Source organism: Metopolophium dirhodum, chromosome 1 (assembly GCF_019925205.1).
Source record: "Metopolophium dirhodum isolate CAU chromosome 1, ASM1992520v1, whole genome shotgun sequence".
In the NCBI taxonomy this organism is placed as follows: Eukaryota; Metazoa; Arthropoda; class Insecta; order Hemiptera; family Aphididae; genus Metopolophium; species Metopolophium dirhodum.
Window position 1 is genome coordinate 33,380,436 of NC_083560.1, and position 72,089 is coordinate 33,452,524.

A 72,089-nucleotide genomic window follows, 5' to 3' on the forward strand; every position below is an offset into this window, starting at 1 on the left:
TTAACACTACAAGATGAATTATCACGGTACTCGCTAGCAATGGCGGTAGTCACCACTGATGCATCTACGGTAACGCAAGCATTCGTAGAACATTTTGTGGGCATTTTCGGAATTCCGACTTCGATACTCACCGACTGTGGTACTAATTTTAGGGATAGGTTGCTAACATACGCGATGTTTTACTATAACACAACAGTTCATACGTCAACCTCGTATACACCGTACGAATTAGTATCCGGGCGGAAACCGAATATTCCGTCGTCATTTCTTAGGGAACCCGAAGCACAATACAATTATGATAATTACGTACTCGATTTAAAACGAATTATGCAGGAAGCGCAAAAACTGGCACGCGCCAATTTAGTTAAAAAGAAAGAAAATAATAAGCATTACTACGATAAAAGTTCACACGCGATTAATATACAAGAAGGGGACAAAGTCTTAGTAAAAGAGCATAACAAACGTAACACGTTGAGTAGAAATTGGACGGGCCCATACGAAGTACTTTCGGTACACGATAACGAAAACATTACTATTAACAAAGGTCGTAAGGGTTACCGTATACATATAAACAATGTTAAATTGTTTTATGAAACCGAACTATGAGGAAAGCAATTCAATTTTTTGCATAAAGTAGTAATAGATATATACATATTAGTAGAGATAGGTATATATATATATATATAGACATGTTTATAAACATAAAATACACATAGACAATACTAATACGTGTATCTAGTTTTATTTTTATTATTATTTTTTTTTGTTTTATGTCCAATCCAGTCAGATTATTATGCAGTTAATAATTGGCTGTACACTGGTGATGTCACAGTTACGATTCTCAGACAATCAATTGCCGCCAAGATCCGGTATCTATTACGAAAATATAGGTCCAATTAAAATTGTTACTAACACATGGGATTTGGTATTTTTTCTTGACACATCATGTTATACTGAACAATGGGACGTAATTGAAGATCATATGCACAAATTACAAACCCTATGTACCGAACTCGATGCGTACGGCACTACGTTAGGAGCATCAATAGGTTGTGAACCTTTATTAAGCCATGCGTTATTATTAAATAAAAAAATACTACAGCGTAAGCAATTACTACTAGACTCCGTCGAACTTAGGCGTCGCCGGGGGGTAATGCAATACGTTGCACAAGCAGCACAGGTACTATATGGGTTGTGCAATTGGGCATGCATAAAGAAATTTGAGTCCTCTATAGGTAAACTACGAGAAATACAGGGGGGCCCAATAAACCTAGTAGACGAAAATCTTAGAATTTTAAAACTACAAACGTTCGAAGAACAATTAGGGTCACTAAAACTAACAACAGCGAATTTAGTTAGTTTAACCAATGTCACTTTCCCGGAAATTAAATCGAATAAGCGATTCATAATGGTTAATCAGGCATTGGTAATACAAATGATGCGGGTAAACACATTCGTCGAGATATTACAAAGTGCTAGGTCAGGACAAATACATCCGAGTTTAATAAATGCGAAAGATTTACTAGAACAGTTTAAAAACATTAAACTTATTCTACCTAGTGGGACCAATATGCCACTCGAGGTGCAATATAGCAATGTTTACGATTTAGTAAAGCTTGCAGATTTGACAGTATATTCTAATAATAATAACATTGTTTTTATTTTAAGGATTCCACTAGTGTATCAACATGTTTTAAGCTTATATAATTTAATACCACTTCCAGTGTGTATTACAGATAACAAAAAGAAATGTATGTATATTAAACCTAAGCACGATTTTTTAGCTGTAACAAAATCAAAGGAGCTCTACTCGACTTATGACAATTTTAATCCCACCATTTGTAAACCTGTCCACGAATTTTTGGTATGTCCCGAAACGCACCCTTTACATTCTAGGAGTATGAGACCAGTGTGTGAAATACTCCTAATGCAGGAGCCGCGAGAGGTACCAGACAATTGTGAGATACGACATATCGAAATGGCAACAACAGTGTTCCACAAATTAAAATAAAAAAACGAGTGGTTATATGTTACAAATAACGATTCATTATTCGTCGCCTGCGATGGAGACCAAGAATCAAAGAACCACATATTAGAAGGAGCCGGGATAATTTCATTAAACGAAACATGCCGTGGTTATGCGAACAGAGACGTTCTCATTCCAGGACGCATAGCAGGAAAATCTCAGTATACTGATTTCATTCCAACATCGGTCATCAGAGACAGAGAGGAAGACAACAACCAGAAGCAGTATGCCAAAACAATGGAGGCACATCATGTAAAAACAAACCAAATGCACGACATGAACGCAATAACTTATACTAAAGAACAAATCACGAACCAACGACAACATGAAGACCGGTACGATCAAATCGAAACAAATATATATATATATGTCGTCATTGGGGGAGCTTCTATAATGATTATTATAACAATAAACATTATAATCGTCTGGTTCGTCAGACAGGAAACATCAAAAACACCACCAATTTTTGTTTTAAATCATAAACGTAATCGTCATAATTATACCTAGGTTCTGGATTTGATTTCAATTTAACCAGAATATTAATCTCCCTACCATACAACAACGCGTACGGTTGGTATTTCGTGGATGTATGCTCCGTTGAATTATATACGAACATTGCGTATGGTAACAGTTCATCCCAATTGTCTAAACTTTTGCTTACATAGTGTCTTAAGTATTCTGCAAGTAGGCAAATATTCGAGGGACCGAGTCGAAGAACTAAGAGCAAAAATCGATCAATTGAGCAATTCTATAAAAAAAGTAAATTTTAAAGATAATTCATATAACAGAGAAAATAGTAATGACAGAAATACTTATAGGGGCTTTAGAGATAACTCACAAAATAGAGAGGAGAGAAGCCGAAATTACGAAAAGGAATCAAACCGTTATCGGAACAATAGCCCGTATCCGAATAAATCGAATTATGAAAACAGAGAATGAAGCACTGACCGAAACTACGAAAAACCTAATGAACATAATTACTCTAGAGATAATAGTTACGACCGAAATCATAATAGACAAAATGACAGATTCAGTAGAGTTCAGAACAGAGACAGATCTTACTCCAGGGATAGGAATTACAATGAAAGGGAAATAAAATATGACAGAAATTCTAATAGAAGTAGAGATAACAGCAGATCTAGATATTATAATGGTGATCATACGAGGTATGAACAGAAAGGAGCCAGCGATAGATCAAGGAGGGGTGACTACAATGACGAGGGTAGAAAAAATGAGTCCAAAAAACAATATAACAGAGAAAATAGTTGAGAAAGAACGCCAGAACGTTATAATGGATACCGTTACGAGAAAGAATTTGATAGAGTCACTTGTTACAAATGTAATGAAAGGGGACACTATGCAGATCAATGTACAAATCCAAAAAACGATTAAGTACTGAGTTAGAAAGAAACAATGCGGAATACCTAACTCGGGGACAAAATAATATTAACTACAAAACTGACATAACTGAGTTTAATAAAAACATGGAATGTGAAAAACATAATTATATAAGCTTTGTAAAAAATTGGTACGAATCAACTTATAAAAAAAAAAACACCTATTACAGAAATAAATTATAACAACGAGGAAATAATAGAAAATATGGTTACGCTTAATAATTCAAATAAATTAAATGAATTTCAAAAATTTTTATTTTGCAATAATGACAGAATAAAGTTCTCATGCGATTACACTGAAATTTCAGCAAATATTTTTTTATTACCGGATAATGTTGCAATTGGCCACTGCGTTAGTAAATGCCTAACAATGTCAAAAGGAATCGTGTTACAATTCAAAAATAAATTCAACAACGTAAACAAGTTAATTGACCAAGAAAAAAAAACCACCGAAGTAGCATATCTAAAAAACAAAAAACAATGGATTTTGTATCTAATTACAAAAAAGAAATTTTACGAGGAACCTACTTATTCCAACATTTTTAATACGTTATTAAGTACTAAGGAATTTTGCATAAACAATAAAATAAAAACATTAGCTCTACCCAAAATTTGCGCTGGTTTAGATAAAAAGAATTGGGACGTTATTTCGACCATGATAAAGTTCATTTTTCAAAATTCTCTAATTAATATTATAATATGCTTACCACCACAAAAAGGAAAAGATAAACAAAGCATAGACTTAAAAAATAATGACTCAGAAATTACAAACATTACGTTAGGTAAAAATTTTAATAGTGAAATTGATGACAAATTAAAAATAGAAATAACACACATCGCCGGTTCATTCATAAAATCTGAGAACGTTTTAAGTGATGGTGATTGTGGTGCACACGCTCTTCGCATCTGTTTAAAACAACACGGCATTTATAAAAAAACCATAGAGATATTAAATATGCTTAATATACCAAACTGCGAATCAGGATATTACCTCAAAAATGACGATTTGGCATATATTTGTGACCAATTTAATATGAACCTATATATTATATACGAAACACTTGATTATACAAACGCCATAGTCTATTTTAAACCAAATAGGAAAAATATCGGAATATTTCATAAAAATGTCCATTGGACACCAGGAATTGTAACAAAGAACGACCATCCACGTCGATTCAATAATTTAACAATTAATACAGTTTTCCCAGATTTTCACACAGTCGAAAAACACATAGATCATTTTCTAGATGAATGTGTTGACCGTCTAAAAATTTCACAACAAAACCAAATACTAAATAATAATACCAATTATAATATGAATAACAACAAACCAACTGACAAAACTACAGTTTGGTACTCCCAATATTATCAAGATTGCGAAATTTTACCTACGTCACAGAATGATTTAGACATACCTAAGAATAATGAAAATGAAGCGTTTTGGTGCGAGGGCAGAGATATTATGTTTTTCGAAAGATGTGGAAACTACGTTAGACAATACCGTAACTGACGTATACAAGACGATGAACTGACCTAGTCAATAATTCGGAGAAATCGTTTAGTCAGCATAAAAATATAACTGCAACTACAATTCATAATAATAATAATAATAATAATGGTAATATTTATAATCAACATTCAGATATGGAACGCAGACAAAGAGTTATATCGATAAAAATAAGATTGGACAATATCGAAAGAAACGCAATCATAGATACCGGATCAAATCTTTCTTGTATAGACTACTCACTAATAAACAATAAAAATAAAATAAAATCAAAAGAAAAAATTAAAATAACAGGGGCAGATAATTCTGAACTTGAACAATTAGGAAAAATCGATTTAAAAATTAAAATAAATAACGTAACATATTTGGTAGACGCATTCGTAATCAATGGGCTAAGCTGTAAGATACTTTTAGGAAATGATTTCCACATTAAAAATAATTTAATCATAAATTTCGAAGAAAAATATTTAAAGTTAAACGGCGACACTATACTTATGGATATAGTTTGGTATAATTATAATAAAACATATAATATAAACTCTAAAAACGATCTTGATCACGAACCTTGTTCAAACATAAAAAAAACACTTAAAACAATTATATCTAACGAAAATATTACCATAGCTCCTAAGACTAGGTCAAAATTAAAGGTGTCCACAAAGATGCAAGACAAGCAAATATAATATATAATAAAACCAACTGAGCGATTACGAAATAATAAAAAAATAACTCTAGAAACAACATTATTAAATAGTGATGACGAAGTCGTACTATACAATTTCTCTAATACCTATAGTAATATACCAAGAAACATGGTCATAGCAACTGCCATTGAATTAAATACGATTGAACACGATAAATACGAAATAAAAAATATTAATTCAGACACTAAAATTATTAACAATAAAAAGACAATAGTAACAAAAATGTCAGAAATAACGGATAAACAGGGTACAATAATAAAGATATCCAACGAGCTTAGCTGTGAGCAACGTATAAAAACACAAACACTAATAAACAAATTTAAGCATTTATTCACCTCAGATCCGTTAAATATTGGATGTGCGAATGTAGAACCATGTGAAATAAAATTAAAATCCAACAAACCTATATTTCAACCTCTGTACAGAACCCCCCCCCCCCCCCCCAAATCAAAGGGAAAAATTGAAAACACTAATAAATCAAATGATTGAAGCTAATATTATCGAACCTAGTAGAAGCAATTACGCAGCACCAGTATTTTTAATTCCCAAAAAGGAGAAAGGCGAATACAGATTTTTAGTAGATTATAGGAAACTAAATAATGAAACAATTAGTGACAAGCACCCTATACCTAGATCACAAGACCTTTTTAGAAGCTTAGAGGGTGCAAAATATTATACTTCTATCGACCTTTGCCAAGGTTACTTTCAAATTCCAGTTAAAAAAGAGGACCAAGATAAGACAGCCTTTATCACGGATTTTGGCCTATACAATTTCAAACGAATTACACAAGGTTTTAAAAACTCGGGACCTATTTTTCAAAGAGTCATTAACAACTTATTCAGTGATTTTTTATATAGAACTATGATAGCTTATCTGTATGACATATGCTGTTTCGGTAATAACTTCGAAGAAGCACTGAGCAGACTAGAGGAAATATTTATTAGACTGGACGAAGCAGGATTAAAATTAAAAACGAACAAATGCACAATATTAGGCACCAAAATAGAATTACTAGGACATAAAGTATCCAATAAAGGAATAAAACCACTAGATAAAAATATTAGGGCGATAACAAATTTCCCCATACCCAGAAAAGTAAAAGACGTACGAGCATTTGTAGGACTCACAAGCTACTATAGAAAGTATATCAAAAATTTTGCAAAGATCGCTAGCCCCTTAACTGACCTGACAAAAACAGCCCATAAATTTCATTGGGACCAATCTCAATATAACGCCTTTAATACATTAAAAAACGCTATTATCACTGCACCAGTACTCGCACATTTTGAGGACGGATATCCCGTTTTCGTAACTACAGATGCGTCGTTAGAAGGGCTATCAGGAATACTAGAACAAAGCGACAACAACGGGAAACGACACCCTAAGGATACGCGTCCAGGAAACTAAAAGGCGGCGAAAAAAATTTTACCACTACGGAATTAGAAATGTCAGCAGTGGTGTTCTCGGTAAACTATTTTAAGGAATACCTATTAGGGAGAAAAGTAATCGTATTTAGCGACCATTCAAGTCTACAATATTACCAAACAATGAAGAATCCTTCATCACGCATAACAAAATTTATCTTTAAGCTTTTAGAATTTGATATAGAAATAAAACACCGCCCTGGCCTCTGCAATCAAGCGGCTGATTGTTTGTCTCGTTACCCAGTAAACACATTGCTAGTTAAAGATATTTTAGAAGTAAATAATAAAGAGGACCCAAATATTGATTTATTAAATTTGGAAAAACTCAAAGAAAATCAATCAAAAGATGAATTTTGCATAGATATAATTTCTGCAATAAACGGAAATAATAACTCCAAACTTAAAAGAAAGTCGAGACAGTTTTTAATCAAAAATGATATTTTATTTTTTAAAGATTGGTCGCCTAACGGAATATAACATTTGTTGGTAGTACCAAAAACATTAATTAATGCGATATTAAAATCTTATCACGAATCAGTGCTATCAGCACATTTCGGTATCACTAAAACACTAGCAAAACTAAAACAAAAATATTATTGGCCCACCATAATAAAAGATACAACAAATTTTATAAAAACATGCATTTCTTGTCAAATGATTAAAAATCCAACAGGCAAAGACCACGGTTTGCTACAACCAATACCCTTACTATCTGGAAAGCCACTGCAGAGACTAACATTTGATTATTTAGGACCATTACCCACTTCTAGAGGGAAAAAATACCTCATTGTAGCTACCTGTAATGCCACAAAAATGGCTTTCGCAAAGGCGGTTACAAATGCAGACGGAGCAGCAACAATAAATTTCCTAATGGACTTAATAACATCTTACGGAGTACCTAAATATTTTTGTAGCGATAGGGGCACACATTTCAAAAATAAAGAGGTAGGTTATGCGTGTAAAAAATTAGGTATTACGCAAATTTTCTCTAGCTCGTATCACCCACAGACCCAAGGTATGACCGAACGTATGAACAAAATTATCTGTAATAGTTTATCACATTACGTTAACGAAAATCAAAAAGACTGGTCATTATATTACAAAATGATTGTTTTTGCTTATAATTCAAGCCCAAGTTCGAGATTAAAAGTAAGCCCATTTTATTTACTCCACGGTATGGAAGCAAGTCAGCCTATAGATAACAAATTAACTATAGACGACGAATTGTTTGACTTTTCTAAAGCATTAAATCAGCTTCAAAACATTAGAGATACTATTCCCAAAATTGTCGAAAAAGAACAAGCTGTTCAGAAAAAACATTATGACATGAGTCACAAAAATATTAATTTCGAACCAGGACAAAAAGTCTTGATACAATTTGATTTCAACGAAAAGAATAAAACAAAGAAACTAGCATATAAATATAGAGGCCCTTTTACTATTATTGAAAAAATATCTGACGTAAACTACAAAGTAGATTTAATTTTAAAAGGAAAAAAAACCATAGACACTTTTCATGTGAATAGAATAAAACCTTATCATGAAAGGCCAAATTAATCATATAGACAAATATAAAAAAGAAGGCCCTGGTAGCAACCTATTATTACATAAAATGTCAACTAGAATAAGATAAGTAAATACCTAAGTACTATACAAGTATACAGTTATACTATGATGACTATAAAACCTAATTAATATATTTTAATCTCGATTTTATTGTAACATTATTATAAGTATCATAATTTTGTCTAAACATCGTAATATATTACGTGTTTTTTAGTTATATTCACACATACATTAAAATATACAAAAAAATAAAGATAGCAATAAAAATAAAAAATAATATAATAATAATAATAAAACTAATATTGCTGATATTGCTCAAATAAGTTATAGTCCGAAGAAAAATTAATATAAAAAATATATACGCATCGAATAAAAATATCATAATAATAAGAATAATTAACAATGATTACACGACAACCTTATGCTGTTTTAGATGACCATGTTTAAGCTATTTCTCTTAACACTAATATTGGCGTATGTGATGACAGAGGAGGTTATGGATATAACAGTGTCATCAGGTGCATTTTTCGACGAAGTACAGGAAGCAGTTATGTACGACAAAAGCATACCTTTAATATACACCCAAGAAATTAAAAACGATGAAGAAACAAATAACGATGTCTGGCAAATAGGAAAATACTGTTTAAACAAAAATTCAAATTACTGTAAAATAACTCAACAAATATTAAGCTTATTAAAAAATGTAAATGAAAATATAGAGGAAAACTCATTCGACATGTCAGATAGATTAATAAAAGAATTCAATAATGATAATAAACGATCAAAAAGGGGAATACAATTATCAGGCAATTTATACCATTTTTGTTGTAACGTGGCCACTGAAAAGCAATTAAAACAATTTTATACTAACGAAGAACTATTAAATACACAAATAAAAAGATTCAAAGATGCCTTTGTTTCCGATCACCGGGACTTAATAAATATAACCTCAGAAATAAATAAATATACAAAAAACAATAACAACAATTTAGAAACCTTAAAAAATTCATTTATGGAATTTGTTAAAGAAGAAAAAGATAAAGATATGCAAGGAAAAAATAACCAACAAAATTCAATATAGGGCGTTCAGGAAATCATATTTAGCTTAATAACTATAATGTCAAAATTCACTAATTATGAAAAAGAGTCGAGCAATCATTTACACTGTAAACTACATAAAATCCCAACTAGAATAATAAAACCAAATATACTGCAAAATGACTTAATCAAATTATCTGAAGTATTATTAAAAGACGGTTATGAACTGGTAATTCCTATTAAAAACATACCCACTTACTACAACTTGCCAATTACAGAGTGCCAATTTTCAAAAAATCAAATTTTAATTAAAATAAAAATTCCAATCCAGGAAAATATGGCAAAATGGAAACTATTTCAATATATACCAATTCATTTCAAATTTGAGGAATCTATTTGCTTAATTTTTTCCGAAAAAACATATATCGCTATTAACTCCAATAACAATGATCACAGAGTGATAACAGGTGTAGGGCTACAACACTGTGACCCACCGGTTACAAACTTGTGTTATATACCTATACCTAGATTTTCTTCTGATATTACACTTTCCCCAAGATGTGTAGAATCTATATTCAAAAATGAACCACTAAATGTAATTAATGAATATTGCTATTTCCAATGTGTGAAACAACGCAAAGATGATACAATAATTATTAAGCAAATTGGGATAAATATATTCGCGATAACAAACCCGCAACCCACGTTATTATTAAAAATATACAATAATAAAAACAATAAGATACGAACGGAGAAATTAAAAATTAATTATAATCACCCCGGTCTTATAAAAATATACCTCCCGTGTAATTACGAACTTAAGCATAACACAAAAACTATTATCCCAAAAATGTACCCATGTGAAACAAACAATTTTAACATATTCAAAATGAAAAGGATCTTACCAATATCTTGGACTAACATAATATCGCTAAAAATCGACAATGAAGAAAAAAAAGAAGAAATGTATTTTACCAATATAACTGAGATATTAAATACAAATTGGAAATCTGAAATACCAAATTTTCACATTACCAAGCAAATTAAAAACCCTGAAAAATATTTTAATGCCATAATTTTAAAGAAAATACCACAGTCATTCATAGACGATTTTTGGGGAGACATCATTTATTTTTCATGGCTTACAATACTTACAATAATTGTCGGGTTTATTTGTTATAAGATATTCCCAATCTTAATTAAAATAGAATTATTGTTTAATCCCCCACCAATCCCAGCCAGGCTTTAAATAACTAATAGGCGAAAATAAAACACTACTTTCAAACTATTAAGTAGTAAGATTACTAACACACAATATGTAAAAAAAAAAAAAATGTAATACTAACACATAAAGATGGAAAAACGCATCGCTAACAAACACACACCAAAAAAAAAAAAAAAACAAAGAAAAACCAACAACACCTACAATCAACAGATACCCAACTTGTATTTATATTATTTTATATTTATATTTTTCCTTTTCCCAATCATTACTTCCATTTCCTTACAATTATACAACAAACCAGATAGAAATTATAAACATGCACTCTTAAGGTCAAAATATTCATATGCAAGGATGTGCTACAATTATTTCATCACAAAAATAGATACTCAATATAATCAAAGACCAATACCATGACACTCGTTTCAGATGGCAGACGACCAAATAAAAACAATAAAAAATCTAAAGAAATCAATTAAAAAGGTGGAATTCAACTTACACAAAATTAAAAATAATGAAAAACCATTTAACATAAATAAACATCGCAGAAAACAAAAAAAAGAAGCAGAAGCAGCAAAAAAGAATCAAATAATAAACGAAAAAATCAGGGATGGGTTTGAAAAAATTGTAACGTTTATCCAAACTCAATTCCAAACAGACTCCTAATAAAAATCAATTGTCCTTAGATAATCCTACTTCCTTTCCGTTCATATAACTACGTAAAATAACAAAAAAAAACATAATATTAAGTATAGATTATATTATATAAATACACAATGTTTAGGTTTAAGTCACCTCATATCATTTATATATTTTTTTTTTTTCACTTTAAACTTAATTATAATCACATCTATTGTAAAAAAAAAAAAAAAAGGGGGATAAAAGGGAATTTTAGAATTGTATAAAATATATAGCATGTAAGAATCTTTAAAATAATTTATACTTATATAGTCTTAAAAATGAGGGCATTTTTTTAAAAAAACAACGGGGACTGTCGTATATTGTAAACAGTCGTCACTATAATGCACACATAACATAGGTGGGAACATTTTATTATAAATTGTTGACATAGGTCAGGCCAATGAGGCAAGATGTGCTGAGGCAGCAATAATTATATTACTATATAACACCGCCGTACGCGAAGGCACAGAGAGTCCCGTTGTCGCTGGTATTACGGCGAGGACGTGGGTACTACTATTGTGTGAGTGATTCGGCAGCCGTGGTATAGACTAAGTATTTTAAATAATTATTGAATTATTTATGTTTGTTTTATATTTTAATAAAAGTGTTTCCGACCCGAAAATTATATGTTTTATTTGAGTAGCCACACGATTCTACGTACGCTTTAAATCTGATCTGAAACCGGTTAATTTATGGTCGTTGATGATTTAAAGTGCAAACGGTGAAGGTAGTCCTACGTTAATTGTATCCTTTCAATCCGATCTGAAACCGGTTAATTTATGGTCGTTGAGGATTGAAAGGCCAAACAGTAAGGTAGCGATATCGACGTCTAGAGAGCCAAACTGTAACCGGTTAATTTATGGTATTTTGGTTACTCAAGTGTCGGTAGAGGTGTATCACTGAAAAGTGCATACACGACAGAGGTGTATTACGATACATCAAGAGAAATTTATTTAATTGGGATTGTGCAGTGGAGCATTTTTTAAAGAAATTTTTTACTGTTTTGACTGCCGATTCAGCACAGCCGTTCGATTCTGGGTGAAATGGTGCACCTGTCATATGCCTAATACCTAGATTTTTGCAATATGCTTGAAATTCAAAATCTGTGAAACATTTTGCGCCGTCTGATGTAATTGTTTTTGGAATGCCAAATCGTGCTATAGTTTCTGAAAATTTTTGAATGACAATTTCTGCTGTCATGGAATTTACTTGAAATACTTCTAACCATTTTGTGGTTGCGTCAACTATGACAAAAAAAATGTTTATCTTGAAATGGTCCGAGAAAATCGCAATGCACTCTAGTCCACGATTTTTCTGGCCACTTCCAAGGAGATATAATAGATTTTGGTGGATTTTGCCTAACGTTAAGACAATTGTCGCAATTTTGCGTAATATTTTCGATTTCCTTATCCATTCCTGGCCACCAAAAATATGATCTCGCTAAACTTTTCATACTAGAAGAACCAATGTGGCATGAATGAAGTTCGCTTAGTATATTATTTCGAAATTTAGCTGGTATAATAAAACGGTAACCCCATAATAGGCATCCTTGTTCCATTGAGATTTGAGTTTTTCGTGAATTATAAGATTTAAGTTCTAATTTGTTGGAAAAATCACTGTTCCATTCTCCTGTTTTGACTGCGTTTAATACCTTGGCGAGAATTCTGTCTCTGCATGTTTCAATTTTTATTTTAGACCAGTCTAGAGTGAAAGATTCTAATTCTGTAGCTGAATAATTACATTCTGCTTTATTTAAGGTTCTTGAACTATAAGCTATTGGTAAAGCCGATCCTACTGTACCTTGAGATAAAATTGCTCCTAATGCTTTACCACTAGCATCTGTCGTAAGTATAAACTGTTTTCTAAAATCGGGATATTGCAAAATTGGTTCTGAACATAGTATTTCTTTTAATTTATCAAAAGCTTTCTGAAAATTTTCATCCCAATTAAATTTTACGTCTTTTCTCAATAGTTTCACCATTGGATTAGCTATAGCACTATAATTTTCTATGAATTTACGATAATATCCACTAAGACCTAAAAAACTTTTTATTTGCTTAACGTTCTTAGGCGCTGGAAAATGCATAACAGCTTCAACTTTCTTTTTATCTGGTTGTATACCCTCATCTGTAATTACATGGCCTAGAAATAAACATTCCCGCTGTAAAAAGCTACATTTATCTGGTTCTATTTTTAGATTATGAATACGTAATCGTTCAAATACGTTAATTAATTTATCATTATGATCTTTTAAGTTCTTTGCATATACTATTATGTCATCCAAATAAACTAGACATTTAATTCCTATCAACCCTGACAAAACATTCGTCATCATTTTTTGAAATGTTGCCGGAGCTGAGCTTAAACCCATAACTAAACGTTTAAATTGATAATGACCTTGTCCCGTGGAAAATGCTGTAAGCTCCTTTGAATCTTTTGATAATGGAACTTGAAAATAACCTGACTTTAAATCTAATAGACTAAACAGTTGGCATTGCCCCAATTGGTCTAAGATTTCCGTAATATTTGGTAATGGGTGAAATTCATTTAAAGTTACTTCATTAAGTGCTCTAAAATCTATAACTATTCCGAACTTTTGTTTTGCCGAGGCATCCTCCTTCTTCTTTACTAGTATTAGAGGTGCATTAAAAGGACTCATTGATCTCTCTATAATTTCGTCTTTCATCATTTGACCTATTTGTCGTTCTATTTCGTCATGTTGTGAAAACGGTAAACGGTACGGTTTTTTATAAATTGGTTTTAAATCCTTAGGTACTTTTATTACATGTTCTGCTTCCGTTGTATACGTAAGATTATCCCCCTCTATATGAAAAATATCTGCGTAATTTTCACAAATTCTTATTATTGATTTTCGTTCATCAATATTCAAATGCTCCGTCCTAATCAATGTTTTTATTTTGCTCGCGCGGTCAATGTCAATTTTGTTGTTATATGCTACGTTATCGATGTGTGCTACTATGTCATCCTCGTATGATATTTTACGAACTTGACCTACACTGATACTTTGCGTTACTTCCGATATATTCAACACACTTATCGTTATTTTTCCGTTCCTAACTGTATTATAAATATTCGCGCAATATACATCTGGTGATAATTCTTGTTTATTAATTAATATATTTTTATTATTCATTGCTTTGTTTGCGATATCTATTTCAACTACTGTCTCCGAACGTGGTTTTAAAATAAAGCATACACTGTTTTCGTTTTCTCTTTTCACGTGTAACAACCAGTGTTACTTCTATTCTGATTATTACCAAAAATATTTCGCTGATTATTATTTTTGTGATAATTTTGTCTATAATTGTTACTATATCCGCCGCGATTATTTGAATTACTGTATCCTGTATGATTACTGTATCCGTTACGATTATTATTATCAAAATTACTGTATCCGTTACGATTATTATTATTAAAATTATTGTATCCTCCACGATTAATATTTTTATTGAATTTATTGTATCCGTAATTATAACCATTTCGATTATTTAAATTATTACTTCTGCCTTTTTGATTCATATGCCCGTTATTATTGCGGTACAGTGTATTATTTTTATCATTATTATTCTGTTGCTTTGTATTATCCCCATTTACGCCCTGATTTTTGTTTTTACTAAAACTTTGACTTTCCGCATTATTCTGCAAATGTTCTATACTCATCCAAGAATAATATTCGATTTCTTCGTCAAGAGCCATTTGTATACACTGATACGGTGCGTCCGATTGGACGACCCGCGTCGTGAATAAAGAACAACGGTTGTATTTATGGTAATCAATTCTCTCTATTGCTATGTGAATTAATCATGATATTTACAATAATGGGACGAGTAAAGCGTCGATTTATGCCGACCAGACTTAATTAAGTGGGTAGGCACAATCAGTGGTGCTTGGGTGCTGGTCGGGCGACTGCCGGACCCTATCTATACAACGGGCTATGGTTTATACGATGTATTTACAATAAAATGGTTGGCCGGGGAGACGGCCGTCGTCGGTGCAAACTTAGTTAAGCGGCACTCCGGCGACGAACCAGACTCGGATCGGACAACTTAAATAAGTGCCGAGGTTGGGTATGTGTTGGCCCTGACAAGGGCCTTTTGATGCTGCAGCGCCGTGAGTTGTCGGTTTGTCCGGTAATCCTGTAGGCCCGGGATATGAACGGCGGTTATGGATTGGCCGGCGTTGTCACTGCACAAATCGATTGACACGGGTCCTATGCCGTGGAGCGGCAGTCACGTGGTTAACTGGCACTGATGGTGTCGGAGGCGTTGGCCGGCGGTTTATACCGGTCTCATGTCTAAGAGCGGTGCGGTCGTCGGTATTCGTCGGCTGAGTAATGCTTGCGGTCGAGGACCGACGTGTCGTCAGTCGTCGGCGGTTGGACGCACTGGTAGCCGGGAAACGGCGTGTTCGTCTTTGGTCGGCGGCTAAACGACACTTACCGTCGGGTAGCAGCGTTGTAGTCGGCCTTCTGTGGCGGGGCGTCGCTTGCTGCCGTTGCGTGGCGCGGTCGTCGGTGTTCGTCGGCTGGATGCTTCTTGCGACCGTGGAGCGGTAATATCGTCTGTCGTCGGTGGCTGGTGTTTCTGGTCCTGGTCCTTTTTCTATCTGAACGTTTTTGGTATATGTTGATAGTTTGAAGGAATGAAAATGGACTGACTAAGTTGCTTTGCTTTGCTTGGGAGGGGTGGCTATGCCGTTTACTATTCCAGGCTTGTGCCTCTACTAGTGGATGGATTTTGGGGTTGATTTGTAGGTTCAGGTATGTTAGTCAGTCCAATTTAATGGGTATGGTTTGAGTAAACGTTTGGTGGTTGGAGGGGAGTGGGTTTTACCTAAGAGGCGGATATGATCGTATTCGGAAAAAGAGTTTTTGTAGAACATTGTTTTTGATTGAGAGCAAATGGAATTTTGGATAGATTTGAAGTTGGCTGATTTTAAAAGGGCTGAGTTTCTAACGATAGTGGGCATACCAGTTATCGTGCGTATGCCGATGTTTTGGACGGATTCAATACGTCTCCAATGGGAGGGGCCGATAAAGGGTGCCCAGGAAGAGCCAGCATATGTAAGTTTAGGGGTCACGTACAAGTATGTTAAGTTTTGTTTTCAGCGGAACGGGACTAGTACGGTTAAGTAAGGGGTAAAGCATACCACGGACGCGGGTAGCTTTTTTGGTTACGTCTTGAATGTGTTGGTTGAATGTAAGTTTACGTCCAATCGTGACGCCTAAGTATTTGGCCTGTTTTGACCAGTTGACGAGTTGGTTATACTGACTAAGTTATCGAGATCGTCCGGTATATATACCCTTTCTGATAACTTAGTCAGTCGCTGATTGGCCCGCGCGTTTGGTTATGACAGATGAACACCACATCATTGTATTGCCGTTTGCGTTTCCTTGGTGCGGTTTTCATCTGTCACATGTTCAGTTTTAACCTGTCATTTCGTTGTATTTGTTGGTTTTGATAAAAACCCTTTTATTTCGTTTATTCCGTAACAACACTCCTCTAAGGATTTAGGAATTCTTGCTTTCAGTACTTTATATAAGTGATTATACGGGTAACCCCGTCATAAATATAATCATAGCCTGTTTCTTCGTTTGGTTTTTCACTACAGTTTCCTCAGCTTTGTTCAACCCTACGGTACTAGCTGCACATAATTTGTAATATAATTCTTCGATTCTATTCGCAAATTTCGCTACGCTTTCCCCTTCTGCCATACGTGCCGTGTTTAAACCTATTGATAAAGCCCTTTCCGAAATTTTATGCTCGAATACCCCTTGTAAAATTGATTTTATTGCTTCCCAAGAATCTAACGTGCGATACTTAGTTACTTACAAAGCATTTCCCGCTAATTTAGAAGTTATAATTTTTAACAATAGTTGTTTGTCTATCTCCGCAATATCGTTGAGTGCTATCTCACATGTATTTATAAATTCTGCTACGTCTTTTTTACCCGTGCAAATTGGAATCATAGAAACTGCTTTATCTAAATCCATCTTATATTTTATGTTTGCTACTTTTTTCCTAGTTATTTGTTTTAAATTAACGTGTTTTACACCTGGATCAGATCTAGAACCTGATCTACCCGATAATTTTTGTTTTACACTTTTCTGTGGGGTAAGTACCTTACCTAACTCTTCTGTTTGACTTAAAGTCCTAAAATAATTTTTTCAAGTAACGTCGTCTATATCTTCTATTATCTCTGTAGTATCTATTAAAAATTCCTCTTTTATTGTCCTATTTTTTCTTATTACTTCTTTTCCTAATTTTTTATTAGTAGTATACATTTGTATGTTAACAGTCTTTTTTTTTTTTCACCGCGGTAATTTCGCAACGTTCAAGCGAGGATGTCCCCCTTGAACACAATGATTTTACCGTGATAAAAATCACGGGGAGATTTCACACTCGTTGTCCACCTATTTGCCCCTCACACAAAAATATTTATTGTATAGCATTTTACAGGGAGATTTCATATTTTTTGTCCACGAATTCTCCCCTTACACAAAATATTTACCGTATTTTAAAATTACAGGGAGTTTGCACACTAAAAATCGGTTTTGCCCCTTACTCAAAAATATTTACCGTGCACACACCAAATTTTATTTTTTCCCAACAAACATTATTATAAAACTGAATTATAATTTTAAGTACAGAACACAAATTATGTAATTATAAATTTTTTTTATTGTTATAAATTAATTCTTAATATATTTACACAAGTTTTCTTACTTCTCTAGTAAAAGGTACATATTCTACAATACGATCATGAATTAACAAGCAATAAGCAGTTACACCTGCAAGCGAATCTGAAGCTTCAATTTTTTTGTATTATTAAATGTATTGCCAAAAAATACGTGTTTATTAAATATATTGATCTTACTCAGAGCGGACTGAGGTAATATTAGATATACGGCTTATGAGGCATCGTTACATCTGTGATATAATTGACTAACTCAAGTTTCCATAGCACGCAGATTTGAAATAATCGATTTATGCATGCTAGGTACCCGTTCATAAAACCGATATAATGATTATCGAGGTTTCGATATAATATTAATATCACCTATTTACGTCTAACCATTCAAAACCATAAAGGTCGAATTGATAATATTGTAATACAATTTACATTGGAAGTCGCCTTCCACGGAGCAATTTAATCCGATACGAATACTCATACATAAATACGATATACCTACCTATATATAATATATTATATAAATATACGCAATCGGTGTATTATTCAGCGTTGAGCAAAGTTTGATTGCCAGTAATCTAAGAAATGGGGTTACCAAATATTTAGTAACTCAAATTGATGGGTGGTGGTAAACTCTCCCAATTTATAAAACTAGTAAACTCCCTCGGGTCATAAATAATCCACACACAAACACAGATAATTACCATAACCCTGGCCGTTTTGCACCCTAGGCTGTAGCCTATTAAGCCTATTAGTTAAATTACCCCTGGCCTTTGATCAATTAGTTTAACTAATTTTATTTTGGAGACATATATAGAGTTATCAAACATATTTAACATAGGTATTTCAATATTTAAAGCTACCACAAAAAGAAGGCACTAAAAATCAATATCAATTTTCAACCTTGAAATAGCAATACATAATATGATTATAATGTTAATTTTAAATTAAAATAGTGAGGATGACTAAAATATTATAGGGATTTGTAGGTAATCAAATTAAAAAAGATACATTTTATTATGTATTAGGTAAAAACTCACAACAAAATCTTATATTATAGTATGTACTATTATAATATATTATAGATACCTATATTATTATTATTACATTAATCAGTATAAGAATATTATGCATCAACGATCAACGTATTTTAAACCCAATATATTCGTATATTCTTCAACGTAAAACGATTTAAGTTCGACCGACCAATAATATACGAATGATCGACGTTAATTATACGCAGTTTTACCACTGAAAATATACGAATATGCATCGACGTATTTTAAACCTAATATATTCGTTATCCTTACACGTAAATCGATTTAAGTTCGACCGACCAATAATACACGTATTATTAACGTATATTATACGAAGTTATACCACGGAAAATATACAAATATGCATCAACGTATTTTAAACCTAATATATTCGTATATCCTTACACGTAAATCGATTTAAGTTCGACTGACCAATAATACACGTATTATTAACGTATATTATACGAAGTTTTACCACGGAAAATATACGAATATGCTTCAACGTATTTTAAACCTAATATATTCGTATATCCTTACACGTAAAATCGACCGACCAATGATACACGTATTATTAACGTATATTATACGAATATTAATTACGTATATATATACACCAACATTATCCTTAATATACCCGTATATTATACGTGCTGTGTTTACTGGGAAAAGTATGGCAAAATTACAACTGAATTGAATTTGGGCATTGATGTGACGAATGCTCAGGAGCCAGGAGAAAATTTCAAACACAGGATATTAGAAAAAAAACTCAAACTCGATGAATGAAGTGTAATGTCTATAATAGGTATGTACATAGTAAACATTTCAATGAAGCAATAAACTTGAAAATAGCCATATAGGTAGGTATAATGCATATATAGGTAGTATGATAATATAGGTAATTTTTTCAAAAACTTAAAAAATCAAAAAAAAATCAATTGTTGCATTTAAATGTTTAACTGTACCTAATATTACAATACACATAGGTACCTGCGATGTATATTGTTTTCATTGTTCATTTTAATGTTTATATATTCTATGTTATAAATATTTTATGTATTTGTATAACGTATGATTATACGTTATCGTTTTTTGTATTATTAAATGTATTGCCAAAAAATACGTGTTTATTAAATATATTGATCTTACTCAGAGCGGACTGAGGTAATATTAGATATACGGCTTATGAGGCATCGTTACATCTGTGATATAATTGACTAACTCAAGTTTCCATAGCACGCAGATTTGAAATAATCGATTTATGCATGCTAGGTACCCGTTCATAAAACCGATATAATGATTATCGAGGTTTCGATATAATATTAATATCACCTATTTACGTCTAACCATTCAAAACCATAAAGGTCGAATTGATAATATTGTAATACAATTTACATTGGAAGTCGCCTTCCACGGAGCAATTTAATCCGATACGAATACTCATACATAAATACGATATACCTACCTATATATAATATATTATATAAATATACGCAAGCGGTGTATTATTCAGCGTTGAGCAAAGTTTGATTGCCAGTAATCTAAGAAATGGGGTTACCAAATATTTAGTAACTCAAATTGATGGGTGGTGGTAAACTCTCCCAATTTATAAAACTAGTAAACTCCCTCGGGTCATAAATAATCCACACACAAACACAGATAATGGTAAGACATTACATTTTCATAATAGGCCGATTCACTCTAATTTGTAAGCTAACGATGATTTGTAGCGATGATTTACTACAATTCTGTAAATAAAGTATTTTCTAAAACGTTAATATTTTTCGACAACATATTACTCATGACCCGAGAGTCATGTGGTCGAGTCAGGTCACCAACCACGAGCCGAGACCCCAAAAGGTCGGAGCGCCGTGGATTTTATATAACATATAAATGTTTTACACGAAGTAGTTTTCATGTTTTCTTAGCGTATTATTATTGTTAAGATTTCCTCATTTCTGGTAATACAAAATATATAAAATCCACGGCGCTCCAACCTTTGGGGTCTCGACTCGTGGTTGGCGACTTGACTCGATCACATGACTCTCGGGTCACGAGCAATATCATTCGAGTTGTCACAGATGGTGACCTTTCCAGGATTTTAATTATGACTATAAGTAATTTAAAAGAGGAAAAAAAGACATAATAGAAACATGACACATAGGTAGTAGGTGACACTTCACGTGTATATCATAGTGTTTGCACTACTACGGGTCCAAGTAAAAACGGTTCTAAAAGTTCAATATTGGATGGATACATAATATTATATATGCAGGTGATATTGTTCTTAGTACGTCTATGAAAGTACCGGCCATGTTTGTAAATAGTATACTGTCCAAGAACCACTGTTTCCTGCGTGTATTTTCAGGAATGTCCCTGGTAACAACCCATGTATTGTGTCCAACATAATATGCGCTGATTGATTTTGTGCTGTGCGCCCGTGTCTATGGAGAGACCTAAGTCTGTTTGCGTGTGTGTCGTATTCTGTCGTCACTGATGTTAACGGAGTTGTCGAACATCATGATCACCGGAGGGGTTGGTCGTTATCGCGTTGGATTTTGGTTGGCGGCTAGTAATAAGTTTTATTTTAAGGTATACTTCTGTACACGTCGGTGTGTGTGCCTGTGTATTTATCTCGTCCCCTTTATCAGGTTTGATGATGTAACCATGTGCAAATTTAACGTATCAGTTATCGGTCTATCGGTAATTATTGAATATTTATGAATAAAGAATCGGGTAATTCAGATATTGAAAGTAGTTCTTCGGATGAATCGATAGAACAAGTTAAAAATAAAAGTAGTATACATTTGTATATTCACAGTCTTTTTTTTTTTTCACCGCGGTAATTTCGCAACGTTCAAGCGAGGATGTCCCCCTTGAACACAATGATTTTACCGTGATAAAAATCACGGGGAGATTTCACACTCGTTGTCCACCTATTTGCCCCTCACACAAAAATATTTATTGTATAGCATTTTACAGGGAGATTTCATATTTTTTGTCCACGAATTCTCCCCTTACACAAAATATTTACCGTATTTTAAAATTACAGGGAGTTTGCACACTAAAAATCGGTTTTGCCCCTTACTCAAAAATATTTACCGTGCACACACACCAAATTTTATTTTTTCCCAACAAACATTATTATAAAACTGAATTATAATTTTAAGTACAGAACACAAATTATGTAATTATAAATTTTTTTTATTGTTATAAATTAATTCTTAATATATTTACACAAGTTTTCTTACTTCTCTAGTAAAAGGTACATATTCTACAATACGATCATGAATTAACAAGCAATAAGCAGTTACACCTGCAAGCGAATCTGAAGCTTCAATTTCCAATTGAACATCTACTGCTGAGGCTGTGGCTGAATCGTTCTGTTTGAAGTGTCGATAACTATAATTTGTGCGTTTGCTAGAAAAGTAGAAGGACTCAATATCGGGTTACGAATACTTTTTTCATAGTACGATTCTTGAAACGATGTATACATATTATATAATATAGTAAAATTATTTTTCAAAAAATCTAAATTCAAATTATCGTATGGGTAAGCTATTGAGTTCAGAAATACTTTGACGTTTGTAAGATTACAATGATCAAATATACTACAATCTTTTGATAACATATTTTTACGTCCTTTTTGTAAACCAATTATGATAAATCGTGGTTTTTCTAATTTTGAAGCAGTTTTCAAATTCCATACAACTTTTTTAGTGGTTCCGAGTTCAGGGTATTCAAAAGTTTCAAAAGATCTAAAAGGAATAAACAAACTTTTTTCTTTTTCTATAAGTTTTAATAATTTTAACCTTTCTTCATCGTCGACTGTTATATGTGGGACCTTCCAGACTATTTTGTTTATAACGACTTTACCTTCAGAAGCAATTACTCCAGTTTTTAAACTTAAAGCATTTAAATCGCTATGACTTCGAGTTAATATTAATTCCAATCTAGAATTAACCAATATTCTTTTATAGTCTTCAAACAAACCTAATCAATATTTCAATGGTATGCAAGCACTAAATTCGCCTTTCTCATTTTCCGATTGCGTTGCGTTTTTAAAATTCCAACCAAAATTTTCATAACAATTATAGTTTTCTGGTGTACCAGATAAGTATCCTTTCAACGAGCTAGTAATTCCTAGGACACGTGTGCTATCTACTTCTATCCCATTGATTTCCAATCGTATTTGCTCGAAGAGGTAAGAGATATTAGATAGTTTCACTTTCTAAGAGGTAAGAGTTATTAGATAGTTTCACTTTGGTAGCATCAGTAACTATCCCTTCCAAAAAATAAAGCTTTCATGTAGATATGGATAAACATCCGTTTGCTGGATTGATATACGTATTTCATCATTATTATTAAATGATGTTGTATACGGTGTATATGAATGATATTCAATTTTCGTAATTTTAGAATCCGTTTCGTACTGTGAAGTTATATCTAAAATATCACTTTCAGGCATTCTGCTTTAATTGATAACCAAGAGATTGCAAAATTTTTTTATTTTTCACCGTCAATTTTTTTTTTTTATTTGATGTTGCTGCTAGCACATTAGTCTTATGACTAGTTAAACTGATTCGAAGTAGCATGTTTATATTGAATTTTAATCCCATCTCAAGACCCGTAACGTTTAATATGTAACACAGTTGTCAATGTCTCACCAAAATTATCAATCCGATTATGATCTTTATCAACTAGCTGAACGGTTATCGTATCAATATTTGTTTTATTCAATTTGTAATATATTAAATTTGGTGGTGACTACTACTTTCGATCCTGACCTTTCACTCGGAAAAAACTCATAAATCGAATGACTTTGAAGATGGTTGCTGAATGATCCTTAAGCTATATTGCACATTACTTTTATAGAATTAATTGTGTTTAAATTCACAGATTTTTCTGATCTATGAAATTCATACTCTGGCTTATTTATCGTTTTTCAAAACCCAATACAGGTGCTATGCTATGTAAAATTTCAAAGTGAAGTATTCCATTACATTTTATATATGATCTAAAATCGTTTGGATCAACCGAAATGTCAAATGTTAACTTGGCTTTGAATTTCTCATTATAAATATTTATTTGATCCATAACCCGTTGCTTAATATCTTTAATTTCATAACATCCCTCTTCCAGTTTAATATAACACCACGCACGATCATTATTATTATGGTTAACTACTTGTATAGCAAATTTATTATTATCTTTGTTGATATTCGGGAATGAATTAAATGTCTGCAAACATAACAAAGCTATTTCTGAGTCTTCGTAAAGGTTTATAGACGGAAAATAATTCGCAGATAATATGGTTGTGTTCCCGGTTAAACTTAAAGTAACTGACTCGTACATTCCGAAATCTGAGATACAAATTTAATAATGAGACTCGTGACGTTTAATATGCAGAACAACTGTCAATGTCTCATTTAAGTTATCGATCGGATTATTATTTTGATCAACTAACTGTACAGTTATTAAATTAATATCTGTTTTGTTTAATTTGTAATATATAAGGTTTAACGGGGATTGAATAACCTTTGTTCCTGTTCTACCGCTTGGGAAAAACTCATATATCGAATGACTTCAAAGCTGGTTCCTGAATGATCCATGTGCTATATTACACATTACTTTTATAGAGTTAATTGTGTTTAAATTAGCAGCTTTTCCCGACCGATGAGCTTCATACATTGGCTCATAGGTTCTTTTTTCAAATCCAAAAACAGATGCTATACTGTTTGAAATATTTAACTTTAGTCTTCCATTACATTTAATGTATGTTCTAAAATCAACGGGGTCAATAGATACGTGGAATTTTAGCTGTGTTTTAAATTCATTATTAAAATGAAATAACTCTTTCATAATTGTGTTGTTAATATCTTCAATTTCATAACATCCTTCTTCCAAAATAAATATAAACGTTTTTATGATAAATCTATTACTTGTTGAAGGAATAACCTCTATCTCTAACCGATTATTAGCTGAATTTATATTTGGAAATAAATTGTATGTTTGCAAACATAACAAAGCTATTTCCGAATCCTCGTAAACGTTTAGAGATGGAAAATAATTTGTAGATAATATAGTTGAATTTCCAGTCAAACTTAATGTGATAGATTCATACATTGTAAAAATTCAAGACATAAATGACCACAGTTGAATGTATTGAAGTCTTGATATTGAGAATAGTTGTATATTATTTTAAACTGTCTGAAATAATGCTGTAATTCAATTGGTGGAGGTAAATCACCAAAGCTATCAAAATATATAACTTTGTTCTTATTTTTATAAAACGCTACCCAATGACTTCCGTCACCTGATGATATATCTAAGTTTAATATACCGCATTCAATCGTATGTGGTTTTTTAGGTAAAGTATCACGCGAAAAGACTCCACGGAAATGATTGATTTTCAACTTTTCAACATATTTTATAATATCTTGAGACGAAAGCGGTCTGTCAGGTAGCGTGAGCATCAGTTTTTTTTTTTCTTAACTTATTATTGTTTGAATTCAAACCACCACCTTTTTTTCTTTTTGAATTTTGAACAGCATTATACACACTAGCACCCCCAGACATCAAACTACCAAGTGCTGACAATCCTGCAAATATAGGTATTAAGGGAATTACACAAACCTTGTACATTTAATATTAAAATTACTGATAAAACTATTGAATATCGGTCCATTATAACCACTTCCCTAAACGCTTATGTTATGTTATGTTTTTTGCTATCGTGTATTATTTTTTCGTTTAAAAACTAGTAAAGATGTGGAGTTTTAGATTCGATAAGATGATTTTTTTTTTAAAAATATATAAATAATGAAATAAATAGGTACTTACATTAAAGTATTTTCTAATGTTTAGAGATGAATGACTGTTGATGATGCCGGTGTTGGACTGGTAAACTATGTAGGTTTGAAGTATTTTCCAATGTTGAGTGATGAATCCTTATTGATGATGTCGATGCTGGACTGGTAAACTTGGTAGGATTGAAGTATTTTCAATGTTCGATGGTGAATGACTGCCGCTTGTTGTTGCTGGTAGAGAACACAAGCTGGACTGATATCGTTTGACTATCAAATGCTGCGTTATATAGTCAAGAATCATCTCCTACTTTCCTAGTTATCGTTTAAAACTTACATTCTATTCGAAGAAATCGTATGACCTGTTCATGTAATATTAATTTTAAAAACAACTAAGTTATTTTGTAGTAATAGTAATTATAATATATAATGTATGTATTGGTGTTGACCGTAGTCCGGAATATTCATTTAAAAATAGCTAGGTCAAATTTTGGGGCGTTGTCCGAATAAAAACTAATATCGATAGGAGGTCGTATAAGACCGTTGGCGGAATAAAACTAATATTAATAAGAGGTCAAATTAAGGGCGTTGGCTGGTTTAATGAACATTGCTATGAATATTCCACATTTCAAAGTTGCTATGGTAGTGGAAACATTACAGTATATAAGGCTAGCGTATTAACAGCAATATTACAGTCAACATTCAGCAACTAGAACTTCTTCTTCATCTATAACAATTCAGCTTCAAGATGTCTTACAGAACTTCGATCATCGATTCCAGATCAGAGGTTAGTAATTGAATCACTTTAATAACTAAAGCAAATTGGAGGTCAGTCGTAAAACTACTCAACGCTATGGTTATAATAAATTCGTGGTTGATTATAACTTTATTTTAAACATAATATTAAAATTAAATAATAATTAGAGTGTGACTGTAACGTTGCTCAATATTGTTTTAGAGATCGGCTGTAAGCCACTCATACATTTATAGTTATTCACCTTAGTTTATGTTTTATAGAACGAATTTGAGTCCCTGGACACAAAAATGAAGCCTTCTACTTCAAAGCAGGTCAAAACATCGTTAAAAAGAGGGGCTGAAAAAACAGTAGACAAAAAAAACAAAAAAAAACAGATGAAAACAGTAAGATAAATAATAATTTATCATATTAATACTTTATCTAATATTCTAAGGTTATGGATTATGGCATGAATTTATTTATTTGTTTTTTTTTTAGAGTTCATCATACAGAGAAATTCTCGAAGAGAAATTGCGGGCGGAAGAATTTGATGAAGAGATTTTTAATTCTGTCACTTTTCATCAGGGAGATGGTTTGGCTACCATCAAAAGCCAATTTAATCCTGACGAAAAGCCAACGGATTATTGGACGATAACACATTACAAGTGTGCGAATATACACAACGTCCCAACAAAGGAAAGGTAAAGACTAGACTTTGGTTTATTTTTTAATTAAAAAACTATTGCTAAATGAAAAAAATCATTAGTTTTTATTCACTGCTTAACTGATAGAATAATTAATTTATGTTGCAGGTGGCGACACTCTGAGGCATCTGTCAAGGTGACGACATCGGACAAGTCGAAAGATCAAACTCTCAATATCTGTTTAAACGAGACCATGCAGGTTATATTTGATGTAATTTTGAAAGACCCTGAACGTCGTACAATAAGAAATAAATTAGCCGCATGAAAAAAAAAAATGTAGTATAAAAATATTTTTATTTATTTAATAAAAAAAACAATACATAAATATAAATGAATTTGTATTATATCATACTATTAAGTCCTGTAAAATCATGTCAGACATTACATTAAAATGAAATTGTAAAATCTCATACAAAAATGAAGTGTCATCGTTTTGTAGATGAGAATAATAACTAAAATCATAGTTCTGTATATACTGGTATGTGAATTCGTTTCTCTGGCAACTGATGGGCAAACCACGGACATCGTTTTTAATCAGTTCGTAAGCTGCATCGAATGTTGCTTGAAAACTCGGTAGACGTTTCTGTTTTTCTGCGATATAAAGGTCGACACAATGTTGAAGTTGTTTTAGTCTGCAGAAATCTATATGCGAGAGTGTAATATAATCATCATTTATATGCAAGGTTATTGAACTCTGCTTCACATTAATTGAATATGTGAAGTTCTCAGTAATTCTTACACGTCTACACCTGGTATGTAAGTTGTTAGTAATTGAAATGTAATTAGATTCAGACATGAGTGTACACCATTGCTCTAAATTTAATGTAATAATTTTTTTCGTTAACTTACATTCTAATAACACAATAATTGAAATTTGTTAATAAAATAATGTTTGATTTTGTAAATTTTATATTTAAATATATACATGTTAATACATGTATATATTTAAAAAGTTACACATATAATGCATGCTTACTACTCAGATTGATTTTTTGATGACACAACATTCAGTTTTTGAAAATGTATTAATTTTAATATTTTTCTGGTATAAAATTAAAAAATATTTAAAAATTAAAAGTTGTTACTCATTTGGGGTAAAATCAAGGTGAAAAATATCATACTACTGAAATAACCAAGATTTAGCTATTTGAAAATAATTATATTCCAAAAAAGTTAATACTTTTTAAAAAAAATGAGTGGTATTTAATTAAAAAATCACCTTGTATATTTTTTATTATGTTTGTTTAATAAAATATTATTGATTATTTACAGCATAACTTTTAGATAATAATTCATTTAATTGTAATCTAGGATTAAAAAAGAAAAATACACAAATCGATTCAGACGGAAGTGATTCAATACTTCATCGGAATTACTATGTATCGTCCGTGGATTTGAACAAAGCTCCAAAACCTTCTGGTATTTCTATAATTTAGTTTTGTATTGAATTTTTTTTTTTTTTAAGACTAAAAAGGGCCGTTTTTACTGTGTCTGGTAAAGTGCTGGTAAGCACTATAACTGGTAGAATTTAACTTGCAGATAACCACCATGGTACAATTAGTGGTAACCGCACTATACAACACATTTTAAAAACGGTTTTAAGCATTAAAATGTTAACTAATACTCTCATGAATCATGGCTAAGTCCAAAGGCTGTCATACGATATTAATACAAAATAATAATAAGAAGAACTTGTTTAATTTTCCTAAATGTAATGTTTATGTTTATTTATGTTTTATTTATTTCAAAGCTATTAATAGTAATGATAATAATAATAATAATAGTGATAATAGAATTATTACTACAAATTACTACAACTGAATTTATTTTTAGGCTTATTTGATATGTGCAGGAGTAAAGAAAACTCACCTGATATAATGGAGCAATCAAACATAAATTATGATGAAGAAAATTCTGAACAATATACTGGTAAACTTGATTATATATATATTAATAATTATCATAATAATATTCTTATGTTAAACAGTATTGTCCCAAAATTTACAACAAAATTTAACAAATACAAATCCAACATCTATATCAAGTGATAATAATATGATGGATAAAATGCAATGTGTCTGTCATACAGTTATGAAAGGTAATAAAAATGATTGAATTAGTTGAATCAATAAATCTTCTGGACCTTATTTTTGTATTAGAATATAATTTGTATACAATGAAAACTAATTCAGTTGTTTTGACTTTATTTGAATAATACAAATACACAATACACAATACCTTCAATTTTAATGTAAATTTAATATAATATACTAATAATCATATTGTATTATAATTTTATTGTAATAAATATAATATTTTTTTAAATATCATATGTATGTGATATTTACAATATTATATTTAATTTTGAATTACTTGATTTGAAGAAATTATAGCTCTATTGTATAGTTAAAAATTAAAATAATCATGTAGGAAGTAGATGACTCTGCTGTCTTTTAAGTATTTTGGGACGATTGTGAGGAATTGGTTGAGATGAATCAATTGCAAGGCTGATTGGGTGGTTACTTAAGGGTTTGTGGTTACAAGTGTAAAATGTTGTGGTAGATTCTGCAATTTTTTTATTTGTTTGTCTGTGTGTGAACACATAATAAATTATATTCATAATAATTCATAACTAAGAAAAAACAAAGAATTGCTAAATACATTTTCTGCTCTGTTTAGAATTTTAAAAAATTGTAGATTATTGCATTTTCAGTGTTTAATCAAATGGTTTCCCTTCAAAAGGATGTAAATGTTATAAAAATTTATGTGATGAAAAATCAAAATTTAATAGCAGAAGTAATTGACAGACAAAACCACCAAACAACTCAAAATCAAACAGTTGAAAACATAACTCGGTCAAATTTAAAAATACCGTAACAGACCATGGAACAACTTGACAGTCTTGAAGCCGATGATGAACTTAAACAAATCTTAGTATGTTTTAATTTTTTTTTAAATTTAAATTTTATAAAAGTATATCTTTTTTTTTCCTTTGAATAGGCTAATGTTATTCGCAGAAATGGAAAGTCATTTGACTCAAAAAGAACTACTTATCAAATAATGAAGATAGTTTTTGAAAATCGCATGGCTGAGGGATTGAACATGGTGGGAAGAGGAGAGAAGCGAGCACTTGGAAAAATGGAAATTTGTACAATTATAATAGGTATGATTCTAAACTAAAAAAAATAGGTTAAAACTATACAGTAGACAATTTATAATTTTAATAATTTTAATTTCATCAAAAACTGAACATGAGCACAACTTCTATCAGGTTAGGCTTAGTTTTCATAGTTAGAGTATAAAACTGCCTCACAATTACTACTTTATCTTAATCATTACTTTTTTTTCCTGTTTGAACCGACGACGTCGCGGGGACTGCTTTCAAATTACTTCCGCGAGCATCTTAATCTTTACTTAACCTTTTCAACTAAAACCTATATATATTTTCCAAGTTACTAAAAGTACTTTTGGAAAATAAGATTTTGGATTGACTTTTTAAGTCTTAAATTCATTCAGTTACTTATAGGGATACAGTTTTTGTATTTCGTTTTCACACAACTAAATAACTGCTTTTGATTTAATTTGTAATTAATAATAACAAATTATTTATTATTAAATCGAGACTACTTCGAGTTTTAACTTTGAAAAGCTAATTATATATTATTTTATATTTTTCACAGATGCTGTGAAGTTCATGTTTCCCGAAGAATCACTGAAACTGATTAAAATACATATGAGTGATTGGCTAAAGCAGGCTCCTAAGAGGAAATCCCAATAATAAGATAATTGATTTACATTAATATTAAAACATGATTTTTAAGATTATATATAAATACTAATATATTTATATATATATAACTAAATATTAATTATCTACTACAATACTTCTATATAAATAAAAAGTGCATATTCTACATTTTCTACTGACACCTATTTATGAATCTATTTAAATTTTGAATTTTGAATCTACGAATTTATACTAAAATACACGTATATGATATACGTATCATATCCCAAATTCATACTACTATTATATACGTGTTTTAAACGTAATTTATACGTTGCTGGCTGCACCAAATATACTCGTATATAAACTGATTATAAACATGATTTTTGCCACTAATATATACGTATTTAAAACGTTGAATATACGTTGGAATTTACGTTTATTACAAACATAATATACGTTGAATATCTATCTTTTGACCCAAAAATATCCATGATTTCTACCTATCATCAACTAAATATATTCGTTTATTATACGTAACTTAGGTTATTCATATCCGTATATTATACGTTTAATATATGTATATTTGTTTACTGGGTTTGTGTGTGCGTCTTAGATTAGTGTACACTATAAAGTACAAAATGATTTTCTTAAGGTTCATCTTTGTAATTTTAAGCAATTTAGAAAACCTATCAAACCCGTGGCAGCAATAATGGTAATAGATTATATGTCTTTGGTATAATTTTGTGCCAAAAATCTAACAAAGTAACACTATCACGTGTATAATATTGAAAATATTAGTAGTTTGATTTACACATGGATTTTTATAACTTACGATAGTATTTCGAAATTTTTTTTTAATGATCCTAAGGATATTTATGTGCTTAAGACGATGGTGTGATTTAAAATGTAATATATCTGATTATTGTATACATATTATAAGTTATAATTAAGTAAAATAATTAAGTTTGTGGTAAACTGACTGTTCGCGCCGGCGGTAGCGTCGTAATAGTCCGTCCACACCGACCGATCACACACACACACACACACCGCAAGTTTTGTATTTATTATTTTTATGTCAATTGTGTCGTCCGTGAATTATTATGTAATAGATAAATGTAGATAATGAGTTATGTAATGCAGCCGCCGACGGCTCGCTGTGTGGAAGCTTTAACACGGCCGCCGGAATCGTCAGTCTATCCCGTTACGCCAACGCCGAAATTACGCTAATCGCCGGCATTTTATTAGATACATTTTTGGCTCGAATAGCCAACAATATTATTATACTCTTTGTAGGCGCGAATCGCCGCCAGTGTCTTTTTATTATTATTGTAATAATTCATTGTGTATTATAGGCGCGAATCGCCACAAATATTATTATACTCTTTGTAGGCGCGAATCGCCGCCAGTGTCTTTTTATTATTATTGTAATAATTCATTGTGTATTATAGGCGCGAATCGCCACAAATATTATTATACTCTTTGTAGGCGCGAATCGCCGTCAGTGTCTGTTATTATTATTGTAATAATTCATTGTGTATATAGGCGCGAATCGCCACAAATATTATATTGTTAGCATCGGCTCTAATAGCCGTTTGCATATTTTATTATTTTGTTGGCATATACCGCAACGCTAATCGTCGGGTTATTTTAAACAGTATCATATTATAACTGTACTTAGTTATTGCTATTTAAATTATTGTCTGGCTTGAATAGCCAGTGAATTTATATTATTATTGTTGTGTGTCCATTATAAAACTATTATACAGGCAAGGGTAGCAGCTGGCCAGCCGTGCACCGTCCAAATTGTGAGTTTATTATTTATTATTTATTATTATATCCTGTTGGGCCAGAAGGGCCACAATATTATTAGTCATATTTTATACCTCTATGTTGCTGTGATTTTTTATATTCCTTGTGTCCACAAATAATTATTTATTTTGTGTACAATACAACAACCATTTTTACCAGCAACCGTGTTATCCATTATTAAATAGAGTTACCTTTCTGTCATTATTTTATAAGCTTACACACTATCACATCTACACACTCACACACCCACCACACACTAGCACTCTCTGGTCTTGCACGGCGAACCCGTCCACTTCCTTTGAGTCGCTATAACATATATACACACAAACACAAGTCGATCGGTCTGTGAACGTTGCGTACAAGTATTGCTGTACCGGGCGCACGAGCTATAATTGTATCGTTCCCGGCGCGATCATTTTGGTGACCTCGACGTGATTATCATATTATCTAAGAGTCACGCGTAACAAGTATTATCGTCGTTATATATGTCATAATTATAATTGCCGATTTATAACGTTTCGTACGCGATTATATTATATCAAGAATAGCAATATTTGAATGAAATAAGCTGAGTATTTGTGTTTTATTATATAAATGTCACAAAAAATTACTAATGCAAATCAATATCGTTTTAGAGTTATCAATTACTGTTACATATATCTTGATTCGCTTAATTAATTGAGATTCGCGATATATTACTGTATATTCGTTCCTTATTAATTCGTCGTAAATTCGTAAGTTTATCGGATCAAGATCGCATTATTGTCATTATGGTTCTCGATGAGGATAATGAGAAACAGATGATCTTATTAAGAAAAAAACGTGGAGTGGTGAAGGCCTCATTAACACGACTTCGTAATTTTGTAAAGGAATTTGATCACAATGAACAGTCAATCTCTCTCCTCGAGTTTCGTCAAGAAGAATTACCTAATATAAATAAAAAATTTGACGCAGTTCAATGTGAGATTGAGTTAATTACGGAAGAACCAGAGAAGGAAGAAGAAGAACGAGCATTATTTGAAAGGAACTACTTCGAAACAAGATCTCAAATGCAAGAAATCATCAACACCCGGAGCTCTTCAAGTACGGTAGGGCCAAATACATCGTTTGGATCGTCAAGTAATACAAACCGGGTTAGATTGACACCTATACCTCTGCCCACATTTAACGGTGACATTGAAAACTGGGAGGCCTTTTATGATGTTTTTCGCGCGTTGGTTCACAATGATGAAGGGCTTACGTCAGTACAAAAATTATATTATTTAAGATCCTGTTTGAGTGGCCCAGCTTTAGATATCGTTAGTTCAATCCCGATGGTCGACGGAAATTATGAGGTGTTTACCGAACGGCTGAAGCAGAGATATGACAACAGAAGCCTCGTGATACAGACGCACATAAGAGCGCTTCTTGATGCACCTCGTGTAGATACCGCTACCATAGAAGCGTTACAATTACTACATTCACACATTGGAAGTCATGTAGCTGCGCTTAAGGCCTTAGGCCAACCAATAGAGCAGTGGGACGCATGGCTAGTTACCATTATTCTAAGGTGTCTTGACAAGAATACGGCACATGAGTGGCAGCTTCGACAAGAGGACTCGCAATTACCCAAGTACATAGACATAGAAAGGTTTTTAGCCAGAAGATGTATTGCATTTGAAAATTCAAACTCGGAAATACAGTCACGATCTCATAGTCAACCAATGGCAACAGGCCAACACCAATCAACTAGTAAACAAAGAAAGTCGGAGAAAACTACCAAAATGGCATTTTTAGTCACTGGAAGGGGTCAGACCACAAAATGTCCATGCTGTACCGGGTTGCATAGGATATATGCGTGTGACAAGTTTAAGGACTTGAGTATAAATGATCGTCTAAATATTATACGAGACACTCATTTATGTTTTAATTGTTTGTCCGCGTATCATACAACGAAAACATGCAAGTCAAACGGTTCATGTGGAGAGTGTGGGTTGAAGCATAATACTCTACTACATTTCTCAAAAAGTGTATCCGATGACCAGAAGGTTAGCAATACAAGTGAAGGAGAATCATCTGCAACTGGTGCGTTATCAGCTACCTTATGGTCATCAGGGAACCGTTATGCATTTTTAGCTACAGCACAAGTGATCGTCAAAAATACAAATGGAATGCAGTTCATATGTCGTGCCGTGTTAGACAGCGGCGCTCAAGTGAATTTTATATCTAAAAGGTTACAAAACGTACTTAAACTATCAGGAGAAAGGGTTGCATTGCCAGTGAGTGGAATCGGTTCAAGCAGAACACAATCGACTACAAGGGTAGACATCAAGGTTTGTTCCCGAGTATCACCATTCCAAGCTAACATATCATGTTACGTGTTACCATCAATTGTCAACACATTATCATCAAGTACAAGACCCTCAGACGGCTGGGGAATCAAAAAAAATATACTCTCACAGTTAGCTGACCCTCAGTTCGACCAAGCAGGTACCATCGATATGTTAATGGGTGCAGGAATATTTTTTGAGTTGTTAGAGTCAGAAAGGATTCCGCTTCAAACTAGTAATCTCACATTACAATCCACAAAATTAGGCTGGGTTATGACCGGAGAGTTTAACGTTAATTGCTTAGTGAGTATTGGAGCGTCACTAGAAGACGAATGGCGAACAATGAAAACAGATCAAGGATTGTTCGGTAGGTTATCCAAGGCCAATAAGCGTCATGTAGAAGAACAGGAAACGGTATGACATTTCGAAAAAACTGCCAACAGGAGAGCTGATGGTCGGTTTGTGCTCCGTCTACCTGTAAAACCAGAAGTTAGCCAACTAGGCGATAGCATATCTATGGCCATGTCACGCTTCATTAGCGTTGAAAGAAGATTATCACGAGATGAACAACTACGTACCGAGTATGTAAAATTCATGACACAATATTTAGAAATGGGTCACATGGAGGAAGTAATTGAAAACGAAATTCCAACATCAAGGCAATTTTACTTACCACACAACGCAGTGGTCAAAACGGCCAGTCTAACTACAAAGGTACGAGTAGTTTTCGACGCATCAGCTAAGAGCTCATCAGGACTATCTTTAAACGATGTCCTAATGTGTGGTCCGAGTATCCAAGAAGAATTGTTTTCGATCTTATGTCGGTTTAGAAGTCATCAGTTCGTTATCACTGCGGACGTAGAAAAAATGTTTCGACAGGTAGAGGTTGCAGAAGAAGACCGAAACTTGCAGCGTATCGTCTGGAGGTCAACCCCTAGTGAAGCGTTACGGACTTATAGACTGGGAAGAGTTGCATACGGTACAACTTCTGCTTCATTCATGACCACAAAATGTCTGTCAGTCCTATCAGAAGAATTCAACAGTCAGTTTCCCAATGCAGCTAAGGCAGTACGAACAGATTTCTACATGGATGACCTCCTGTCTGGTGCACAAACTGAGATAGAGTGTTTACGTCTACAGAGGAATATTACTAGGATATTGAATTCAGCAAAAATGCCATTACGAAAATGGTGTTCAAACTCGCAGTCAGTACTCGAACATATCGACAACAAAAATGATGATGAGTTATTAGTGTTAGATTTGGGTGAAAATGACGTAATTAAATCGTTAGGCCTATGTTGGAAGCCAGTGGTAGACGTCTTTCAGTTCAACGTAGCGATTTCTGACAAGAACAGTGAAGCAACTAAGCGTAGTCTCCTGTCCGCTCTAAACAGTATATTTGACCCACTAGGATTCCTTGCTCCAGTGTTGGTAAAAGGAAAAATTTTTCTGCAGCAACTATGGCTCGTTAAAGCAGATTGGGATAGTTCATTGTCTGTTGAAATAAAACAAAAATGGTACAATTACTGGTCAGACCTCAGTACGCTTAAAACACTGGAAATTCCAAGAAAGGCAGTCGCATGTGCAGGATTAAGGACCGAGTTTCACGGCTTTTGTGATGCATCAGAAAATGCCTATGGTGCATGTATTTATGTACGGTGTAAACTGCCAAGCGGAGTATGGCAATCACGATTATTGTGCGCATCTACTCGGGTCGCCCCTCTCAAGGGAGCTACAATCCCTAGATTAGAATTGGGAGGAGCCCTAGTACTGGCTCAGTTAGCAATGAAGGTAGCCAAGTCATGGAAGGTTGACATACATAAATTTTACCTGTGGACCGATTCAACTATAGTGTTGGGATGGTTGAATAGCCAATCTAGTCGTTTGAAAACTTATGTGTCAAACCGTGTTGCACAGATTTTAGATATTACCAATACTGAGCAATGGTACTATGTGAGGACTTATGATAATCCAGCAGATGTGTTATCGAGGGGTGTGAAGGCGAAAGACTTGAAAGGCATCGAGTTGTGGTGGAGTGGACCAAAATGGCTATCTCATGAGCAAAATGGTTGGCGATTCGAACGAGTATCACTGCCAACTGGAGAAGAATTACCTGAGCAGAAAACCGTACGTTTCGTTCTTTTAACAGTGCCGTTACCAATGCGACTTGTTGATTCATGCTCAAACTGGCAACGCCTACGTCGAGCAACTGCGTGGATTCTGCGGTTCATTGAATTCATAAAAACTAAACGCACCCCACAACTAGTACGCTATCTGACAGTTAAAGAGTTAATGGTTGCTGAACAGAGACTGATAACTTATGCTCAAAGGGAGGCCTTTCCGGAGGAGTATGAAGCATTAGCAAAAAATAAGGACATTCCTGGTCGAAGCAAGTTAAGGTCATTGAACATCGGTCTAAGGTATGGCATGATAGTAGTGGGTGGTCGTCTTGACAATGCCAATCTTTCACAAGACCAAAGACAACCAATAATTCTTCCATACAATCACAGAATTACACAGTTGATATTCTTAGATTATCACATGAAATTATTGCATTGTGGTCCTCAGTTATTATTAGCGGAAATCAGGCAGAGGTATTGGCCGCTGTCTGGTAGACTATTAGCGCGCTCAACAGTTCGAAGGTGCGTGAAGTGTGTACGGAGCAAACCGACCTTTCAAATTCCAATAATGGCGCCATTACCAAAGGAAAGAGTACAATGTTCACGTCCCTTCACGTACACGGGCGTGGATTTTGCAGGACCGTTAATCATCCGAAGCGGAATCAGGGGTCGATCAGGAACAAAGGCGTGGGTATCAATATTCGTGTGTTTTTCTACAAGAGCGGTTCATATAGAAGCAGTCGAGGACTTAACGAGCAAGGCTTTTATAGCGGCCTTAAGACGATTTGTTGCTAGACGAGGCAAACCCGCAGAACTGTGGAGCGATAACGGAACAAACTTCGTTGGAGCGAACAAGGAGTTGACCAAATATACTCAACATCTTGGCAGTCAGCTAGCAAATGAAGGGATCACCTGGCGCTTCAATCCCCCATCAGCCCCTCATTTTGGAGGACTGTGGGAAGCAGCAGTTAAGAGCGCTAAACACCACTTGGCTAGGACTACTGGAGAGGCAAAGCTAACTCTAAGTGAGCTCAGTACACTGCTATGTCAAATTGAAGCCTGCCTCAATTCCCGACCATTGACACCTATGAGCAGCGATCCTAACGACTTCACCTCACTTACCCCAGCGCACTTCTTACTCGGTGCACCTGTAACGTCGTTCCCAGAACCTGATTTAAATGGCGAAGAACCACATGCAATGCGACGTTGGAAATTTGTACAACATCTTCTTCAAACTTTCTGGAAGCGATGGCACATGGAGTACCTACCCCAACTACAGGTCCGTGGAAAGTGGACATCAGGAAGCTCCAACCTAGCCATAGACGATTTAGTAATTGTCAAGGAAGACAACCTACCGCCCTTTAAGTGGCACTTAGCACGCGTTATAGAACTACATCTAGGTTGTGACGGTAACGTAAGGGTTGTGTCCGTACGTAACTCTTCCGGTAAAACAATGCGCCGTCCAGTCGCAAAACTTTGCAAGCTCCCAATCGATGCAGAGGAGTCTGTTGAAAAATAGATTTCTCAACGGGGGGGAGAATGTTCGCGCCGGCGGTAGCGTCGTAATAGTCCGTCCACACCGACCGATTACACACACACACACACACCGCAAGTTTTGTATTTATTATTTTTATGTCAATTGTGTCGTCCGTGAATTATTATGTAATAGATAAATGTAGATAATGAGTTATGTAATGCAGCCGCCGACGGCTCGCTGTGTGGAAGCTTTAACACGGCCGCCGGAATCGTCAGTCTATCCCGTTACGCCAACGCCGAAATTACGCTAATCGCCGGCATTTTATTAGATACATTTTTGGCTCGAATAGCCAACAATATTATTATACTCTTTGTAGGCGCGAATCGCCGCCAGTGTCTTTTTATTATTATTGTAATAATTCATTGTGTATTATAGGCGCGAATCGCCACAAATATTATTATACTCTTTGTAGGCGCGAATCGCCGTCAGTGTCTGTTATTGTTATTGTAATAATTCATTGTGTATATAGGCGCGAATCGCCACAAATATTATATTGTTAGCATCGGCTCTAATAGCCGTTTGCATATTTTATTATTTTGTTGGCATATACCGCAACGCTAATCGTCGGGTTATTTTAAACAGTATCATATTATAACTGTACTTAGTTATTGCTATTTAAATTATTGTCTGGCTTGAATAGCCAGTGAATTTATATTATTATTGTTGTGTGTCTATTATAAAACTATTATACAGGCAAGGGTAGCAGCTGGCCAGCCGTGCACCGTCCAAATTGTGAGTTATTATTTAATATTTATTATTATATCCTGTTGGGCCAGAAGGGTCACAATATTATTAGTCATATTTTATACCTTTATGTTGCTGTGATTTTTTATATTCCTTGTGTCCACAAATAATTATTTATTTTGTGTACAATACAACAACCATTTTTACCAGCAACCGTGTTATCCATTATTAAATAGAGTTACCTTTCTGTCATTATTTTATAAGCTTACACACTATCACATCTACACACTCACACACCCACCACACACTAGCACTCTCTGGTCTTGCACGGCGAACCCGTCCACTTCCTTTGAGTCGCTATAACATATATACACACAAACACAAGTCGATCGGTGTGTGAACGTTGCGTACAAGTATTGCTGTACCGGGCGCACGAGCTATAATTGTATCGTTCCCGGCGCGATCACTGACCATCGGGTTGATTGTGTGGTTTGCCGGGTTACAGGAAGCAAGACCGTTGTGATGAGGATTTATTCTTGTTGATTGAATAAAATTAAACTCGTTAAATTGTAAAAGACGTTTATTAAGATTTTACTCTGGTGTATAAATTATAAATTATATAATTCTGGTGCTGAGTGCCGTGAAGATGCTTGTGATGGCAATGGGCGAACACGTCAGATTACAGACCGTTTTAGGTCTGTTTTTATAGGGGTCTCCTACTCCCCTACATTCCTCCTTGCCTATCAACTTATCCGTATTGCTCACATATATATATATGCCCATTTCCCATTGTTTTATAGGCGATTGACAATTTCGTATATCTGATGTGGTTTTTTCTAAAGATTACTTTTTAGGTAATGTAATTGGTGGTTTATAATGGATTGCCAATTAAACTTCCTCACTATCTTAGTTGTGTATCTTATTTCTATTACTTATTATACCTGTTTGTTAATTACTTATTCTCCTTATTCGATTTACATTGTTGTAATAATTATATTTGCATTATTTATTATATCTGCATGTTATCTACTTATACTCATCATTTGGTATACGTAGGAGTAAAGGGACGTCATCCGTTACAAGTTCACAACTCGCGTTGTATTACCTAGGTACTGTGTAAACCAAATTTTACGAAATTTACTGTAATATTTTTATCTACTATAAAAAAACTATAAAGTATATCAAAACTATAATCACACCAGTGTAAATAGTGTAATAATCACTCCAGTGTAAATAGTGTAATAAACACAAAAAAAACATTTAAGGTTACATAAAATAAATTATTTATTCGTTATACATTGTTATTGTAGTATATGAATAATACACTATATATTTGAGTAAACTTGTAAATTAATGTACCAGGTAAGCTCATACTCGGGTGTAGGAACACAAACGCAATTAAAACATATTTTGCAATACAAAAGAATATTAGCCAACCAACATTCCTTAACGATTACGTAACAATCTTTCCGAGACGTCCATACAATAAAAAAAAATGTCCATATATGGATACACAACATGAATACGCGGACATGCGCAATTCACATAACAAACACGAACCATCAATTCTGACGTTACGTTATAACAATAGAGTGGGGATAAAACAATCGCTTTCTTATATAAACGCCACGCACAGACAATAGACTCTTTATAGTAGTACACTCAGCGGAACACGGCAGATCAACACAGATGACCTCGTCAACGGCATCAGCAGCAAAACCACACAACACCGACCAGTTTTTCTTTCGACATGAAATTAATCTTTCTTCACAAAGTTAACTTACTATTGCGTTTGTTCTAACACCAAGATATTGCAGTGTAAATCGTAAATTGTTAATAACGTGCATTGACTCGTCACAATCGGAGACGTACACATTCCAACGAGAGTTTACACATCTTGCTCAATACAACACGAGGTAAGTGAATATACATAATATGTTTTACAATCGAAGACAAATTATCAATTCGGTACTCAACTAATAATATTCAGTAGTAGGTTAAAAGTTACAATAAGCATGCCATCTTAACTAGTTACTTCCTGTATAGTCTGCCGCCTTGCTGCGCATTTCCCATACTCTCCATGACATATTCACCATCACACAAAACATATCCCACACAGCACAAATATATCCATTGGTTATACAGTGGATGTACTTTCCAGATATCCATAATATCCATTAAATATTTAAGACATCCAATGGATATCTATCAGATATCCAAATGTCCGTTTTTTCGGCATTTTTGGATATGGGATTTCAATATCCATTAGTTATTTGTTTAAGTTAACCATGAGATGTACTATGTTATCTAATGAATAACCATAAGTTATTATTTATGTACTTATATATATATCCAATGGATGAGTTTGAGATATTTTTTTGGGTATTATAAGAATACAGTTGCAAATGTAGATTATGTTTATTAAATTGAATTAATGAATAACAACAAATTTAACATGTTATTAATTTATTTTTTATATCATATTCATTCATATATATCATTTTTGAACATTAACTTATTATTATATAAAAAACAACTAATTATATTCAGTCTTTGAATTAATATCATAATTTGAAACTATCAATACATATAAAATTAAAAAAAATTAACACATACAGATACATATATTATATTATAACCAAAATGCATTATTTAAATATTTCAGTGCCTTATATTTAATAATTATTTTGAGATTCTTTTTTTACTAAATAAAAACAATAACTAATATTCAGTCTTTGAATTGCACCTTATCATAAGATTATAAAATAAACACAATCACTAAATATTTTAGTCTTTGAATTAACATCATAATTTGAAACTATCAATACATATAAAATTAAAAACAATTAATACATACAAATACATATATTATATTATAACCAAAATGCATTATTTAAATATTTCAGTGCCTTATATTTAATAATTATGTTGAGATTTTTTTTTTTTACTGAATAAAAACAATAACTAATATTCAGTCTTTGAATCGCACCTTATCATAATATTATAAAATAAACACAATCAGTACATATTTCAGTCTTTGAAATTAACATAATCATTTTGAAACTATCAATACATATAAAATTAAAAAAATTAATATATACAAATACATATAATATATTATTATAACCAAAATGCATTATTTAAATATTTCAGTGCCTTATATTTAATAATTATCTTGAGACTTTTTTTTTTTTAAGTATTACACAAACAAATAAAATGTAGCTATGTTGATTAAACACTGTCTTAAATTATTTTAAAAAAAATATGTTTTTATAAAATGTATATAAGATAAATAATTAAAAATTATAAAAGTTAAAAGTGTATGATTAACTATCTATTACATCCCTAAATCATTTGCTGCATCATCTTTGTGTTTAAGTAATCTGAAATATATTTATTTATGAATTATGAATTATGAAACTATTTAATTAATTGCCCTGAAAATATTCATCATATATGATGTAAATTGTTTATACTTGTTTTTATATCTAGCTTCAGCATGTCTCATCCAGTTCTTAATACATGTAATAACATCAGACTCTTTGGAATCTTTGGCGTTTCTGATTACAGCATCTATATAAAAATAATTGAATGGTTATATTAAATTATATGAACCATAAAAACAATTAAGCTTCAATAAAACTATCTTACCAATAATTATCTTGGACAGGAATAAACTTGATAATGGTTTCTTGCCTTTTGCTCCAGTCCAATTATATGACGCAGCAAATTTGTCGGTGAAGAGTTTTCTTAAAATTAATTTTGTCACATCGTCCGTTTTGATACCCCCTATTTTACAAACAGCATTGAACTAGAACAAAATAACAGTTTTGTAAAAAAATATATATATACCTAACCTGACCTACACACACATTTATTATAGTTCTTAATATATTTACCAATTTTCTTTTGTAAATCATGTCTTTTTTCAGCTTTTCTTCTAAATTAATTAAATTAATTTCTTTGGAAAGTGGAAAGTCTTTAAAAATGTCTTCGATTCCGTCATCATCAATATCATCTGGCTGTGATGAAGAGACACTGCTAATTTTTTCATCCAGACGTTTCAGTGTTAGTTTGATACAAGCAAAGTTCTTCAATACTTTTTCTTGAAATTCTGTAACAAATTATAAAATACTATGATCAAGATTAAATTATTAAATTATATTTATATGATGAATATTACATTTTTTTTTATTTACTTCAATTAAATATAAAGTTCTAAACATTTTCTATTATACCCTTAATCTTAATTATTTATCATAGTAATTTAATCAATATTTTTCTGAATACTGCAATTAATTTAATATTAAATGTTCATTCAAAATTGAAGTCTATGATGTTGATGAATTAAATTCAGCAGACTCTGCAGTTTCTAGGATTTCATTGGTTACATTTAAATTATTTAAATCACTGACAGCTACATCATTCGGGACATCATTATTTTTTACTACCACAATTGAAGAATTCAACGATACCAAGTTATCTTCAATAATATATTTTGCTACTCTACGCCTAAAAGATCTAGCCGTTAAAGCACTAAGACTTTTAGTTTTTCGATTGCTAGACATGATATTTATATTAAGGTTCACTGAAAATATATAGAAACATGTGAGTATACTTACATATTATAATAACTGCTGCAGGAACTGTAAGCACATTATAACAACATTATAACTACACAAATAACAATAGCACACAATTACGAGGTAAGTCCGTAGTTAAAAAAAACGCGACAGTGAAATAATAAATAATACGCGCACGATGGGCCAACGCAGGTTTGAGGTTAGGTTATAATATATCATCGTAAATTATCACTTATCAGTTTTAATTCAAAGTCTAGAGCACGGTCTTATCTTGTATAAGTGCGCGGACGTATGATAATACGAGTGATACGCGTATCGGACGCATAATCGGTATCGGTTTACGTTTCAAATTCTCCTTCTTGAAAATCAAATATTATAATGTTTATAACGTATATATAATCATATTCATATATTTATACATACAATATATTATTTATATTATCGTCACTGCAGTTGACTGTTATAATTACTATATTATTGGTTAAAATATAAAAATATATTAATAATATATAATATATATATATATTATGCATTTAATATAATAATAATTATTTATATATATAATTATATGGTAATATTAAAGCCCCTCCCCCACCCATAAATTACGTTAAAAACCATGTATATTTAATATTATATAATTATTTATAATATAATAATATATAATATTTGATATCCATGAAGCATCATTTTTGGATAAGATATTGTATGGAAATTTGGAATATCCAGCAGAAAACCGGAATTGGAAGTTAATGGATAAAATATTTTATGGTTTTTTAATATATCTAGTAGATATCCATCTGAAGTAATTTTTGGATAAGACATTATATGGTTATTTGACATAACCATTGGATATCCACTGGATGTACTGTGCTGTATGGGATATAAGCTATTTTTATAAAACGTATTATGTGCTCATATCGCTACTACCATAGATAATATAAGATTCTTATATTACCTATAGCTACAACATTGTTACACGAATTTTCGCCAGGGACAAAATATTCGTTCTGATAAAAGTTTGACAGAAAGTAATGTTTCATTTTTTGATTGTTGGACAAAAAGTCCAAAAATACTAGATATTCTATTACGTTTTTATTTATAATTATATTATATTATATAGGTAATAGGTAGGTTAAAAATCATAGTGTAATAGGTATTTCTTTTTTATAATTAATATTAATATTATATTATATATATATGTTACGGTCAATGACGAAAATTGAACATTTACGTTATTAACCGGTCATTAACGTTATAAGCCAAGTTGCTAGGTTAATTTCGTAAACTACCGGGCAATGACGTCAGTTTCCAAGATGATAGATTATTGTTGAAAATTACAAAACAAAATAAAACAATTTTACCTCAATGACCGAATATTATTAACCTAACCGAACGTTATTAACCATTGACTGTTGGTCAATTACGTAAATGACTGAAAATACACATAATTGAATTAATTAAAGACTACAGTTATTAATATTTGTCTTACTATTTTTTTTTATTATAAATGATATAATATATTTATTATTATTTATTAATTATATTTTTTTCGCAAGGCATGCTGTTGTGACATTTTGAGTTACACAAAAGTTACTATTCCCGCTAATCGACAAGTGCATTTGATTCTTCTGTACTTTAGTTTGCAATTGCACCTTCTGTAACCTTGTGATCCAGTGACACTACTAAAACCTGCAGCTTCTCTCTGCGTAATTTCTTTTTCGCTATTTACAGATTCCAATTCAACGAAACATTCTTTGTAGGGATCGATTTGTGATCGAGTATACAAATTACAGTAATGCCGTTTTCTCTGTACCTAATAAAAGATAATCATTTTTTAATTCAAATAAATATATCTAAATAATCTTGTTAGATAACCACGGCATTATAGAACTTAGCCATCGGTTATGTGCCTATGTATTATTGTATTAATATTATTATGGTTTGCTCGAGGAACTATCGCTGGTTATCGATGATATTAATAAATAATACAATACACTAATGTAGTAACGTGTGTGGATAAATAACAGTGACCCGTAGGTAAGTTATAAATGCATAATTTACAACCACGTCCAACGAGAGTTGGGAATTGACGTGAATAAAAAAATAATACTCGTGTTTACAACATTAACCATCATGTGTCGCCACTTCCGTAAATTACCAATCATTTACGTAAATTTGTACTGTACAAGGTCATTTTGGACATTGGCCGGGCTTTAACGTAAATATCATTTTCGTCATTGACCGTAACATATATATACAATAATTAATAATAATGAGTTGACAATAGAAGAGTTTTTCGCATACATCATTGTGTAAGAAAACGTCATTTTTATTAAATTATTATTATTATTGTAGAGTGATTGGATGTTTGAATTGACTATTTTTTTAATTTAACATATTTAAAAGAACGATTTGATCTTATATATTTTTGAACTTACTCTTATATTATTGGAGGAACAACATATTGCCCTTAAATAATGCACTTTAATATCTTTTATTAATATAATTTTTTTGTTTTTATCATCTACATCTCTATTCATAATAATATGACGTATGCTATTGACTTTATAACGAGTTCTTTTAATTTCAGCCCCATTAACACAAACTAATGGTTCATCACTAATACGATTGAGTACAGTTTTTATTTAAATAAGGTTTGAGGTCCCACACGAAAATGTATTCAGACTTAGGACTGACAACTTAAACGTAGTCTAGTATCTAAGACTTTAATAAATAAAGGTCCCGAATTGGCTCACCTATTAGTACAAAACAAATGTGTTAATTAACACAAGCTAATGGTTCATGACTACTAAGATTGAGTTCAGTTTTTATTTCAATAAGCTTTAAGGAATTAAATATTTTCCTAGGTCTAACATTAATTAAACTACATAATTTTCCCTTACTAAATATTTAATTCAACTAGAATTGTAAAAGAGGGTCTTGCTGACATTTTTGAAATTCTTTGTATTGCTTCCTACCTCTTTGATCATAAGTGAACAAAAGGACCATGTTTTTTTTAAATAAAGTTCATTTATTTCTCTTACGACAGTCTCTAATAACAAACAACTGTTTTCTTCGAATGATGTTGTCAATGCAATATCTAAGGGGGTTTAGTAAATTCCCACACTAAACATAGCAGGTAAGCGGGTACTAATGTAAGGTCCCTCACGGAAAAAAATACACCCATACGTAAGTTCCCACATGAAAATGTATTCGAACTTAGGACTGACTACTTAAACGTAGTCTAGTATCTAAGACTCTAATAAATAAAGGTCCCAAATTGGCTCACCTATTGGCACAAAATTACCAAGAAGTAAACCCAAAATGCCTGATGAAATATAACATTTCAGGTGCCGATTATTTATTTTTCACTACATTTATATGATCCACAGATCTCATGCATTGTTTATTGTGTTCTGGTTTATAATCGAAAGCAGATATTCTGTCGTTTAATTATTTCAAGGGAAAAAGTTTTAATGCTTTTAAGTGGCTTTTTAAAATAAAACTCTTAATGTAATTAGCACAACCTTCCAACAAATCATGAATAATATGTACATCATAAAAATCAAATTCAAATATAATGTAATATGAATAAAATGTGTTACATTTTTTAAATAAATATTAAATTTAATAGAATATTTTGTATTTTTGGACTTTTTGTCCAACTTTTTTCAAAATAAACTTTTTGACAGATTATCAATCTGATTTTTTTAACAAGTTATATATTAATAACATGTATGTTTTGTATGCTTACAGACGCACACTCTACACATTGCGAATCGTACGAATATCAAGCATACATCTGGGGATATTTACATAACTTGTGCTGTACCTGTGTGTCAATAAAAATGAAAGCAATATATTCTGTCGTTTTTTACACATCGTTAGCAATTGCATTATCTTCACCCAATGTTTCCACGTTCTGTGGAAACGATGAACAGATCGAAGATTTAAGAACGGCGTTAATAACACAGGAATCCATTTACACAGCGTTGACAACACTGAGCGCAATACCGATAACCGGTGCGACGTTAGCGTTCGCGCAAGTGATGATGTCCAGCCGGTTTGCTTTGCGTTTGCAAGAAGGATTTGATGAAATGGAAAGTTCGTTAAATAAGGATCATAGAGACTACAAACAGTGTTCAGAAATCTTGGAAATGTCAGTAACAGCAACCACAGTCATGAAGTCAATTAGTTTTGGATTCTCTCTGACATCAATGATACCGGGTGTCGGTTTGGCATTATTAATTCCGAGGTTATTTACATCGATATCTGCTATGGCCATTATAAGAGAAAGATTAGCAGTTTGGCAAAATGCTGGTTGCCAATATGCTACAACAAGAGATTGTAATATATAGGTGAATCAATAAATGTATATTAATGATATGATTTCAATATGATTTGATTGTAAACGATAATAACACCTATATATTAATTTTATCATAAAATAAATATTATAAATTATACTGTATTATGTTTGATTTCATTTATTAAAAAACTATCTGTGATAAGTTAGTTAATCCATTTTTTGGGTGTATATTTGTATCTAGTTAATTTACAACACTAGTTGTATGTATACAGTGTTATAGTAGTCAGTACAAAACGTATATCCGTGTTATCGTTTCATATTATTATTATTTGTATTTATTATGATGTCCTAGTCTAGGACATCACTCCTAGTTGTATTTATTAATCTGAGAATAGTTTAGTTTATAATTTTAAATAACATGTATAATATAAGACCGTGTGGTGATACCACTTAGGTACTGATCAGATATATATTATTATTTGCACGACGCTAACGTTTGGTATTCACAGGCAATATTATATTATAATAGGTCATTAGCCTTCCACGTGCGTTCCCGAATCTATGGCGTAATATACTTTTTATCCCATAACCAAATCATTTAAATGTAAGAAAATATAAATTAATATCACCACTTACAATAATAGTCAATACAATATATTATTTATATAAATGAATATACATAAATGGAATATTTTATAAATTAATAGGTAATTATAATTCATTATATTATTCTGTATTTATATATTAAAACTGTAAAAGCGTAAGAGTATTTATGACTGTCATGGTCAAACACTTTTAGAGTTTTACCAAAAATAGATTTTTAAATGGATTAATCTCATGTCATTATTCTTATTTCATTTACTAAACATATTTTATTTTTAGTTGTAGTTAAGTAAGTTGAGTGGTAACTTAAAATTCCTTTTTCAGCTTCGTGACTGCAGACTCTTAGTACATCTTTAGGTGGGTAAGTTAATTTTCCTATGCTCTATATGGAAATCAAACACGTAAGATGTTCAGTTGATTCTGTAAAAGCATCATAGCAGCTAGTACCTACAATAAATAACAAAGTTTTATTATTTTTTACAACAAATCCGGTAATATAACCTGTGGTGTTTTCTACTAGTTGATTTAAATTGATCAGTCTATTACAGTGGTCTTGAAACTTTTTGAAAGTATGTTAATATAAATATTAAATAGTTAGTTAATAAAATGATCAATGCACTTAGGCCTTATCTCAAAATATTTATCGTTTTTATAAATAAATACTATTTCTATAAATTTATGTTTTTAAAAAGTACCTACCTACATCATAAAACTTACACGACATTTTTTGAATAGAATTTGATATATTTATATCTCGGCATGTGGCTGAACATAACTTTCAAATTACTGTAGTCTGTAAGCTATTAATTATTGAAAACACTCTCCTTTTCAATTAACAATTTTTGATAAAGGTACGTCCGGACGCGTCCCTCTGGTACTATCAGTACTATATCATTGTATATCTGTTTTCGAAGAAAGGCTTCCACCAAAATTTGCTGCTCTCCTAAAAGTGCTGCCCGTGGCGATTGCTGTTTTTCCTCTACCCTAAATTCGCCACTGGATATAGATAGTTAAAACCATCATTTACGAGTTTTGGTTTAAAATGAGTTGAAATTATATGAAACGTTATTACATTTATGATATAATTTTTCATGACTTTGGAAGGTTTTCTTATTTATATAGCAGGGGTCACCAAGTGGTGGCCAACAGACAAGAAAAAATAAAATAAAAACCGACAGTATAAGGTTCTAGAGTTGAATTTTATTTTTTTTTTTAATTGGTTTTACCGACGTTAGTAAATTTTACGGCTCTTGAACAACTTACAGATTGTAGCCCATCAAAAATATTAATTGGTTTCTCCTGGTATATAGTCTATAGGTACTAGATTTCTAATACAAACTGTCCTGGTTCTGAAATGTACATTCTACCGGTGCGTATAAAATGTCCACGTTATAAAATGTATAGGTACACTTTATCTGGCCGTACAAAATGTCCACGATTTGAATTTTTAAAGTTCGACCGTACAATGTGACATAGAAAGCTATAACTATGTATTTTCGTATCTAGATTTTAAAATACTAACAATAAATAATGAATTATGGGTTCTTCCCATTTCCCAAAGAAAAACCCATAAAATGTAGGTAACGATGTAGGTATTTGAAACAGCTTATGTAACTTAACTACAAACTTAGTGATAACATGATGAATTAATCATGAATAAATTAGTATGTCTTTTTTAGTTTAAATTATATTATTTTTTCAATGTATAGGCATCCCGGCCGCCGTGTTTGTGAGATTTACAGCAGTATATTTATCATGTAGACAATTTACTCGCGTTAAGATCACAGACCCCATGTGGTTTGTATGTTAGTGCATAATTTAACTCTAAAGTATCAAAGTTATACCAGATTTGTAGTTTTTACTTAATTTAACCTACGGTGGATTTATAAAATCCTAACCTAACCATACTTTAACCTAAAAAAAAAAGTGGTTGTCGCTCTTCTGTATAGTAAGTTACAAGGGCCTCCCGTGGTGAGTTAGCTTCACAATAAGACCCGGCCTATTGGTATTCACAAGTACCTACCTAAATAATGCAGATACTAGCATATTCTTATGTGAATACTTAAACCAATTTTCAATTATTTCATATTTGTACATTTATTGAAGCGATTGGAGAAAGTCGGGGGCCAACTTAAAAGAAATATAATATATATCTTTTCGTTATAATTTTAACTTCGAATGCTCATTAAAAACTTATATGGACTTACGCTTACGCTATTTACGCTTTGGAATTCCAGTAATAAAAACTTAAAATTAACCTTGTATTAAATTGTCAAGCTTTTCATGTTTTATTAACAATTGTCAATTGTTGAAAAAAACTTATTAGTTAGATTTCAATAGATGAGAAACCTCTTTACAATGCAGTTTATCTAAATTATATTAATACATTTATATTATTGAAATTAATTTCTGAATATAATTATAATTCTATAAAAATTATATAACATAATATTCTCCTGACTCTTATTATGCGATGCAATTGGATGGTAACAAATTATTCAAAGATAACTTGTTTATTTGTTAGGTAATATATTCAAGGGGCCTGCACGTGACCTGTTTTTTTCTCAAATATATGGCTTACGGGAAAAACTTTCACGCCTCGTAGTAATCGATATTTTTATTTTTTTTTTTTGAAAGTGGAATTCTTGGTTTTCATAATTGGCATATCTATTTCTAGGCGACCATATAAACGAATTTGAATAAGACCAATTTGTCCTGGCTTTTCATATTTTTATTCTATGTTTGTTTTAAGCAATGAAATTAAAATTCGGTCCAATGTGGCCTGATAAAATGATCCTGTTTCTAACAAAAAATAATTAATGAAATCAGTCCAATCGACGATCCGTATGAGTTTATCCTGTAAAGGGTGTTTTGACCAAAAAATCACACTTTTCATTTTTGGTCGACGGTGCTGTTGACATGACGTGCGCACAATGCACATACAGAAAATGTGTAGATAGAATACAATCACACTCACACAAATCATCATTGACGACTGACACATGAACAGGCTCCATAACGTTTTTTTTTAAATTTAATGTGCCTATAACATTATATCTTTATTGTTATCGTTAATATATTGTTAGGATAATTATAATTTAATTTAGAATTGTGTCCGTTACCTATACAAATAAATATATAACTAATTATACTACAATTGACAAATGACGAGGATCTTAGGATATGAACCAATTCTATATCAGCTGCTGCGTATGTTCAACATGTGATTAACATTTATAATTGTATATGACAATTTGTAGGTATATAACCGGAGCTGACATCGCCATAACGCGATATTTCTATCAATAAAAATACTGTTATTAAAATAATTAAAATTATAAAATTTTAATTATTCACAAGTAAACAAATTTCTGACAATAAAATGTTGGTGCCCGAGGCTGTTGTACCCAGTGCTCCTCCTAAATGTGGCCTTGAATATAGCAGTACATCGATATTCCATACCGCGAAAATATTTACCCATTTATAAATAAAATCATATAACTAGACGATTACGTCTAGATTCGTTAGAAACACCGTGGCGATAAAACCCGTTCGGACCTGTAAGCGAAAATACCTCAGTGTGGCGTAAATAAAAAAGACACAATTGCCTGACACACACTAGTACACTACCAGTGTCTTAAAAAATAAGTATTTAAAGTATTATAAATAAGTATTTAAGTATTTAAAAAAGTATTTAAAATACCACCCAAATACTATCTATTATAAAGTATTTGAAATAATCTTCAAATGCAAAAAAAAATTAATTTACTTAGAATAAAAAGTATTAAAAAAGGTATTCAATACGGAGAAATGTATTTGAATACTTTTGCTTAAATACTTTACAACACCGTACCTTGTACACTACACACAAATATTTATTGTTTTCGACGAGCTCTCGCTACGTAGGTACGGTCTGCTGTGTAATGTCAAATGTATAAACTAACAAGTAACAGCCAACGGTAATCAATATTCATATATTTTGTTCAGTAAATTTGTACATAATATTTTGGTTTCTTCTTTACGCTACTACGTTCGATTTTAATTAATTAATTAAAAAAAAACACACCAAATAGGAAAAGAAAATTAATTACTAGTGAGGTATGTCGTACGTACGAGTATAGTAAATTAAATTATTTAAAATAATATTTTTCACTTACTTTTTTAACCATTATCGGTAATGATGACTCTGTCTTTAAACTGGAGCACTGTTTCTACAACAACATGCGGATAAATAGCTGGCTTTCGTCCTTTCACGATGCATAACATATGCATACCGCACAGATAATTTAAATTAAAATGTAATTGGAAGAAAACAATTGTATATTCTTGTAAATACTGAATGGAATTAATCACAAGTGACGATTCCTAAATAATTGTTTACAAACAATCGAAAACATCACTGATAACTTTATAATGATTATTTCACCAAAATGAGTATTCTACAAACATCGATATATAATTAATATTGATAACAGTATTATAGCAGTTATTTATGTCTAGTCGATTTATAAGCAATATTTTTTTTTTTAGAACAACTAAGAAAAACAACATTTACCAAAATAACATTTGACTACAGACAAGGCGTATTTATACGGTAGTGTACGAGTACGACATTCATAAATAATTATTATGGTTATAAATTTATAATAAATGTATAAGTAACTTAAGAATATATACGATATACGTATTTAGATTACGAAATGAAATATTATTTAATTTGTATACCTACATACTTCACAAAAAACAAGGTTGTGTGAATAATATTATAATCATGATAACGTTTATTAAATCTTAATTGATTTATAGATAGACTCTTAATAAAATATGTAATTAAAATCAACAGGAAGTAAAAAAAATAACGATCTAAGCGTATTATCTAGTAAGGTATGAATTTCTTAACAAAAGGCAAAAGGTAATTTATTTATTTATTAATTATAAGATTCACGCTGAATGGCTTTTATAGAACGGTATACAGTATATACTTTTTAAAATAAGATGGGTGGCAACACAGAATTAAGTACAAACTAGACTAGGTAAATGAACATAAGAAAAAATTTAAACAAACTACATGAGATACAATGACGTGAATGTAGATTGCCCAACCTAAGCATCCTGTGCGTGGGGTGATTATGGCTGAAGGAAGTAGACAGAGTTGGAATGTAAAAAGGAATGTAATGAGTGGTAATTGTTGAACGTACTATAATCACTTAAATCTCGTAACAACATTTATATTAAGTTTACATAATAATGGCTTTAGGATGTAAGTTAAAAAATGTAGTGAACAAAATACAGCAATGAAGTACTTAATCATGGTCGTAAGGCAAAAATATAAATTAAAACATAAAAATACATTTAACTAAAAAAAAAATATTATTAAAAGTAGATTCTTAATTGCCGATTTTCGTACATTTTTGGGTCGTAAGAATTAAGTTCTGATGGAATTTGAAATGCCCAGTAAATTCACCAACTATATTATATCAAATTAACTTTATAAAAATCTGAATGGATCCAAAGTCAAAAATCGCATTATATCGGTACGGGGTGGGGCTGGCGACATGTGCAAATTTCGGAAACGCGTATAACAGACGAAATATTGGTTTGAAAATTTCGACAACTAGCTTGCAAATCGTTGCTAATCGGCTGCTAAATAATGGTTCAAGAAAAATTGAAAAATGTGTTTTCGATGATATGGGTGGAGCGGGAGACACATGTCCCCAGTCCCACTCATAGTTTTATTTATTTTATGATTCAACTAAAGGCTTGCAAATTGTGAAAATAGTCTTGCAAATTGTTGCTAATTTTTAAATTCTGTTATTCTGTTATTCCCATTTGGATATAACAAATCTAATTGTTTAGTGTAGTCTTCTTCAATATGGGAATTTCTTTTTCCAATATAAACTGAGTTAAAAGGGTATTCTGTATTATTTGAATACTTATAATGGAACATAAATCGCTGTTCTTTTTTATAGTTCAGCCATTGGATTTTCATCCATTGTACCTTATCATTAGTTACATCTATTTTTCTATTTGTAATTTGTTTTTCCAATGACTTTGTTGAAAAAAAATCATCTTAAGTCATATTTACAATTTGAAATGGGTTGGTTTTTCTAGCAGAAACTATAACGGTTCTAATCATTAGGTAAATGTATATCAGGATGGCATTTTTTTCGTTTTTCAACTAACCCAAAATCTTGGTCGCATGGTAAAAATAAGTGACCGCTTACTAAAAACTTGTTATTAATTTCATCAACAGATAGTGATGTATTAGTTACTATGTAGTTACAAACCGTAGCCATTTTTATATTTCTATTCTGATCCTTACACTGGTCAGAATACATGATAATATTAGATTATATTTTATATTTTATATTAGATACATAAGTTTTTACAAAGTGCAAAATACATGAACAAATCTCTTGGGGACCTCTTGAAGCAACTGATTCATCCGAAAAATACATCACAACCTTATTGTTTATAAGATTATGAACCCCAAAATAGTAGGTCCACTATTGCCTTTTATAATATGAAATTCCTGTTGATATAACAGGCGTCGGTAAGGTTTTCATTAAGTCAAAGGCAATACATGTAACGATGGTCTTTTGCTTTATTTGCTTTATAACCTAGCCATTGGTTTTTGTGTTTTTTTTTTCTGTAATCGTTATTATTATATCCACTGCTCATATACAATATACCTATATGGTATTTTTTAGGTCTATACAATTTATCAATTTTTGTTGGGTCTTTCTTACAGCTACAGGTATAGTAATAATTGTAATAATTATCATCGGACGACCTTATTCTTACATTACGTGTATATAAATTAGTTCGTTTGCCTTTCAAACAATAACCCATTATAATTTATTTTAAAACTGTCCCGAGTGGCGTAAATACCGGGTGGGCAAGGTGGGCAAACGCCACGGGCCTCGGGACCGAAGGGGGCCCCAGCCCAACATACAATACCTACACTATTGCCCATTGGTTATTTCTATATTCGTCATTCGATTCAAAATTTCACAAAAATATGTATATTATTTTGATATCTGAAAAAAATACTAGGAAATATGGACCTTATATTGGTACTACATGTAGGTAGGTATATGGTTTATACGCTAATAAATAATAATATATTATTGGAGGCCCGATTATTATCTTATTATAAAAAAATATTATCTAAAACGTATCTCATATCTGGAACTAATGGCTTAATAACTCAATGGCTAAAAATAAAATGGGTAAACAAACTGATAAAGCCAACAACAACAATACTGTTATATCATAGCTTCAGCTCTGTTGCTCTATGTGCTACAAATTACAATGACAGTATTACACTGATCAGTATAATAGTGTACACACTTACCAATATTAAAATTTCCTTGAAGCTTTGAAAGTGTTTTGTTTTTTATGTTTAACTGTTTAAGTTATAACATGGTTCGTATTTTTATTATTATTAAGTATTAAATTATTATTATTTTCTTTTTAATACAAGTAGTAGTGACAGTTTATAATAAACGTGCTATACTGCTATTAAAAACAATACTAAAATATCAAAAATAATTCGCAATATAATGTCAGATAAAAAAAAAATGTTTGAGTGGATACCAAAAACGAAAAAAGAAGAAGGATATTCAAGAGAAAATGTCAAAAATACCGAAAATCAACGCATTTTTTTCTACAACTCCTGCTGTTGTTCCTAGAATAGGTAAGTAAATAATGGTTAGTCTAGGGTGAAACAATGCTAACGCAGTTTCCAAGGCGAAACGCAGCGGAAGCGAATCGACGTTGGTTTTTTATTATTATTAATTATTATTTTTTTACCCACCTTGGTCTGTTTTTAAACAAGAAAAACCCTGGAAAGTTAATAGTTATTATTTTTAACATAACACTTTTTGACGGCGCACCAAAAATATTATTATTATTATTAATATTATTACAATATAATCTATTAAATATACATAGGTACTTTTGTATTTTATAGCTGATGAATCTCAAGCTTCAGAATTAAATGAATTATACCAGTCACCAGAGATTCAAATCAATGAAAAAACTGTTGATAATTTGAATATAGGTAAATTAATCAATTTCATACTGTTAATATCAATATTGTAGTCATAATCAATTTAAATATTTCTAGTAGGAGTATTAAATGTCTAGTTAGGTATATAGAGTATAGAGTTAAAAGTAAAATAGAATTATCATATTTATTAGGGTGACTTATATACAATTTTTTCTAAGTTAATAAATTAAAATAATATTTTTTGTACTGTATTATATCAATTTAACTCAAATTGTATAATCATACTTAAATCCTTAATAACATAGAAAATTGTAAAGTACCTATTATTAAGTTATATGCTGATTGCTGAACAATATTTACCTGTCATATATTATTATTATTATTATTATTATATATTTAGTGCACGTTCAAAAGGAGTTAAACCAGATTTTTACCTATAGGAAAAGCAATTTTTTCTAAATTAAACCTTTCAAACAGATTTTTTAACTTAATATAAATTTGAATAAAATATATTAGTGATTATTTTTATTTATTAATTATCATAACTAATTTTTATTTTTAAGGAAAAATTGATTTAAACTCAAACCCAATATTGTGCACCAATACCAATGATTCAAGTATACCTGAAAATGATAGTAATTATAAAGAAGAAAATGGTAATTAACAAACACTAAATACTAACTATATTTTTTTTAAATAATATTAAATATGAAATTTTGGTGAATTAATCAACTAACAAATAATGATTTGATTTTTGCAGAACAAAATGTATTGAATCTTACTTTGACTAATCCAACTGATCGTGCACACTTTGATGAAGAACTAGAGAACAGTGACATTAAAAGAAGCATTATATCATTTGGTCCATGTAAGCCAGTTATTGAATTTCCAAAAAATAATGAGGGCAGAAAATTTTCTTCTAATTTCTATTTTGTTTCTGCACGGTCTGGTTCAAAAATACCTCGTTCTTGGTTATGCTATTCTACAGTTTTAGATAAAGCTTATTGTGAATCATGCTGGTTGTTTACTAATAGAAAAAGTACTTCTTTTAAGTCTGAATGGATAAATGGAATCGATGATTGGAAACATTTATCACAAAGCATTAAACGTCATGAAATATCAATTCAACACTTAGAGTCAACAAATATGAGGATCATATGGGTGAAAAATAGAACGGTAGATAAGGAAATAGAAATACAATATAGTAAAGAGGCTACATTTTGGAGAAATATTTTGCTACGTTTGATTAAAATAATATTATCATTAACAGCCGGAAATACTGCGTTAAGAGAGCACAGAGGAAAAATTGGATCATTAGAAAAGTGTTCAGAAGGAAATTTTTTACGTACAGTTAATTTATTGGTGGAATTCGATCCAATTTTAAATAATCTAGTGAGTAATCCTAAACAAAAAAATCAAGTACTTAAGTCCATTAATTCAAAATGAGTTAATTGAAATATTGGCTAATAAAGTTCGTGAAATTATTCGTGATGACATCAAAAAATCTTGTGGTTTTTCAATAATACTGGATTCTACTCAAGATATTAAAAAAGTTGATCAAGTGAGTATTATCATACGTTATGTATTAGTTAACTATGAAAACAAGAAAATTGAAATCAAAGAATCGTTTTTTGGATTTTTTGTACTTGATAAACATAATGCTGTTGACTATGCAAACCTTTTACGTCAAACATTATTGACATTTGGTCTTAGTATTAATAAGTGTTTCGGGCAAGGGTATGATGGTGCTGCAGTTATGAGCGGAAAGCACTCAGGTGTTCAAACTTTAATTCGATCTGATTTTCCCAATGCTGTATATGTACATTGTTGTGCTCATAACCTCAATTTAGTGATCTCAGATCCGGTAAAAAGCTCTAGTAAAGTTCAGACATTTTTTAATACAGTTCAAGACGTTTACAACTTTTTTAGTGTAAGTGCACCTAGATGGGCTTTACTAGCTTTAGGGAAAGAAGTTGAATCAAAAATACAAAAGAAAACCTTAAAGAGAGTTTGCCCAACACGATGGGAAGCACGCCACGACTCTGTATTCACATTAAAGGAACGTTATTTGGACATAATCAAAGCACTTACTCATATTCTACTTACGTCTCATAAATCTGATGAAACAAATTTAGGTGGTTCCTTGAAAAAGAAGCTCGAATCAGCTGAGTTTGTATTAATTTTATGTTTTTGGGAACGAATATTATGATCATTAAATGTAGTGTCTAAAACTCTCCAGTTAATGAATTTCAACATAGAATTTGCTGTTGTTCAACTTGATAGTGCCATTAAAGATTTAACTGATTTACGAGCGAATTATAATAATATAGTAGAAGATGGCAAAAATCTTTGTGTTTCATGGAAAATACCTTTCAACTTCAATTGTAAACGTGAAAGATTTGCTGTTAGGTATCACGAAGAAGTTGATTGTGACCGAAGACTTTCTATAACTGAAGACAATTTTAAAGTTAATGTATTTTATCCCGCACTGGACACGGCATTGTTTGAGCTTAAAGAAAGGTTTAAAGGTCTTAAAACAATAAGTGATGAGTTTTCTTTTTTAAAACCAATAAATCTTACTACAATAGAGGAACAAATTATAATTAAAGCGTCCTACGATTTACACATAAAGTATAAGAATGAGTTAAGTTCAGATATTACAAATCAACTTTTGTGTTTAAGAAATTTTCTTTGTGTTAATAACTCAACATCTGTGTTGCATAATATTAAAGACCTAACAGTTTATTTAATCGAACATGACTTGGCATCGTCTTTTCATGACGTTTTTACGCTGTGTTTAATTTTTCTGACTATTCCAGTTACAGTCGCTTCTGCTGAACGTTCTTTTTCTAAGCTTAAGCTCATAAAAAATTATCTTAGAAACTCAATTTCACAAGACAGACTTACGAACATTGCAATTCTCAATATTGAAAGAGAAAAAACCTCAGAACTTGAAATTGACAAAATTATAAACGACTTCGCAAATTTAAAGTCAAGAAAAAAGAATTTTCTAAAGTAGTTTCAATGTTTTTATTAATTGCAATGTTCGTAAGTCGGTCTTGTGAAATTGAGTTTGTATTGTTTCTAAGATAATTTTTTATGAGCAAAAGTATTTCAAATAAAATAAAATAAAATAATGTTAGTTATATAATATTATGCATTATTAAATATTTGTATATTACCTAGTACCTACTATTTAATAAGTACTTAATTAAAAAGTGTTTCTAGAGATAAATGTAAAATGATTTTATTTTGTGGTGATCATTACAACATGAGTAATATATTTTGTTTTTTTAATTTAATGTTATTCTTTAAACGTATCATACTTTTATAGTATTTAAATGATTAAATGTACCTACATTTATAAAATTTATATATATATTATATATATATATTTATATACCTACATTTTAAAAATACCTACCTAAAAAAATTTACAAGATGTGATTAATTTATAAATGTTTATAAATGTTGCTAGGTTGCTTACAAGTAAGTAATGGGTAAACAATAAATATAACCTAATCATTAATAAGGATAAATCATATTTTATCACTGCTTATTTTTATTTTTTTGGAGGGCCCATTTAAGTCTTTGCACACGGGCCTCCAATGGCCTATTTACGCCACTGCCCGAACATATCAACTTCTTGAACTCAAAATGGTATATATATACTTACTGCAGGTTACTAGTATTAGTATATCATAATACGGTTAAGTATTTTTTCCTCGAAAACATGGACATTGGTCATTAGTCAATATGAATCGTTTATTATATAGGTATAATGCTCATAATTCGGTTCTTTGTTCATATTATAGTGACGCCGTAAGGTTTAGTGTTTTTTGTCTGTCATCGTTGTTATTATATCAAATACTTATAAACCTATTAGGTTTACACAATTTATCGATTGTTTTTGGGTTTTTCTTTTTTTTGTTTCTTTTGTATGTATAGGTACAGCTGTGCAGGTATAGTAATAATATTATAATCCGATGATTTTAGTCTGGCATTCCGTGTAGATTTATTAGTTCGTTCGCCGTTAAAACAATAACCAATTATAATTCGATTCTAGCCATGCCCACGTCTACACTTTCTAGATTATTCTTCAGTTATTAATCAGGAAATTATTTTCAGACTAGACGTGTATGCGATGACTCACTTACTTTGTGTTTTTGTTGCACTTATGCAGTGCCGGATCTAAGTCTCGCATGAGGGCGGGGTGCAACTACCAATTGGAGGCCCCTTCAAAAAAAATAGCTCGATATAACACTTATCTATTTATTTGATACCTATATTAAACAAACTAAAAACACAAAATTTAAATACCATAATTTAATAGGTAAATTATGAAATTATACATTCACTCACTGTTCTCATACCTATATTATACCACGCTTAGATAATATCATATTATGATGTATTAATCATTTATGTATGTTGCTATGCTAGTATAATATAAACTAAGAATAAATATCACTAATATGACTTAGAATATTTTATGCAGAAGAATTCAATAAACAACTTAAACTTTCAACCAGTCTAATTATTTATCAACTCTACCTAAAAAATCCTCTACCAACAGTCTTGCTTCCTGCAATTTATAAACTAAGCAGTTAACCCAATTGCTAGTTTATAACATAATCATAGATTTAAAAAATGCCTATTATAGTGTCCACAGGGAGAGTCTCTATAACATTATATACGAGTTTGGTTTCCCAAAAAAATTAAAAGCACTAACTAAAATGTGTATGGAAAACACGAAATAAAGAGTAAGAACACAAAATGTCACATCAGGAACCTTTACAGTAGAAACCGGACATACTTTATGTTGTTTTATTGTTATGTAATATACTTTTGTATTGCATCATATGTTTTAATTTCCTAATAACGGAAGGAAATAATATCATTGCCTAGTATATATTATTATTTTCTAACTATATCTGGCAAAGATGCCATATATTTTTTTTTGATTTTTTTATTTAATCCGTCTAATTTAAATATCAGTTTTATCAAACATAATTATTAATTACCCTGCTATTACCCTAATATATTATCAATAATCAATAAAAAATCAAGTGTTGTCAAACATTTTTCTTATCACTTTAATTTGTGTAATTTAACTTTTTTACATTTATACTAATTTTGTTTTCACATGGCAAACTTCCGTGACATTGCCGGACATTGCTGGCCCAACAAGTGTGAGTTTTCGGGCCGGACCGGGCTTGGACTGGACCCGGGTATGCACGGTCTTAGTGTGAACTGTGAGTGAGTACTGGCTACTAGGCTTACATTTTAACAAATTTTAGGTGAAAACGAGGTAAGGTTGGGTGGTTTTAACTAAAATAAATTGGGCCGGATACATAAATATTACGATAAACATATTATGTGATAGCCATGCCATTTTCCAATCAACCATTTTATCGATATCAGTCATTTACCCACCTATAATATTTTTAGAACACGGACAATATTGACATTAGTGGCAGTATAATGGTTTTTAGCATGTCGGCGTTGTGAGTTAGTTAACGTTATAATAGTTACATTTTAAAGCTGGTCCCACAACATCATAACTCCGGTTCTAGGTCACTATGTACAGTCAACCATTGAAAGTACGAAACTTTTGTATACTTATACTACTTATCACTTATATTTACAATATATGTATACCTTAAATATATAATAGTACAAAGTGATACGTGATAACATTGCCTAATAAACTACGGAAATTATGACAATTCCTAGGCAATAATGTAATTTCCTTCCGCTATTAGGAATTGTCATCATATCCTAGGAATTGTCAACATTTCCGGTAACATATATATAGTTCGTGGTTTTATCCGGAAAATTTTTCTCTATGTCTATTTATTTTATTCATTGTCGACTTACGCATCCTGTACTTGTTTAAAACCATACTTACCTAGTCGTTTTTGTATTTTTCTTATCGTTGATGACTATATTTTACCTATACATGGAACGACAATTCAACGATTGAAAACTCATTCTTCGATAAAAACACGTGAAATATTATTTTTATTATAAAATTTGACGGGAATATATGTAGGTAAGAAGGTATAGTATATTAGTATGTGCCTAATGGACGCGCGTATCCTAAATTATTCAACTGTACCTACATGCATAATAGCTGATAATACCATCAGAAATACCACCGATCAGTTTTCGTCCCATACAATTAACAGAGAAAACATACGTTGGATCGTGACTATTTTTATATTGATGTAAAACTTTTTTCCTCTTTTGTTATTGTTATTGTCATTATATTTTCCTGTTAAATATGTCTTATACTTCAAAGCAGCTAAGTGCTACTAATGGGTAGCTCATCTTTTTTTTTTTCTAATCTCACATTATACTTATTGTTAGGGTTGAAAACTTCATGAAAATTTCATGAAATATTTAATTTCTATGAAAAATAAAAATAAAACGTTTATTATATCTAAAAGTTTATAGTCGTCAAATTCCAAGTGAACATTTTTAAAAGTTTGTTTATTGTATGAAACAAAGAAAATATGTAAAATATTTACATATAATTTATAAGTTGATAGACTAATCTATAATATAACAAATTTAAACATCGCCTTTTAACTCTTAAGTTACAAACTCATAAACCAATTCAACATCATAACGTATTGTTGAGAACCATGACTCTGCGCATGCATATTATACTATATTATAATTATATTATATTATATTCACAATGTATATGGACATAAACCACTCTTATAATAGTCGTGAATCGTGACCTTTTAAAAAACAAAAACGATTTTAAACATATTATTATTTAATATCGAGTAATTAAAAACACGTGCAAGTTAACTGCATTTTAAATCTGCGTACACGCATACAATACGATTAGATAATATACCATATACGTGGTTGGTGATTCACCAAGCATGCTCGTCCCATTTTTTCTTTGACGATGCAGTTAATCGAAATAAGATTTTTTGAATCATTAAATATATTAATATATTATAAACATAAATGTTATTAGGGTAACCTCGTCATTAACAATAATAATAATATAACTATTTGTATACGCGCCACTTACAAATTATTATTTTATCAAAGACTCAAATGTATATAGGATTCAAAACGAACACCATATTATAAGTACTAACCAAAGCCCGAGGGTAGTTTACTATTCAATATTGATATAGGTAGAGTTCCACATGATCACATTTAAAAATTTCAGTAAAAATTTTAAATTAATAAATAAATATTTATGAACACTAATTCCTTTCCATTGGAAGTCAAAAAAATCTAAAAAATATTATATAAATATTTCATATGTATAGTAGTCAGTTTTACATTATTAATGAGAGGCAAACATTTGGACTAGCTTATAGTCTGTTAATTGTTATATAATATCAAATATTGTATCTAGTATAATAAAATATGGGTTTGCATATCAATATAATTAATTTATAAACACCACATAGGTATATTGAATAGATTTGGAACTGAAAAATAATCACACTCAGTACACCAATATAGTGATACGACATGATACACACAGTCGACATATTTTTATTTTTATTTTGTATTATATTTATTATTTGGTATAGTTTGTTTGAATATGTAAGAATAATTATAAAATTTAATGATAATTTAAGTACTTTGAAACGTATCTATTTATGTGAACAGTGCATGTCGCGTTGTTAACTAAATTAAAATTTCTTAAATAATTTGCAAAACATTTTTCACGCCAATAAAAAAAAATTCGCTTGCGGTGCCAATTTCATGTTTGACTTTGTCGTATTGTCTTCAAACTAGTGCCACCTTTTTGAAAATTAATTGCAACAATTTGCAACACTTTGAAATGCCAAAACAGCCAAGTTTTGCGGAAGTTAGTCGTGATTTAAACTTTTGAGGATAATTGAAAACGGCTGTTCTTAAAAATTACCAAATTGTGCTTACAAATACTTACGAATAATTGACAAAATTTGGAGCCAACATTTTGACATTGTGCGGCTAACTTCACTGACTTTCATTGGTCATTGGTCAATATGGATCGTTTATTATATCGTTTATTTGCTCACGATTTGGTTCTTAGTTAATATTATATAGGCGCCATAAGGTTTAGTGTTTTTTGTCTTTAATCATTGTTATTATATCAAATACTTATAAACCTATTAGGTTTACACAATTTATCGATTGTTTTTACTTTTGTTTTTAGTCGTAATACCAAATATTTCATTCTTCACTATACTGAGCAATTTTCACTTACACGACAGAAACACATCCTCCGCGCATACGCACAATGTAACAATCACTTAAAATATTAATCCTAAAATATTGTACGAAGGGACGGTGACATACACTCGCGAATATATGACATAACAAAACACCGTATTCGTACAAATAGTGCCAAAAAGCCAATGACAATGTGCAAAATACGACATAAAATGTACACACATGCTCACTATACGACATTCGGTCGAAGAACCTGAGATCACTGCTAAAACTATGCATAAAAAGAATAATAAGATAGCACCCAACGTGCGAAACACCCTTATCGTATCAATATTGCTAAAAACCCAATGACAATATTCGAAAACACAACATGAATACGCGCAATTCACATAAAAAACGCGAACAATCAATTCTGACGTTACGTAATAACAATTGCGTGGGGGGGGGGGGGGGGGATAAGACAATCGCTTCCTTATATAAACGACAACGCACAGACAATAGACTCATTAAAGTAGTACACTCAGCCGGACACGACAGCTGAATACAGATGACCTCGTCAACGGCATCAGCAGCAAAACCACACAACACCGACCAGTCGTTCTTTTGACACGAAATTAATCTTTCTTCAAAAGTTAACTTATTATTGCGTCTGTTCTGACAACAGGTTATTGTTGTGTAAATCATTAAGTGTTAATAACGTGCATCGACTCATATCAATCAGAGACGTACACATTCCAACGAGAATCTACACGTCTTGCTCAATACAACACGAGGTAAGTGAATATACATAATATGTTTTACAATCGAAGACAAATTATCAATTCGGTACTCAACTAATGATATTTGGTAAACAAATGATAGGTTAGGTTAAATGTACCAACTCTATATATGACTCAAACTTTGTTCAATTCGTTATTTAATATTCGGTGTATGGTGTTCAAAATGTATCTCAACTTTTCTGTTGCCTGGAATAAAAATTCTGATTCCCATGCAGCAGTATATTATCAGGTAGGCAATCTACTTGTGGTAGATCACGGACCCAGTGCTGTTTGTACGTAAGTGTATGATTTAACTCTAAAGTATCAAAGTTATACAAAGTTTATTTTGATTTAATACGGTGGATTAATATAATCAATTAATACATAATCCTAACCTAACCTAACCGTACTAAAATCCGATTAATAATAAAAACCAAATTTAACCTTTTTTAAAATAAATTAGCCTTGATGCATGCTGGTACCTGATCTGCCCGATTAACCAATTGCAACCAATAATAAATATATACTTTTTCTATTAATGATTTCTCCTTTAACCAATAGCAACCATTTATAAACAAATATTTCCATCGTAAATCTCAAAATCCCTGTTTGAGCACTTCTATTGATTGGTCGTAGCGTAATGTTGTATAGCCTTCCTCGATGAATTACAAACCTCGATCACTACAAAAATAATAATAAAGTAAACATCAGTTTGATATACAGCCATAGAGGTACCTGCTTACCCAAATATAGTGGATTTCTATTATATTTTTATTAGGTATAAGGATAAGAAAATATAAATAATAAAAATAATAATTTAACATAATATAATATATATGTATACAATAATTAGTAATAATGAGTTGACAATAGAAGAATTTTTCGCATACATCATTGTTTAAGAAAACGTAATTTTTATTAAACTATAATTATTATTGTAATGTGATTGGATGTTTGAATTAACTATTTTTTTAATTTAACATATTTAAAAGAATGATTTGTTCTTCTATACTTTTAATGTTACTCTAATATTATTGGAGGAACAACATATTGCACAACATAATACACTTTTATTATTATAAATTTTATGGTTTTCATCATCTACATCTCTATTTATAATAATATGTATGATATGTATAATGTATGACTTTATAACGAGTTCTTTTAATTTCAGCCCCATTAACACAAACTAATGGTTCATCACTAATAAGATTGAGTTCAGTTTTTATTTAAATAAGGTTTGAGGTCCCACACGAAAATTTATTCAGACTTAGGACTGACAACTTAAACGTAGTCTAGTATCTAAGACTTTAATAAATAAAGGTCCCAAATTGGCTCACCTATAAGTACAAAACCACCGATAAGAAAAACCCAAAATACCTGATGAAATATAACATTTCAGGTGCCGATTATTTAATTTTCCCTACATTTATATGATCCATAGACCTCATGTCCTCATGAATTGTTTGTTGTGTTCTGGTAAATTATCGAAAGCAGATATTCTGTCGTTCAATTATTTCAATGGAAAAAGTTTTACTTCTTTTAAGTGGCTTTTTAAACTAAAACTCTAAATGTATTCGGCACAGCCATCCAACAAATCATGAATAATATATACATCATAATAATAAAATTCAAATATAATATAGGTAAAATTAATAAAATTAATTACATTTTTTAAAAAAATATTAAATTTAATAGAATATTTTGTATTTTTGGACTATTTGTCCAACTTTTTTTAAAATTGACTTTTTGACATATTACCTCGCTCTACATATTTAATATGTATGCATTGCTTGTTTACAGACGCTCACTCGACACATTGCGACTCGTGCGAATACCAGGCGAACTGCTTGGGATATTTACACTACTTGTGCTGTACCTACGTGCCAATAAAAATGAAAGCAATATATTCTGTGGTTTTTTACATATCGTTAGCAATTGCATTATGTTCACCCAATGTTTCCATGTTTTGTGGAAACGATAAACAGATCGAATATTTACAAACGGCGTTAATGACACAGGAATCTATTTACACGGTAATGACAACACTGAGCGCAATACCTGTAACCGGTGTGGCGTTAACGTTGGCGCAAGTGATGATATCTGGCCAGTTTGCTTTGCATTTGAATGATGTATTTGAAGAAATGGGCAGTTCATTGAATAAGGATCATATAGACTACGGACAGTGTTCAGCAATCTTGGAAGAAATCGTAACAGCATCCACAATCATCAAGTCAACTAGTCATGGGTTCCCTCTCGTGTCATTGATACCGGGTTTAGGTTTGGCACTTTTACCTCCGAGGTTAGGTGGATCGATAACTGCTATGTTACTTATAAAAGAAAGATTAGCATTTTGGCAAAAGACCGGTTGCCAATATGCTACTACAAGAGATTGTAATTTATAGGAGAATCAATAAATGTATATTAATAATATGATTTGATTGTAAACAATAATAATAGTTTTATCATAAAATAAATATTCTAAATTATACCGTATTATGTTTGATTTAATTTATGTTAGAAGTAAGTAAATCTACTTTTCGCATGTATATTCTTATCTATTTAATGTACAACACTGGTTGTATACAGTATTATAGTAGTCAGTACAAAACGTATATCCGTGTTATCGTTTCATATTATTATTATTTATATTATTATATAATTATGTTTATTTATTATGATGTCCTAGTTGCATTTCTTGATCTGAGAATAGTTTGGTTTAAAAGTTTAGATAATATGTATAATATAAAACCTTGTGGTGATTCCACTTAGGTACTGATATATATTATTATTTTCACGACGTGAACGTTTGTATTCATAGGCAATATTATATTATAATGGTTAGGTCATTAGCCTCGGATGTAAGAATGAAATGAATGGAATATTTTATAAATTAATAGGTAATGATCATTCAATCTATTCTGTTATATATGAAGTTGTAATTATTTGAAATATAATAACATTTATGATATAATATTTCATGACATGGGAAGGATTTTTTATTTATATAGCAGGGGTCAGAAAATGGTGGCCAACAGACAAGAAAAAATAAAATAAAAACCCACATTATTAGGTATAAGGTTCTAGAGTTGAATTTTATTTTTTTTTTTTATTGGTTATACCGACGTTAGCAAATTTTACGGCTTTTGAACAACTTCCAGATTGTTGCCCATCAAAAATATTAATTAGTTACCTACCCCTGGTTTATAGTATATAGGTACTAGATTTCTAGTACAAACTGTGCTGGTTCTGAAATGTACATTCTACCGATTTAAATCTGATGAATAAAAAAAAAGTGGTTGTCGCTCTTCTGTATAGTAAGTTACAAGGGCCTCCCGTGGTGAGTTAGCTTCACAATAAGACCCGGCCTATTGGTATTCACAAGTACCTACCTAAATAATGCAGATACTAGCATATTCTTATGTGAATACTTAAACCAATTTTCAATTATTTCATATTTGTACATTTATTGAAGCGATTGGAGAAAGTCGGGGGCCAACTTAAAAGAAATATAATATATATCTTTTCGTTATAATTTTAACTTCGAATGCTCATTAAAAACTTATATGGACTTACGCTTACGCTATTTACGCTTTGGAATTCCAGTAATAAAAACTTAAAATTAACCTTGTATTAAATTGTCAAGCTTTTCATGTTTTATTAACAATTGTCAATTGTTGAAAAAAACTTATTAGTTAGATTTCAATAGATGAGAAACCTCTTTACAATGCAGTTTATCTAAATTATATTAATACATTTATATTATTGAAATTAATTTCTGAATATAATTATAATTCTATAAAAATGATATAACATAATATTCTCCTGACTCTTATTATGCGATGCAATTGGATGGTAACAAATTATTCAAAGATAACTTGTTTATTTGTTAGGTAATATATTCAAGGGCCTGAACTTGACCTGTTTTTTTTGCTCAAATATATGCTGTTCGGGAAAAACTTTTACAACTCGTAGTGATCGATATTTTTATTTTTATTTTTGGAAAATGGAATTCTTGGCTTTTCTATTTCTATGCGACCATATAAAGGAACTTGAATATGACCAATTCGTTCAATCTTTTCATATTTTTATTCTATGTTTGTTTTAAGCAATGAAATTAAAATTCGGTCCAATGTGGCCTGATAAAATGATCCTGTTTCTAACAAAAAATAATTAATGAAATCAGTCCACTCGACGATCCGTATGAGTTTATCCTGTAAAGGGTGTTTTGAGCAAAAAATCACGCTTTTCATTTTTGGTCGACGGTGCGGTTACAGACAATGCACATACAGAAAATGTGTAGATAGAATACAATCAAACTCACACTAATCATCATTGACCACTAAACACAAATGCCATGGGCAGCGGAACCGAAATTACATCTTTCCTAAATCTTGCCCCTTATACACACGAACACCTTAACGTTTTTTGTTTTGTACTCTTATGAATAATTTATAACATTGTGTCTATAACATTATATCTTTATTGTTATAGTTAATATATTGTTAGGATAATTATAATTTTATTTAGAATTATGTCCGTTCCCTATACAAATACATATATAACTAATAATACCACAATTGACCAATTACGAGGATATGGACCAATTCTATATCAGTTGCTGAGTATGTTAAACATTTGATTAACATTTATAATTGTATATGACAATTTTTAGGTATATAACCGGAGCTGACATCTCTATATTGCGATATTTCTATCAATAAATTATCACGCTCGTAAATTATAGCGCACATTTTGCCCCACCTCAATTATTGAGAAAAGTATAGGGAATTTTTAACCTATTTTAGACCTCTGAAAAGTATTAACTAGATCAAATTTTCTACCATAAAACCATCCCCGTAGTTTAAAATCGAAATATTTTTTATCGTGTATAATAAACACTGTATATAAATTGTGAAAAACGATTGTATGCATACATTTGTGAAATATCACATAAGTATGAAATCTATTCTATCGACGATTTGCTTAAAAAAAAACCAAAAGTATTAATAGAAACATAGTAAATTGACCCTCAACCAGAAAATGAATCTTTAGCAGTATATAAACGAAATAAATTTTTTCACGATGATTTAGTCGAAATATTCAAACCACATCCAAACTTAATTCCTGATAGAGATTTTATCTAAATAACTCAACAATTCATCTCGGTTCCCTCAGCGCAAGTCCCCGTGTCATAAACCCACGACCCCGGGTGAAATCAATATTTTAATTAAAACGAAAGCCTCGCGGCAAGGTGCCTGATTATGATCTTATTACAAGCGCAAACATAAAAAAATGTAGGTATCTTATAACTTAGAAGACAAGAGAAAAATAATTTTTTGCTAACCTACATAATGGTTGCTAATAAAAACTACTGTAGTCTAAGGTCTAAACATTACCTAGGTACACCGATTTACTTTAGTAAAAAAAAAAATGTAATTATATTATGTTAAAAGTGTATAGTTCTTACTAATTTCTAAAAATTATCAAGATCAAGTACTGTACATAATAATCACTGGGTGTTATTTATGTGAAAGGAGAGGGGGTGGGGAGGAAATACTATCACTTCAGGTGGTTACATTTTTAGTGATTTAAGGATGGAAGAATTACTGATCACAATCTCTATAAACCATTGTTTACATCGATCACCGTCATTCGACCATTATGAGACATTTTTATCATATTTATTTGTATTGTATATTAAAGGCGTAGCAGCCGGTGCGTTTTTAGTACAAAAAAAGGTCTTAAAACTCTCAATGCCTTCAATAATAGTCGGATTTTGTCAGTTTTTTTTATTTAAAAGAAGAGAACATTTTGCAGTTCGATTCGCCTGATTTTCAAAATTATAACTATAGAAATCAAAATATACAT

At 31.3% G+C, this 72,089-nt stretch overlaps 5 protein-coding genes and 2 pseudogenes across 5 annotated transcripts; all 7 read left to right on the forward strand.

The window, feature by feature from the left end:
- The first annotated feature begins 26,868 nt into the window (after positions 1-26,868).
- On the forward strand, positions 26,869-27,825 carry LOC132936699 (uncharacterized). Its single transcript, XM_061003463.1, has 4 exons — positions 26,869-26,907; positions 27,138-27,260; positions 27,355-27,557; positions 27,669-27,825. Exons 1-4 carry the CDS (start codon positions 26,869-26,871, stop codon positions 27,823-27,825), a joined length of 522 nt encoding a protein of 173 aa, XP_060859446.1.
- A 1,370-nt stretch (positions 27,826-29,195) lies between these two features.
- Positions 29,196-31,356, forward strand: LOC132936709 (uncharacterized; annotated as a pseudogene).
- Positions 31,357-33,869: 2,513 nt separating this feature from the next.
- LOC132936719 (uncharacterized) lies at positions 33,870-35,828 on the forward strand. The gene has a single exon (XM_061003480.1). The coding sequence runs from the start codon at positions 33,870-33,872 to the stop codon at positions 35,826-35,828; it is 1,959 nt and encodes a 652-aa protein (XP_060859463.1).
- Positions 35,829-35,924: 96 nt separating this feature from the next.
- On the forward strand, positions 35,925-39,047 carry LOC132936728 (uncharacterized). The gene has a single exon (XM_061003486.1). It carries the CDS (start codon positions 35,925-35,927, stop codon positions 39,045-39,047), a length of 3,123 nt encoding a protein of 1,040 aa, XP_060859469.1.
- A 9,133-nt stretch (positions 39,048-48,180) lies between these two features.
- Positions 48,181-48,690, forward strand: LOC132933693 (uncharacterized). Its single transcript, XM_060999973.1, has one exon. It carries the CDS (start codon positions 48,181-48,183, stop codon positions 48,688-48,690), a length of 510 nt encoding a protein of 169 aa, XP_060855956.1.
- An 8,189-nt stretch (positions 48,691-56,879) lies between these two features.
- LOC132936740 (zinc finger MYM-type protein 1-like) lies at positions 56,880-60,277 on the forward strand (annotated as a pseudogene).
- A 7,836-nt stretch (positions 60,278-68,113) lies between these two features.
- On the forward strand, positions 68,114-68,623 carry LOC132934620 (uncharacterized). Its single transcript, XM_061000950.1, has one exon. It carries the CDS (start codon positions 68,114-68,116, stop codon positions 68,621-68,623), a length of 510 nt encoding a protein of 169 aa, XP_060856933.1.
- Positions 68,624-72,089: the final 3,466 nt, after the last annotated feature.

Bases quoted from the DNA above. Each gene is read 5' to 3' on its own strand.
- LOC132936728 (XM_061003486.1), top strand. From the start codon at position 35,925: ATGGCCATGTCACGCTTCATTAGCGTTGAAAGAAGATTATCACGAGAT.
- LOC132933693 (XM_060999973.1), top strand. From the start codon at position 48,181: ATGAAAGCAATATATTCTGTCGTTTTTTACACATCGTTAGCAATTGCA.
- LOC132934620 (XM_061000950.1), top strand. From the start codon at position 68,114: ATGAAAGCAATATATTCTGTGGTTTTTTACATATCGTTAGCAATTGCA.
- LOC132936699 (XM_061003463.1), top strand. From the start codon at position 26,869: ATGTCTTACAGAACTTCGATCATCGATTCCAGATCAGAG. The intron at 26,908-27,137 runs GTTAGTAATTGA...TATGTTTTATAG, and splicing joins TCATCGATTCCAGATCAGAG to AACGAATTTGAGTCCCTGGA. The intron at 27,558-27,668 runs GTAAAGACTAGA...TTTATGTTGCAG, and splicing joins AACGTCCCAACAAAGGAAAG to GTGGCGACACTCTGAGGCAT.
- LOC132936719 (XM_061003480.1), top strand. From the start codon at position 33,870: ATGGTTCTCGATGAGGATAATGAGAAACAGATGATCTTATTAAGAAAA.